Source organism: Triplophysa dalaica, chromosome 16 (assembly GCF_015846415.1).
Source record: "Triplophysa dalaica isolate WHDGS20190420 chromosome 16, ASM1584641v1, whole genome shotgun sequence".
Classification (NCBI taxonomy): domain Eukaryota; kingdom Metazoa; phylum Chordata; class Actinopteri; order Cypriniformes; family Nemacheilidae; genus Triplophysa; species Triplophysa dalaica.
Genome location: NC_079557.1, coordinates 18,645,173 through 18,717,261, shown reverse-complemented (window position 1 = coordinate 18,717,261; position 72,089 = coordinate 18,645,173). Strand labels below are relative to the sequence as shown.

Here is a 72,089-nt window from a genome sequence, read left to right as displayed (position 1 = left end):
GGAAATCCGGTATAAAAGGAGGCCGGCGTGCAGCATTCACTTACCTTTTGTTCTTCAGAGCCATCGCTCATGAGTACAACTCAGGATTCAATCCTCTACAACTACACGCTGGTGCTACGACGTGTTACAGCGGATCGTCCCTTCCTGCAGCGACCTTCCCCTGGGCGTCTCGGCGGTTCCGGAGGTGTTAGAGATTTTTTCTAAAAGTCCTTTTCAGGACTGACTGAGCATTCTCCAGCGCGGCATGTCCCGCTGTTCTCTTGGGTGCGGCACCCTCATCGAGGAGGGGGATGGACACGATCGCTGCATTAGGTGTCTGGGCGTCCAGCACACTGAAGCAGCGTTCGTTGACACATCTGCCTGCACTGCGGGCAGATTGTCATTCAGAAGTTGCGGTCACGGGTGGCTGTCTTCCTACGGGAACCAGCCACCATTTCGTCTGCTACCCGGGCTGTGACATCTGTGGCTACGGCCCCGATGACCACCCACGTTAGCAGCGTTAGTGATACGGGGAACTCTGCGAACGTAAACCCGTCAGCCAAGTGCTCACGGGCCGATCGCACCCCGATTCGCTCTTCTGAACGTTCCCCAACCGGCGGTGGCATACCGTCCGGATCCTCACGCACACACTCGGAAATGATGTGTGACGTAGATGAGATGTCGCTCGCAGCATCGGAGGGAGACTGGCATCCGACTCTGCCGAATCCAAACTCCACCCCCAGCGGTCGAGTTCAGGAGGAAGCAGAAGTGATGTCATCCGTGCTAACCCGGGGATACGTGGTTCCCGAGGTCGGTGCGCGGTGCAAACCGCGCCCACCCCGGGTGCCATGTTTTTCCCGGAGGTGCATGAGGAGCTGTGTAAAACTTGGAACGCTCCACTCACGGACCGTTCCAGTGAAACCAGCTCCGGCTCCCTTACTTCCCTCGATGGTGAGGCAGCCAAGGACTGCGTCGAGATCCCCCGGGTGGAACGTCCGCCTGCGGTGCACCTGTGCCGCGGACGGCTACCACCTGGGGGGGGATCGACCACTCCTACCGTCCAAAGCACGTAAGACTTCGGCATCAACTGGTGTCGAAAGCTTGCGATGTTGCGGGCCAGGCTGCCTCCTCTCTCTATGCCTTGGCCATCCTGCAGGTCCGCCAGGCCAGGGCGTTGAGAGGGCTCCACGAGGGTAAGGCCGACCCGGGTATAATGCAGGATCTCCGTGCCACCGCTGACAGCGCTCTACGGGCGACTAAGGCGGCGGCACGGGCCCTGGGTCGGACGATGTCCACGGTAGTGGTCCAGGAGAGACACCCCCGGCTATACCTTGTGCAGAAGAGTGACAGCAAGGAAGTCCGCTTTCTTGATGCACTCATCTCGCAGGGTGGGTTGTTGGTAACACCGTCGAGGACTGCGCTCAGCAGTTTTTTGACGGCGAAGCAGACAGTGGCAATTAACCACATTTTTTTCACGCCGCGACTCGGCCGCCTACAGGCCTCCGAGATCTAACGTGACGTCTGCTTCCCTGCAACCCAGGACCCTTTCGACATCGGCTCCGGTTCCTGTGCCCCCACAGGCGGCACCCCGGAAGCAGAGGTCGAGGGGGAAACCTCCACCCCGTCAGCAACCTCCTCGCGAGAAGGGACACTGACGGGAAGACCCCAGGGAGAACAACATCGGGCCCGAACCTTCACAGCCACGGCTCTGATCGGTCGGTACGGGACGACTCCTGCCTCGTCACCAAAGCCGGGCCCTTGTTAGGGCTTGGCGCCCACTTACTCACTGAGTTTTCTGTTCTCCCCGGGTTTACTTGCAGCCGATCGCACACTCCACTGGACTGTGCTCGGCGAACCGACCTCACATCCTGGCGAGGCGTGAGGTCGTACACATACGACAGCCGTCACCACTCTCAAACCGACAGTGCGTGCCGTTGTCCCGCCAGGCAGGTAAGCAGGCGGAGCAAAAACCTTCCCTCCGGGGACTCCCCGCGACATGGTTAGCTCCGCCAGCCGACGAACCACCCCCCGTGGGAAAGATGAAGCAGACCGTCCCCTTGGTCACCCTGTCACAGTCCCTGGGAGCTCGAGAGCTGCCCACACTGTCTCGCTGGCTAATGAGGGCGGTCCGTCTTGGTTACTCGATCCAGTTCGCCAGAGACTCACCCAAGTTTCGGGGCATCATCTCTCCCTCTGTCAGAGGCAGGGACGCCTCCGTACTTCGGGTAGAGGTCACCACCCTTCTGGCAAAACAGGCATCGAGTTCGTCCCTCAAAACCAAGATGTTCAGTGGGTCACCACCCGCACTTCATCGTTCCCAAGAAAGACGGTGGGTTGCCCCCAAAGGCTGCGTACCCTGAAGAGAGCACCTTCACAAGCTGCCATTCAGGGTGCTCACACAGAGGCGCGTCCTGACATCTATGAGGTGTCAGGATTGGTTTGTGGCAATCGACCTGAAGGACGCTTACTTTCATGTCTCGATCCTCCTCGACACCGGCCGTTCCCACGGTTCGCGTGCGAGAGGCGGGCATATCAGTACAGAGTCCTCCCTTTCGGTCTGTCCCTGACCGCCCTTTCTCCCTGAGAGGAGGAAGGCGAGCGGGTACTAAACTATCTCAGCGACTGGCCTATCTTGGCACACTCGCGAGATCTGTTATGTACACAAAGGGACCTGGTGCTCCGGCACCTAGGTCGATTGGGACTCCAGGTCAACCAAGAGAGGGGCAAGCTCTCCCCAGTGCAGAGCATCCTCTTTCTCGGTATGGAACTCAGCTCTGTCACCATGTCGGCACACCTGTCCGCAGTTGTGCCCAACCAGTGTTGAACTGTCTGAAATGAACATTTTAGGCAGACAGCGGTCCCCCTGAAACAATTCAGAGGCTCCTGGGACACATGGCGTCCTCGCGGGTTAATACCCCTCGAGTTGATGCACATGACACCGCTCCAACACTGGTTTCAGAGTCGAGTTCCGAGGAGAGCGTGGCACACCGGCAGCAGGCGCATGGTGATGCCGCCCTGCTGCCGACGCACCATAACCCCTAGTCTTTATGACTTTTTCGACGGACTCAGGTCCCTCTGAGCAGGTTATGAGGCAGGTCGTGGTGACGACTGAAGTCTCCCTGCAGGGGTGCGGTGTAGTGTGCAACGGGCACGCAGGTGGGGTGTTGGACGAACCCCCGCCTGCGCTGGCATATCAATTGCCAAGAGTTGTGGGCTATGCTACTTGCACTGAGCAGGCTACGGCCTCTCGTGCGAGACATGCACGTGCTGTTCCGAGGACAGCACTATAGCTGTAGCGAATACAGATCGTCAGGGTGGCGTTCGCACACAGCAGCTAAACACAACTTGCTCGACGCCTCCTCCGGTGGAGTCAACAGGTGACTCGTTCCCTGCAGGCCACACACCCCGGGCAAACTGAACTAGACAGCCGACGTGCTTTCTCGCCAGTTTATGCCTCGTGGAGAGTGGCGACTCCACCCCCGTGCAGTCCAGCTCATTTGGAGGCTGTTCGGGTAGGCCCAGGTAAAACCTGTTCACCTCCCGTAACACCACCATTTGCCCGCTTGATAGTCCCTGCCCTCGGCACGGATATCCTTGCGCACAGCTGGCCGCGGGATGGGCGGAAGCACACCTTCCCCCCCCCAGGAGCCTTCTTGTACAGACTCTGTGCAAGGTCAGGGAGCAGGAGCACCAAGTGTTATTGGTTACACCTCACCGGTCTAACCGCACTTGGCCTCAGAGCCGATGCTCTGGACAGCGACTCCCCCTGAACCATTCCCCTGACAGAGGACCTGCTCTCTCAGGGGAAGGACACGTTCTGGCATCCCAGATCAGACCTCTGGAACACCCATGTCTGGTCTCTAGACGGGACGAGAAGATCCTAAGATGGCTACTCCCCCTATACGGCTGAGACCATCACCCAGGCTAGGGCCCCATGTACTAGGCGGTTACACGCCTCTAGACGGTGCCTCTTCTCGTCCTGGTGTCTTTCTCAACCAGAAAGACCCACTGAGGTGCTTGATCAGGATTGTGTTCCCCTCCTCACGAGACTGGAGACTAACATCTCCCTTCCACACTGAAAGTGTATGTAGTCGCTATTGCCACTCATCACGACTCAGTCGGTGGAAAGTTTCTAGGGCAACACGACCTGGTCACCAGGTTCCTAAGCAGCGAGAGGGCGGAATCCGCCTCATCTCCGCTCCATACCCTCTTGGGACCCTAAGTGGTCCTGGGGAGCCTCAGGGCCCCCCAAAGAGCCCCTCGGAGGTTCCGATCTTCCTCATAGAGTAAGACGGCCCTCCTGACGGCGCTCACTTCCTTCAAGAGGGTAGGGGACCACCGAGCATCCTCCGTGTCCCTGGATTGCCTTAAACTCGGCCCTGGAAACTCTCACGTTATCTTGAGACCCAGGCCCGGATGCGTGCCCAAGAAGTTCCCACTACTCCCTCCGGGGCCAAGTGGTGAACTTGCAGGCGCTCCCCATAGGGGAGGAAGACCCAACCCGATTAGTGTTGTGTCCAGTACGTACTGGACCGCACGCAGAGCTCTGAAGCTCTGACCAGCTCCGTGTCTGTTGGAGGACAGCAGAAGGGGAAGGCTGTCTCCAAACAGAGGCTGGCGCACTGGGTCGTGGACGCCGTTACGACGGCATTCCGATCTCAGAATCTCCCATGCCCATTGGCAGTGAGGGCTCACTCCACACGGAGTTTAGCCACCTCCTGGACACTGGCAGAAGCGCCTCTCTAGCAGACATCTGTAGAGCTGCGGGTTGGGCTATGCCCAAACACCTTCGCAAGGGTTAACAACCTTCGCGTAAACCCGGTGTCAGCCCACGTCCTGCGTGGCGACATGTAGGACTGGCATCCGGGGGGGCGTATGCCTGCGAAAGCACCTTTCCACCCTCTAACAGGTTGGGTCAGTGTGCTATTTACCTTTTCTTCTTACCCGAACACATCGCTAAGAAACTGGTACCTCACCAGCCTCCCTTCTTACCCAGACACTGGTTAAGAATAGGCATTCCATCCATCACCAAACAAGCACCCCCTGGGGGCTGGCTGGGCAGAGCAGCCTTCCCCCTTCGGCCGGGATACCATGTGAGCTATCACAGATAGCTCTAACCGGACCTAGTGCTACCGGACGTCTGTAACACCCCCTCCGTGGGCTGTTCCGTCTGATGTATCCTCATGAGAATGGTTCCCACTCCTGGTAACCCATGAGCTTCCCCAGGTGGGCCTCCACCTCGCGGTTAACTACTCAGTCCGCACGTTCCATGCGTTCTCCTCCAAGGACGAGACCATACCTATATCCACCATATTCCTCCCAACGGGTAGGAGGTGGCCTCTGTAGCGCTTCTCTGATTAAGAGTCGCGCTTACCCGGTGTAAACTGATCTGGACGGCCTCTCGCCTATAGAGAGCTAAGGCCCCGTCCGTGAAAGTTACCGGTCAGGGCTGTACCCATCTTTCTCCAAGAAAGCTCTGGAACCCCCCGACCACCACACTGGAAGGTTACAGTCTCACGAAAGCTTCGAGATGACACGCCCAGGCTTGTTACCGTCGCTTCGCTAGAGATTGTGACGCGATACAGCGTTGTGGCGTTTTCCATAGGCAACCCCATCTGTCGTTCTCGACACAACGTCGAGAGACCGACAGAAAGGGAACGTCTTGGTTACGTATGTAACCTCAGTTCCCTGATGGAGGGAACGAGACGTTGTGTCCCTTATGCCACGAACACGTATCGTATTCTGCTGCAGTTTGAGAGGTCTCAGGCTCTTCAGAACAAAGGTAAGTGAATGCTGCACGCCGGCCTCCTTTTATACCGGATTTCCGGGGGCGGAGCCCGGCATGCAAATTGCATTCGCCAAATTTCATTGGCCTTTTCTATAGTAGTCAGAGTTGATTGGTTCTCAAGGGCGAACCCCATCTGTCGTTCTCGACACAACGTCTCGTTCCCTCCATCAGGGAACTGAGGTTACATACGTAACCAAGACGTTTTGCATTAAAAATAAAAAACCCACCAAAATATATACGTGTCTGTGTGTGCGAGTACTATTTTAGAAAATGCATTGAAACATGCTTTTTATAAAAATCTGTTTCAACACTGCAATATACCACAATGTTCTATAAATACATATGTCTGAGAACCGGAAAATGATGAAACAAGCATGCAACACTGTTGTGTTATACCTTTGGGAAACGCCTACATCAATTTAGCTGTTGCTGTTAAGTATTTCTCCTTCAGATTATTCGTGATGAATAAAGTGGGTATTGACATAAATTGTGTATAGACATATGCGTATAAATTCTATACATCTTTTATTTTGAAGATTAAGATGATGCTTAGATTTGTATCTTACTGTTTATGTATTCCAGATATGCTTTATTTACATATGTGCCACTACACTCTGTCCATGAAATAAGCACATTTTTGGTATATTCTTTCAAATGTTCATGCATTTTTTTCCACAAATAAACAGAACGTTTTCATGGTATGTTTTCCTGTCTATTTACACTGCTTTCTATTGTTCCTGAGTGTCCCATGTGTGCTGTCCTTTAAGAACTCAATTCGATTATTAATTTATCATTATGCTATTTTTGTGTTTCACAGTATGATGATTGTTTCAAGAAGTGCCTTCATTGAACCTGCCACATCATTGACTGACGCTGTCAGAAAAAGGCCAAAAAAGGGCTTCTGATGTCAATCATTTAAAGTACACATCCTGAGCACAGCGATTGAAAGATAAAACATACGTCACAGTATTACTTCATAAAGTTCCTCGTTCTTCGGCTTTATAGCATCACTAGTCATAAATACAATCGCACTAGCACAATCCTCTGCGAGAGACTGTAAAATACAGTTAATTTCCCATGGCTCCCTTCACCAATTTAGAAATACAAGCTACGGACAGACTCTCTTGAGATGCCACTTTTCACTTAATTAATATCTACATAAGTAAAAGCCACTGTAATTATTAATTGTAGCTGTAATGTGTTGCCCAAAAGATTAAAAGAAGCAAAATATATCTACATTCAAATTTTAAGAAAATACATAAATAATTAATTTAATATAGAAGAGACAGAACACATACATAAACAAAAACTTTTTAATTTACTCTCTGAAATTTATGACTAATTTAAAATGAGTGCATATAGTATCGTAATTTTATGATAAAACAATAAGGGACATACGTTAACATGGTTTTTGTTCATTTGACTCTTGTAATTTTACCATACATTAGTATTTTTCCAATGTCATATACTGTTTGCTATACAATGTTATAATTTGAACAAATTATGAATTTAAACAAAAAATGCTGTATAAGCTCATTAAAATATTTTGTATCAGAATCTACTGGAGAAAGTCAAATTCAAATGAATAATATTACTATAAAGTTAAGTGAAACTGCTATAAGCAGCATCATATTTAAAAATAAAACGAGGCTGTACGCTCATCAAACCTATCGACAAGACGTGAAGTAGAGTAAAGAATTATTAGAGTGAAAATGTATTGTGCTGTTTTCTTGTGTTAATTCATTATTTATTTATCTTCCAGAGCTTGCCCTTCTCTCTAATGGAGCTCAGCACCAAATCAATGTGAAAGCTAGTTAAGCAGGAACTCAAAATGGCCAATGCGCTCACACAAACACACACCTTTCACAAATTACATTGAAGTGTTCCTACATTTTGCACTCTCTCCCTGCATACTCCTCTCTGTCAAACACCCTTGAGCATGCTTTAAATCGTACACTGAAATTGTGTTTGTACATGCGTTTGTGTGCAAGTGTGGATGAGGTAAATGGAGCAAGAAAGAGACAGCAAGAAATAAAAAGAGGGAGGTGTCTGTATATCTAAATATGTCTATATATCTATATTTAAAATGTATCCTTTACCACCTCTAAGGAGTGTTTGAAACTGGCAAGCACCATAGAGCCGCCTTTCAGCACCACGGACAGCGTTTATTTCTGTATCAAAGCACATTTGTGTCCACCATTCCACATAAAACTTTAAAACCTTTGACACAAGGTTGTTTTGTTGTGCTTGGCTACTGTCAAACACATTACTTTGTTGAAATCAACATTTCCCTCTCCCATGCGCATCAAGAGCCACGTCGACATGTTTCCTGTTGGCACCAGAGTAATTGGATTAATCAACTGCAATGACGACCCATCATACAGAAAAGAGAACATGGATGTGATCAAAGTGGTGTTATGACAACGATTTACTGCTGCATGTCAACAAGGCACAGGCAAACATTACTGTTATACAAACCATCAGGATAAACAAGACAACAAGTTAACAGTATCACATGGGCCATAGGCAATATATTTAGTGCAAACCTGTTGCTTGACCATCAGCACAAATATCAGCGTTTCAGTATCTGCAATGAAGCTTAGGAAAAGAGGGTTATTTTAAAGGTCAATGAGAACATATAGCAGGCAGTGGCCCATTTATTGTTATCTGAGCATTGGCACAACAAAGCCTGAGAAGGATACAGTTGTGGGCCTGTCTCTCTTATGTAACTGTGCCACTTGTTCTGTATTGTATCTATTTTACGGTACTGTACATCTAACAGCGCATTTTATTGTGTTCACACATCATTGCCTGTTCTGTCTGCTCATTTTTCCTGCTGCTACAGTATGTAACTAGAGATAGCTTTTGCGGCATTTGATGGATAGGAAGATATAAGATGTTTCATGGAAGTGGATAGAGCTGGGCAAGTTTAAAATCAATTGACTTTTCAAAAGTGTTTTTGTAGATCGAATGGTAGAGCATGGTGGTGGCAATGTCAAAGCCATGGGTTTGAATCCCAAGTATTGTTTAAAAAAAGAACCATCTAAACATTCCGAGTGTAAAGCACCATGAATTTTGATGATAACTACAAACAAAAACAAATTAGAATCCACAACAACAGTGTTATAGTGACAATGCGTTAGAGGTCATCATTCTAAGACATTCAAAGTTGCTATCTTTTGAGAGAAATTGCATTTATACGTCAGTTTCTAGGCATCATGAAAGTAGACATCAGCAAGAGCCAAACAACGTTTAGGACTCTGATTGCTGCCAGAGACCTTTCGGCAGTATTTTTTATCATTCTTCAGCTGGAAAAAAAACGCTCTAAGAGTGAGACCAGCAATATCGATCCACTCTATATTTATTATTATATTTCTGGTATGGACCCCACTATCATCATTAAAAGTGTGAACGGTCCTTAACACCTTCTATGCTATGAGGATACTTTCAATTGTTTGTTTAATACCACAAAGAATCATACTTGGCTTTTCGCAAAATTTACAGCCAAAACCATCTTCTACTTCAATACCTACTTTAAACAATGAAGAATTATTGCCCTCATTTTTAGCAATAGTCAAAATGAATGGTGCTTACATGCTGGATCATCGCAGAATGACACAGAAACAAATAGACTTTTTGATTTTGTCAGGCAAATGCATACATCACTAAGACAATAAGGTAATAGATATACTGCTGCAGTGGTACATCAAGATCAGTTTTCAGCGCAGCACATATTTCAACATGTGGGGCATGCAATTTTAATCCTGTCAATAAAACCGGTTGTGCACAATCTGATTGCTTACAAGCCCCTAAAAGTTTGATGCCGCTGTTGTCAGGTCCAATTGAGCATTTGAACGTAAATCACCTGCAATGACAGAACATGAAGGTTTGCAAGACCCGTGCAGGTTCAATCTTTATTTATTTATTGTGAAGACTCAAGGTTGGTGAATAAGGTACAAGCTCTTTTCAGGTTTTGTCAGGGTTTTCATGTTCTGATGGGTATGGACTAACTGGGATGAATGTATAGCTGTCAAGGTGATAAATGGGTTACCGGAAATAGTCTTCAGAAAATTTGATGTTGAGCATCATAATGTCTTAAAAGTAATGTCATGGATATTTAAGATGATTTTTTTTAAGATATTGCCACCTTTATGAAAACAAAGAGAACAAAAAGCAATCTATACATTTTTGAGCCGTAGATGCAATGTGATCATCTAGCTGCGGAAAACTATCACTGGACACAGTAAGTCAGGAAACACAAAGAGAGGGAGAGATACATGAAGAAAAAGCGAGAGAATGGTAAAACATTAACATTATTAATAATTAGTAAAAATTGTATTATGTTATAATTCAAATTTTATTTAATGACATTTGTCAAAAATTATAATTATTTTTTATGGGCTGCTTTTTATAGGATGTCAGTGACGTAGAAAACTTGTTCAATCTTGACCCCCTTGGTAAATAACCAACCTGGTCTCATAGGAAATATGTACTGATCTACACATTTTCCAAAGCCACAAAATACGTACCATCAGGTACAGTTTTGAGACAAAAAAGTTTACTGGGGGCGCTGAATTGAAAAACTGTATTGGTTCGCTAGAATGCATGTCATTGGTTCTGATACAATTTTATAAATACTTATTATTTATACTTTAAAATATATTTTAGAGCACCTAACCCCAGTCCAACCCTAAACCTTAAAGTAGCCACTACCCAACCATATAAACACGCAAAAAGGGAAATAGAAGTCAGACATATATAAAATGTACATGTATAAAAGCATTACAAACAGGTCGCTTTGCGTTTCGAGTCTCCTAAAGCCATACGATATTGTTGTGTGAGCACAGCAGGGTTTAATGGCACTCCAGGAATGCACCCAGTCGTGTTTTATTCAACTGTACGCTCAAGGTTAGCGCGTGACGTAATCGGAGCGGGACATCCATTAGGCTTGTTTGAAAATTGAACATGTTTCTAGGTGTATTGATTACTTATGGCAAAATCATTGTTTTACCATGGTTCTTTGTACTGGTTCACATTCTGAACAAACATGTTCAATAACTTTAGTGTTCAGGAGAGTGTTTAACTATTGCCCAAATTTGCTTCCCTATAAAACTTTGTTGTCATATAAAACAACAATGGCATGTTTGGACACACAAAAGCAGTGCCGTTGCTGACTTCCAGGGTCGCTGAACCCCTGGACCTTATAGGTGCCTCAATCACAGCGCTTGTTTCTGATTGTTGTTCCTGATTGCCATACACAACATATCTACTTATTTAAAGAAAAAAATGACACCGTCACTATTCTTATTCTAACAATTTTTTCCTGTTCTTCTCAACAGCTCTCATTTTAATATTGTAGCTGCATGCTTGAATTTCACATCATCAATACACCTTTTCTTTTCATCTCACAAATTTTCCATCCAATCTATTTTGGGACATCAGTGTCTCAGGCCCATCATTCTGAATGGCTCTTTTGTTAAAGGTCACAGTCATTCAGACGGGAACTGAATGACAGTTAATTTTAGTTCCGTATTAAAGAACATGGTGCCACTCCCCTTGTCAAACATACATTATTTATGAAATAGGTCACTTTAATCATAGAGCTTTTATAAAAGTAATTATCGCTCCTGTTATTAGTTTCAGAAAATAAACAAGTCTTACAGCGTCATGGTTTTAGCGGCTTATAAGATGGAAGTGAAGGCCTGCAAGAAAGGTCAGAGTCTGAATCTAGCAGCCAGGGAGCGACATACAGGGGGAGATTAAGGTGGTCAGGGACTTCTTCGATGCTCCTTGGGTGAGGCCCCCCTTAGGTGGCATTCAGGTGCCTTTCACGCTTGCAGTTTAGTCACGGAGTGATTGAAAAATGCTCAACTTGGGAAAGAACGCTGCGCCTGCAGTGGGCGTTTTCAGTCGCTTAAAAGCGCCTCGGTGGACACAGCCCCTAAGCGAACACACAGTAAGACGAAGTGTTGTTTACTCTGCGCTGCGCAAAAAAGCATCAAGTGAATAAAAAAAACACATTATATTGACCCGTGTTCTGTTTACTATAATGTGTCATGCACATTCGTGATGACATACAATGAATGCAAACGCACTAGGGTTCGGTAGAATCAAGCTGAGACACAAACCAACGCTGCGATGGGCATCAGAACAAATACTACAGTGTATCCTCTACATTCCTGATTGTGATCTACCTTTTCCATTCGTATGCTCTACCAAGTACAATGCATTTTTTGCTTATTAACTGTTAACTGTAGCAATTGGATGTTGCTTTGTTAACTGTTAATCTTCTAAATGAATAATCTAATTATTTATGTTTGCCTGTACATCATAAACATAACGGGTGCGTTCTGAAAATGAAAACACATGGATGTTCAATATCAAATTTATTATTTTTGACACAGAATATTTAACTCAATCTTTGAAAACAAACAATTCTTAAAGGTTAAATTCATTAAAAAGAGTTTGATAGACTTCAGATTAGAAAGGGTTCTCTGATCTCAACTGAACAAAAAATATTTTTAACGCTTTAAGTGCTGATAGTCTTGTTTTTTGTGCACCAAGGGCTGTTTTTCCACACCTGTCATGCACTCCACTTGTTTCAGTCCAAACCTCTAACAGAGGAACATAAATAAAGTAATTTAGGATCATGTAGTTTACAGCACAATTTAGTACTCTACATGCTATCAATTTATTGTCGAACAATTAAAAATTGCATCACCTAGCAAAATATTTTGAACACTTAAACTGCATTCAGTCTGGTGTTTTGTGCCCGAAGGGCTCTTTTCAAACCACATATGCTCCAGTGTGTCATGACACACGACGAAGGAGACTCAATTGAAGGGGTTAGATAATGCCTTTATTGAGACCACACACAAGATAGGTAATCACAGAGTTCAGGGATACGTAAGCACCCAATCCACGGGGAGACGCTGGACCCGGACGAATCAACTTGAACCCGTAGGTGCGGAAAAGCCCTGGGGTGATGGCCTGGCTGTGGAGGCTCGGTGCGAGGAGGATTCTCGACCCAATGAACTCACGAGGAGAGTATCCGTGGTTGTCCACTGGGAGACGAGTGCTCGAAGGTGGTGATGTTTCCGGAACCCGAGATAGCGAGGAAGTTAGGACCGACAGCGGGAACTGTGGGGAGCAGAGAGCTGATAAATAGAGTAAGCAGGTATCCTAACACTTGAAGAGGATCACCGGGAACAGGCAAGGATTGCCAATGCTACGACTATGACAAACATTTCTACTACTAGGACAATACAAGGCTTTTAACAGGCTAGATGCGCTAGTCTGTGTCAGTCAGTGCAGGCTATGAAACAAAGCAACGATCTGACACAAGACGAGGGAACAAGAGAGACTAAATAGGGAAACCAAATGGGAAGCAGATGAGACAACTGTGGGAAGAGATTAACCTAATGGCAGGTGATGATCTACAGGTGGAAAGTGTGATGAGAAACCGGTGAGGGGCAAAGCCTGATGGGGGAAACACGAGGGTGGGGTTATGACATAGACACCGAGTGCAATCAAAACAAACACTCGCATGCGCTCGACACAAAACAAACACAACTCCGTGTCAGACAAAGAACCGCCGTTTCCGGGGTCACGACACCAGTGAACCACTTAGATAATGACTTCGCTGCCTCTTTTTGGTGGTGTTTTTCTTTAGGGCATTTTTTTGTCCACCTGTGACAAAGGAACAAAAAATACAGTAATTTTATCATGTCCAGCATCACATAGTTTACAGCATAACAGAGTATTCTACCTTGACAACCTAACCTAGAGGCTCGAGCACTCGGCCGAATATATATTTTTTTTACAAAAAGTCCCGACCCACGATGTTAGAGGTGGCGGGTATAGTGTCACAATTTCGTAAAAAAAGGGGAAATCTTGATAGCAATAGTAACCTAGCAAAAGGTTGTCCCATCTCTGAACAATCTGTGGGAGAGAGATTCCAACGGGAGGCGTGAGTACTACAGCGGTGTGAGGTTTCGCGGAGCTAAAGGTTGTCCTGCCACTTGAATGTGCATGAGAGGAATATTCCGAAATCACGTAGAGAGTATACAATGTGAGAATCAAACCTCCATAGAATAATGTAGCTTGGCCTGGAAGCAAGACCCGGCGGAACTTCCACGCGAGCAGATCTTCCAAGTGAGTATGGGGGGAATGAAACACCATGCAGGAAACCAACAGCGTTGGAACCTGGACCGAGCAGGAGTGCACACTAGAAGGTTAGATAGCCCCGCTAAGCAGACAAGATGGAGTCTTCAGATAAAGTAGATAAATTGTCCTAAGCAGAAGAGAAGGTCCAAAGCGAGGGTTAAATTCCTAAAAAAGAATTTTAAGTTCCAAGACAAGATTCGAAGTTCCAAGTTCCAAGACAAGATACCAAGTTCCAAGACAAGATACCAAGTTCCAAGACAAGATTCCAAGTTCCAAGTTCCAGGACAAGATTACAAGATTACAAGATTACAAGATTACAAGTTCCAAGTTCCAAGACAAGATTTCAAGTTCCAAGTTCCAAGACAAGATTCCAAGTTCCAAGAAAGGATTCCAAGTTCCAAGTTCCAAGACTCGAAGTTCCAAGTTCCAAGACTCGAAGTTCCAAGTTCCAAGACTCGAAGTTCCAAGTTCCAAGACTCGAAGTTCCAATTTCCAAGACTCGAAGTTCCAAGTTCCATGTCAAGATTCCATGTTCTAAAACAAGATTCCAAGTTCCAAGACAAGATACCAAGTTCCAAGACAAGATTCCAAGTTCCAAGACAAGATTCCAAGTTCCAAGTTCCAAGACAAGATTCCAAGTTCCAAATTCCAAGACAAGATTTCAAGTTCCAAGACAAGATTCCAAGTTCCAAGACTCGAAGTTCCAAGTTCCAAAACTCGAAGTTCCAAGTTCCAAGACTCGAAGTTCCAAGTTCCATGTCAAGATTCCATGTTCTAAAACAAGATTCCAAGTCAAGATTCCAAGTTCCAAGTTACAAGACAAGATTCTACGTTCCAACACAAGATTCTACGTTCCAACACAAGATTCTAAATTCCAAGACAAGATTCCAAGTTCCAAGTTCCAAGACAAGATCCAAGTTCCAAGACAAGATTTCAAATTTCAAGACAAGATTTCAAGTTCCAAGACAAGAATTCAAGTTCCAAGACAAGATTTCAAGTTCCAAGACAAGATTCTACGTTCCAAGACAAGATTCTACGTTCCAAGTTCCAGGACAAGATTACAAGATTACAAGATTACAAGTTCCAAATTCCAAGACAAGATTTCAAGTTCCAAGACAAGATTCCAAGTTCCAAGTTCCAAGACAAGATTCCAAGTTCCAAGTTCCAAGACTCGAAGTTCCAAGTTCCAAAACTCGAAGTTCCAAGTTCCAAGACTCGAAGTTCCAAGTTCCATGTCAAGATTCCATGTTCTAAAACAAGATTCCAAGTCAAGATTCCGAGTTCCAAGTTACAAGACAAGATTCTACGTTCCAACACAAGATTCTACGTTCCAACACAAGATTCTAAATTCCAAGACAAGATTCCAAGTTCCAAGTTCCAAGACAAGTTCCAAGACAAGATTTCAAATTCCAAGACAAGATTTCAAGTTCCAAGACAAGAATTCAAGTTCCAAGACAAGATTTCAAGTTCCAAGACAAGATTCTACGTTCCAAGACAAGATTCTACGTTCCAAGACAAGATTCTACGTTCCAAGACAAGATTCTACGTTCCAAGACAAGATTCTACGTTCCAAGACAAGATTCTACGTTCCAAGACAAGATTCTAAGTTCCAAGACAAGATTCTAAGTTCCAAGACAAGATTCTAAGTTCCAAGACAAGATTCTAAGTTCCAAGACAAGATTCTAAGTTCCAAGACAAGATTCTAAGTTCCAAGACAAGATTCTAAGTTCCAAGACAAGATTCTAAGTTCTAATACAAGATACTAGGTTCAAGACTAGCAGTCACAGTGGCTAGAGAATTCTAACAATATGACAACGCGTGATGAGATTGAAGGGGTTAAAGTAACGGGTGAATTAATCGGAGAGTGAAAGCAGGTGTGCAATGATGAGGAAAAAGGAGAACCAGGTGTGCAAAGGAAAAGTGGAAAACAAGGGGGCGGGGCAAACACAGACTCCGAGTGCATTGTGAGTTGTCAGCTCTCCCATGTGCTCGACATAAACAAAACAAACAAACACACAAAACAAGTGGGGGTTCAGACCCGAGCCCTGACACCGGGAGAGCACAAAAACCTAAAGCACTAAACTGGTTCTCTTTCCTTTCTCTCGCCTTCTTACTCGGACATATAAACACAAAATTATGTTCAAATTCACATATTAACATGACCTTGTAAAGGTAGTCTGTTTCCTGAATAAATAGTTGGGGAAAAATGCATGTGTGTTACAGTACAGTGCGCTTGCTCTAAAAGGGGCAGCAGCATAATAAAGATCTCTATTTATAATGTTCATCAAACAACAAAGAACTGGCCCAAAAACACCCACTGAAATCAAATGAATTGGGTTCTCTTAGTTATGAGTAATTCACAACAAATAAAGGAGGAAAGTAGCTTTTAGAAAGATGTGCTATATATATGGTAAAGTGTTGAAAAAGGCCACTATTGGCGATGTAGGAAATTGCAACCTACAGCTCCTCTACCCCCCTCTCCCTCCCATTAGAGAGGCTACGGTTGCCGGCACAGGGCAAAAAGGTTCCGTAAATGATAGCGGCCATTATCGGTGGTGTTGATAATTGCAATCTACGTCTCAAAGGCGAATAACAGACTGAAGTTACAGACACAGGAAAGAGATGCCGTTGTTTGAGACAGCAGAGAGTAACCTTTGAAAGTCAAGTGACGAAGTTTATTTACAAAGAAAAATAATTAAATTAAATTTACTTAATTCATCATTTACTCTAATCGTTATAGTGAATATTATTGTTACTTGTTAACATTGTGTCAGTGATTTATTGGCTTATTTTGCATAGCATTTTTGGGCACAGTAACTTGGTTCGTAATTTACAGCCTATTTAAACGGCTTGCTAATGCTAAAGCCTTGTTATCTAACCGAGAAAGTCTTAGCAGACGTTTTTCTCAACATATCAGAGGTCTAAACATATGTAGTAAGAGGGAGAGGAAGAGGGCGGAGAGGTAGGGGTGTTGGAGATGCAGGGAGGGCGAGGAGAGGCAGAGGAGCTAACGTTACCCGGGAGGACCGCACAAGAGAGGATGTGGAAGCTAAGCAGTATTATAATATAATTTACACCCGATTTATGCTAATTCTGATTGTAAACATGATTTCTAACTTGATTTGCACACGGCCATGCAACAAAGACTTATGATACAATTACAAAGTACTAAAAACTTACAAGGAAAAACACTTCTTCTCTTGATGATCATGCTCATCTGTTAGCTAAAGCTATCAAACAAACAGTTCACTCATATTGCGGAAATTAGACAAACTTATCGGTCCAGCAGAAAGTTGGCAACTTCGGCGTCGCTTACCAAACCCGTTTCCTGCTTCATGCCCTCCTTTTTGAAAAGAACCACGCCAATGTTTATTCGGGTTTTCTGCCGTTTTTGTCTCGACTTCGCCTTGCTGTATCGTATTTTCTCTTTTTTGACGACACAGATTGACGCTCTGTCGGCTCGTGTGCAGAGTATGAGTGGTCCGCCATTAGCGCAAATTTCACTTCTTACTGCAACAAAGAACCGTTTCTATTTCTAATAAAAAACACAACAAGAAAATGTCATGATCAAGAACAAGGTGAGACCCAAATGCGGTGAGGATACAAGCGTTTATTAAACAGGGTATAAACCAGAGCCCAATAGAAGAGACCGCCAAGCGACCGCGTCAGCAGCCTAGGAGAGAGTCACACCCAGAGACCCGGGATCTAGACGACGGCTGTGATGAGGCGCTCAAGGCGGGTCTCACAATAGGCAGGGTAACACACAGAGTCTTTAGCTGGCTGGACTTGACTGGATAGGAGAGACCGCCAAGCAACTGCGTCAGCAGCCAAGGAGAGTGTCACACCCAGAGAATCCGGGATCTAGACGGCGGCTGTGACGAAGTGCTCAAAGCAGGTCCCACGATAGGCAAGGTATCACAGAGAGTCTTTAGCTGGCTGGGCTCGACTGGATCGGAGAGACCGCCAAGCAACGGCGTCAGCAGCCAAGGAGAGTATCACACCCAGAGGACCAGGGATCTAGACGGCGGCTGTGACGAAGCGCTCAAAGCAGGTCCCACGATAGGCAAGGTAGCACAGAGAAGTCTTTAGCTGGAGTGGCTTGCGTGGATCCCATGGACAGATGGCGGAACTCCTTGGAGGAGGCGTCACGGGGAAAACTGGAGCGCCGGCGGGAACTATAGGTAGATAGGTTCAACCCAAAAAATAACAGGACAAGAATCTAGATAATTGAAACAACTAGGCATAGGAAAGAACAACTAGAGTTTAGAGCAGAGCAATATGCTAGGGAAGACAACAGGACTAGACAAGACAAGGAGTCAGCTTCTAGGACTGTGAGCAAACACATTCAAAAGACTGACAAAGAACAGCGAGACATGAGGGAATAAATAGGGAAACCTATCATGATAGAAATGAGCAGCAGCTGCGCAGCGCAACCCGCGGGCGTGAAGTGCTGGCGAAACTCGCTACAGGTGTCAGGGTGATCAGAGATGAGTGAGGGAAACCCAGTGAGGGAGACACGAGGGTGGGGCTAGTGACGCGGATACCGAACACGTGGCAAGCTGTCAGACAACTCCCCACGTGTCGACACAAACACAAAACAATGCCACACAAGTACAAAAACGGACACACAAAACCCAGAGTCATGACAGTACCCCCCCCCCGTGGCGAAACCGGGCGCCTAGGGAGGGGGCTCACCTCGTCGCCGGTGGAAGTCCACGATCAGCGCACGGTCCAGGATGTCGCGAGACGGCACCCAACACCTCTCCTCTGCGCCATAGCCTTTCCAGTCCACTAAGTATTGGTAGCCCCTGCCGCGACGGCGCACGTCGAGCAGCTTCCTGACCGTGTAGGTCGGGGACCCGTCCACCAGGCGAGGGGGAGGGGGTGGTGAGCGGGAACCAGAGGGGTTCAGGCGGGATGTGAAGACAGGTTTAACCCTGGAGACATGAAAAACAGGGTGAACTCGACTAAAATTAGGAGGGAGTTTGAGCCGGACGGCCACCGGATTGACCACCTTGGTGATTCGAAATGGGCCGATGAACTTGGGAGCCAGCTTGCGAGAAGGCACCCGGAGAGGCAAGTCCATGGAGGAGAGCCACACTCGCTGACCACACACATAGGTAGGATGGGAAGTCCGGTGCCGATCAGCTGCGGTCTTGTTACGACTAGCGGATTGGGCCAGAATCCTCCTAGCTTTCCTCCATGTGCGTTGGCAACGTTGGACGAAAGCCAGGGCCGAAGGGACCGAGGAGTCGAGTTCCTGGCAAGAAAACAGAGGGGGTTGGTAACCCAGAGAGCACTCAAAGGGCGACATACCTGAAGAGGACACGGGCTGAGAGTTGTGGGCCTACTCAATCCAGGACAGAACCAGGGCAGTGCGAGGTCAGGCAGCGGAGTCTCCGACCGAGATCCTGGTTGGCGCGCTCACATTGTCCATTGGTCTGTGGATGAAATCCGGAAGAGAGGCTAGCAGTGGCACCAATTTGCTTGCAGAATTCTTTCCAGAACCGGGAAGTAAACTGAGGGCCCCTGTCGGATACCACATCCACTGGTAATCCATGGAGACGGAAGACGTGATCCACCATCAGTTGAGCGGTCTCCCGGGCGGAGGGAAGCTTGGGCAGAGGAACGAAATGGACTGCTTTGGAGAAGCGATCCACCACTGTCAACACGACGGTGTTACCACCAGAGGGAGGAAGGCCGGTCACAAAGTCCAAGGCGATGTGGGACCAGGGGCGGGAGGGAATGGGCAGGGGGCGAAGCAGACCAGCAGGAGGACGATGAGAAGGCTTGTTCTGAGCACAGACTGAGCACGCCAACACGAACTGCCCGACGTCTTTGGCCAGTGACGGCCAACAATACCTCTGACGCACCGTAGCCAGGGTACCCCGATTGCCTGGATGCTTGACGAACCTGGAGGAATGACTCCACTGAAGAACTTCAGGGCGCAGCGCAGCCGGGACGAACAAACGACCAGGCGGGCATCCCCGTGGAACTTGCACCCCCCCGTCCGGCCTCCTCTACTCGTCGCTCGATTCCCCAGGTGAGAGCTCCGACTACCCTTCCCTTAGGGAGGATGGTCTCCGTAGCAGGCTCCCTCCCGGGTATCTCAAACAGGCGAGAGAGGGCATCGGGCTTGACATTCTTTGAGCCGGGCCGGTACGAGAGGGTGAAGGTGAACCGACCAAAGAACAGAGCCCACCGAGCCTGTCGTGAGTTTAACCTTTTGGCTGAACGGATGTACTCTAGGTTCTTGTGGTCCGTCCAGACCAAGAAGGGCTGCGCTGACCCCTCCAACCAGTGACGCCACTCCCCCAGAGCTAGTCGAACCGCCAACAGCTCCCTGTTACCGATGTCGTAGTTCCGTTCTGCAGGGCTGAGGCGGCGGGAGAAGTAGGCGCATGGATGCACCTTCCCGTCGTTAGCCGTTCGCTGGGACAGAACCGCACCTACCCCGGCATCAGACGCGTCTACCTCGACAATGAATTGGCGTTCCGGATCTGGAAGACAGAGCACAGGTGCAGAGACAAACCAGGACTTGAGATTGTCAAAGGCTACCTGTGCTTGAGGATTCCACTTGAACGGAACTTTCGGGGAGGTAAGTGCGGTGAGCGGTACAGCCACCTGGCTGAAACCCCGGATGAATCGCCGGTAGAAGTTGGCGAACCCCAGGAACCGCTGCAGGGCCTTGCGAGATTCAGGAACAGGCCATTCAGCGACGGCCCTGATCTTGGCTGGATCAGGCTCAATGCCTCTAGGAGAGATTATGTAACCAAGGAACGAAACCGAATCGGCGTGGAATTCGCACTTCTCCGCCTTGACGAAAAGTTGGTTTTCGAGAAGACGCTGGAGGACCTGACGAACGTGCTGGGTGTGTACCTGGAGAGAGGGGGAGAAGATCAAAATGTCATCCAAGTACACAAAAACAAAACGATTGATCATGTCACCCAACACATCGTTGACTAGGCCCTGGAAAACGGCCGGAGCATTGGTCAGGCCAAAAGGAAGAACCAAATACTCGTAATGTCCCGATGGTGTATTGAAGGCCGTCTTCCACTCGTCCCCCTCACGAATGCGGACGAGGTGGTAAGCATTGCGGAGGTCTAGTTTTGTAAAGACCTTGGCTCCCTGCAACAATTCAAAAGCAGTTGACATGAGTGGTAAGGGGTATTTGTTTCTAACCGTAATCTCATTCAACCCTCGATAGTCGATACAGGGACGCAGGGAGCCATCCTTCTTCTTGACAAAGAAGAAGCCTGCCCCGGCCGGCGAGGAGGAGTAACGGATGAGCCCAGACTGAAGTGATTCACAAACATACTTATCCATGGCCTCTCTCTCGGGAGCGGAAAGGGAATAGAGTCGACCCTTAGGCGGAGAAGTGCCTGGTAGGAGGTCAATGGAGACCGAGCGCAGATCGTGGTATCCCTCCGGGACACCGGAAATGTCGGACGTCTGAACCTGCAAGACAGGGGAGACAGAGACAGGAGACAGGGCAGGACCAAGACATGATGCATGGCAAAATGGGCTCCAGTCCAGGATAGAACTGTTAGCCCAATCCACGTGAGGATTGTGCTGTGACAGCCATGGGTGCCCCAAGATGATTGGTGTCTTGGGGGACTCAAGAATGTACAGCTCAATCATCTCACAGTGGTTACCTGAAAGGAAGAGTCTTACGTGGGGAGTGACGTGAGTGATAGTGGCAAAGGATGGACCCGCCAGCGTCCAGACCGGGATGGGTTGGGGCAACGACAGAAGAGGGATCCCCCATCGACGAGCTGTGGAGGCATCCAGGAAGTTGCCCTCGGCTCCTGAATCCAGGAGGGCCTGTCCGTTGTGGTCCTGACCCCCAAAAGAGAGGCGAAAGTCCAAGACGGTGCGAGAGGTCGGGGAGGAAGTAGGGATGGCGCCCACACGGATTCCCCGAACTACGGGTGGGCGCGTGCTTTTACCGGGCACTGGATGGCTTGATGTCCTGGACCTCCGCAGTATAGGCATAACCCACGCATGATTCGGTGCTCCCTCTGCTCAGGTGTGAGGCGGGTTCGCCCAAGCTGCATGGGTTCGGGTTCCTTGGAGGAAGGTGGTGCAGTCTGTGGCAATGGGGTGTCACGGAGTCGCCAAGAGGGTGGCGAGTGTTGTCTGAGACGACGACGCTTGAGTCGATTCTCCACTCGAAGGCACAGGTTGGTAAGATCCTCCAAATCCTCAGGAAGGTCAAGAGTGGCGATCTCGTCTGCGATCGAGGAATGGAGTCCCTCCATGAATCGAGCTCGCAGGGCAGGGGCATTCCAGCCACAGGCTGCCGCCAAGGTCTGGAACCGGATCGAATAGTTGGTGATCGACGATCTTCCTTGGGTAAGACGAGAGAGTTGGGAAGCCGCCTCATCCCCTTGGGCAGAAGAGACGGGTCATCTCAGTCTTAAAGGCCTCAAAGGATGAGCAGCAAGGAGCGCCAGCCTCCCAGACTGCAATTCCCCAGTCGCGGGCCTGTCCGGTGAGGAGATTTAACACGAACGCTATCTTGGTGTCCTCCTGGGCATAGCGGCGGTTCTGCATGGTGAATACGAGTCCGCACTGGGCCAGGAAAGGACGGCAGGCGTTCGGTGTCCCATCATAAGGGGGGGGTAGATGGGTATGTGGCTCTGATTCCGAGGCTCTGGGGAGAGAAGGGGTGGTTGACACCTGGCCGCTGGCGATGGTCCCCTGGATCTCGTGCAGGGCGGTGCGTAACTCCGTCATCTGACCAGACAAGAATTCCATCCCCTGGGTAGTGGCAGTTAGGCGTGTAGCTTGTTGTCCTAATAAGACCCCCTGCTGCCGGATGGCCATCCGGACGGAATCCTCCTCCGCTGGGACTCGAGTTAGGTCAGTCCGTTCTGTCATGATCAAGAACGAGGTGAGACCCAAATGCGGTGAGGATACAAGCGTTTATTAAACAGGGTATAAACCAGAGCCCAATAGAAGAGACCGCCAAGCGACCGCGTCAGCAGCCTAAGAGAGAGTCACACCCAGAAACCTGGGATCTAGACGAAAAATGTTGTTATTGTTCTTTCTCTACTTCTGCTAATCCCTCTATGTAGCGGCTTTGCAAAACACAGCCGAAGAAGAAGAACATAGTCCCGTGCATCCTTCCTTTTACGAAACGTGCTCAGTTTGTCTGTGTAGTGCTACTATAGAAACATGGCTGTGCAATTTGATAAATTACATGTAAAGCCTGGCTCAGACTAGAGGAGTTTTAAAATCCTGACAGATTTTAAATCTGGTTGCAGCTCACACATAAGGAGAATCTTATCAGATTCTCTTATGTAAAATCCTAAACCTGGCTCAGACTACAGGAGTTTTAAAATCCTGACAGATTTTAAATCTGGTTGCAGCTCACACATAAGGAGAATCTTATCAGATTCTCTTATGTAAAATCCTAAACCTGGCATTACATCTATATTTGAATCTCTTTTTCAAGCACTACAAAAATAGGTTTGCCCTTTGTAAACTTGCATTTATGAATGTGAAATGTCCAGAGAAGAATTGATTGGATTTTTTTTATATCATAATTGCACATCAAAAGACATTTTAAGACACCCAAATACAGGATTATATTAAGATTATCATACCAGAGGACGCCTCTTACGTCATCTCACCGGGAAACAGAAGTAAACAAAGCGACATCGCAGTTAATTTCACGTGATCTATTTGTCCTATTAAGAAAAAAGTGTATTTCCACGATAGATGAAGGAAATGCAGCGGCTATGCAAAAGGTCTAGAGTGTGTAACTGTACCAATTTAACTGTAGGGCTACAACGGCGTATCCGCGGTGAAAAGCAAATGTTTCTGTAGCAATTAGTAGCAAAAGATTTATACTTTATTGTAGCAAAACTGTAGCAAGGTGTGTAACATTCAATACTGGAATTCTGAGTCTTTGTCGCTCTGAATGATTCTCTGTCTGTCAGTCCAAAGCCGCGGTATCGTATTTTAGCAGATGGTGCTATATGATTTTTTTATTAGGGCTGAAGTTATGACTGTGCTCTGGGCGAGCAGCTTAAGTTTAATGTTCATAAATAACGGAAGAAAACAATTGTCGCTGCCGAGAATAAAGATGAATGCCAACGTGATTATAAGATAAAGCAAAAAAAAACACATAAACGCATGTATGCAAAGGCATGTGTGCCTATAGACAAATAACAATCTGTTGAACGAAACTACAAGCTGCGTGTTAGCGGTTAATTTACGCGGTACATTTAAAACCGACGCGACTTCTCCCTGCAGCTCTTTTCCTTATCTATGCGGTTGTGGTATGTTTTTGAGGATAAATTATAAAGACAATCTTGTTGTTGCCACACGTTGTTCCTCCATCTCCGCTGTACAACGTACCCTTGCAGGAGCTTTTACGGGTAATATTTTTAAAGGCCTGTAAGTCATCTCCGTCAACTTTCAGATCTGTTTCTCATTGGCTGTAACGAAAGTACCAACGTCATCACCCCGATTTAAAATCCTAAATATCAAACATGTTTGATATGATCCGGGCGGCTAAGATTTCTCTCGGAGCAGATCGGGAGTTCTAAGATTCGATCTGTGAACGCCTCACATTACGTGATAATCTGGGCCGATTCTCGGGCCCGATCGCGTTTCTAGGCCCGATTTTTTCAAAGATTCTCGGGAGGGGAAATCGTGGTAAAATCTGGCCGAGAATCCTATAGTCTGAGCCAGGCTTAAGGGTGTGCCCGCGGTGTATATACATAAAATGGCTTATTGTAAGGTAATATAAACATTTCGGTTCATTTTGTAAGGTGTTTCTTCACCACTCACAACATAGTTTTGTATTATATATTTCATTTTGGTAAGAAAAACCTTAAAAATGCTACACACTGTACCTTTAAAGAAGTTTTAGCGATTGTTTTTTCTTACCTCACCCCATGACTCTGGTGCTACTCCATTAAAGGGGTCATCGGATGAAAATAAGACTTTTTCGCGTTCAGGTTTTTTAATTGGGTCCCCGATGCATCTGCCAACTCAGAAAACGTTAAAAACAAGAGACTAGTAAGTTTGTTTTGGTGTGCCTTTCCCTGCAAGCATGTGAGAAATCGAGCCGTTCAGATTCCGTGCGTGTTGTGACAAAGAGGGGGAGGCTCTTATAATAATGTTACCACACCTTAATCTACACAATTCCACCCATGGTGCTGCCACCATTGTCATTTTCACATGTGACAAGGGAGTATGTGACGCCATGGCTAAAGTTTGTGGAAACATGCTAAATGCAATGAGTCCCAACCTCGGAAGGGACAGGAGTGGAATTATTATATTTTTAGTTAAAATCCATCAGAAGCCATAATTAAATACTGTTTGCACGAATAACTTCAACCCGGATTGCTATATCAACTTGGGACGGTACAAGCAGGACTAGCTTCAAAGTTGTTCCCCAAGAGGGTTCGAGACAAACTGAATGAGACAATGCTGCCAATTTAAGTTATGTTTATCATCAATCTGAATTGATGTATATGTACTGTATCTATAGGAGGATAACGTTAGGATATGATAGCGAAGGGAGCTAAGCCATCAGAGGCTAAATAGAACATTCAAAATCCGTGTTAAACTTACTCTAATTTATATGTGACTTGTATGGGCACTTGGAGTTTGCCTTATTGCCTGAAAGCATACATGCACAACGTGAGCGCATTAGGATGCGTTGTTTTCTGTGACAGATTTTTTTAGATTTAGGACGAATGATTTGAGACGTTTAAAACGAAACTAACCGCAGAGGAGTTCAGGAAATATTCAACATTTTCACAAAAAAACTATCTTCTTGGTTTTCTTCTCATAAGGGATCGAAGGATCTATGTCATATATGTTCATGCACGAAAATGTGTTTTTTCCTGAATACGCTGTATATTCATTAATTCATAAATTATTTATTATAATCTTTCTTTAACAAATAATCCCCATCTTGTTTACAAACATTTCATAAACTGGAATTCATAACACATGTTTATCTTCTTGAGAGCACTCTGTGCTTTCATAACATTTTGAAAGAATAAGTAATCCTTCTTGATTATCGAGCTTGATTAAAGGTCTATAAATGGGGAGACAGACACTGTCTGCCCAACGGAAACAAAACGCGTCTGTTTGTTCAAGTTTCAATTAGCACCAGCACAATTTCTTTTGCGAAAACAATGACTGTAGCTGCAGGCACCGTGACCCAGATGGTGGCTTTTGGAACACACAAATGAGGCAGAAACATTAACCAAGCTAAATACATCTGATTGATGGCTTTTATTAACACCGTAGCCCATTACCTCTTTGAAGAACTGGAAAAATGTGTTTAACTTATTTTCATCTTGTCTCTTTAAGCGGTTTATCACAACAAATAATCACAACATCACAATAAAATAATCTTTCAGATGCAAAAAAAAAATTTGTTTGTATTTATTTGTTTCTTTTATAAGCTCACCTGCCTATCCAGTCTGAATAGATAGGACGTAAACAATGGCTTGGCTTGCTGTCCTTGGTCCTAAAAATAAACATGCATTAATTAATTACAATTACATACATTATTAATTTTTTTTTTTTAACTTTACATGCCATTATTACAACATGCTATTATTATCAAAAAAACACTTTTGATTTAAATGATTACACGTAATAAAATGATACAATACAATAGAAAAAAAAGTATTACTTACTGACACAATTTTAAATTGTAATCTATTGTCAGATTTTGACATAATGGAATGTCTCGGTTACGTATGTAACCTTCGTTCCCTGATAGAGGGAACGAGATGTTGTGTTGAGAGACAGACTGGGGTTTGATTCTGAGAACCTTCATCCCCGACATAAAACTAAAATGCCAATGGGGTTTGGCGAATGGCTCGCACACGCCAGTCTCCGCCCCGTACATACGGATATAAAAGGAAGATGGCGGCGGTCATTCATCACCCTTTGTGCTGAGGAACCTGGAGGTGCTCCTTGCAGCAGATCAGCAAAGCGTTGTGGCATGAAGACACAACGTCTCGTTCCCTCCATCAGGGAATGAAGTTTACAGACGTAACCGAGACGTTCCCCTTCAGTCGGTCTCTTGACGCTGTGTTGAGAGACAGACTGGGGTGCCAACCGTGCCCTTCCCCTGCGAGAAGGTCTTCGTCAGGGGAATCGGCCAGAGGGGGCAGTCATCAAAACCGAGAGGTCTGAGAGTCAAGTCTGGTTGGGCCAGTAAGGCACAACTAGCAGTACCTGAAGCCGCAACTAGCAGTACCTAAAGCCGCTCTTCTCTGAATTTGCACAGGCCCTTGTGCAAGGAGGCTCACTAATGGGACTTCCTACTTCCGCTAGTTCCGCAGCCAGGTGCGCGCTATAGCACCCGTCCAGAAGGGACCTTCTTTCAGGGGGTACCAAAGCGGCAAAATAGGTGGGGGCAACAGGATCTGTTTCTGGCCGCACCGGTCCGCCAAACAGCTCTAGGCAGTTGGGAACCCGTCCACTGCCCAATACTGCGTAACCATTGCACACTGCACCCCACCCCACAGGGAAGCGTCTGTCATGACGCGCCTCGGACCTGCCTGAGTGGGCATCAGCTCGTAGAAGGGTCAAATCTGACCAGGGTATGAGGTTCGCAGACACTGAAGCGTTCATAATCCGCCTGGTGCTGGTGTGCCGCCGTCCAAGAAACCTGACTCTGAGGCCAGTGCTGAAGTGGCGGCATGTGCATCAACACAAGCGGGATTACCCCTGTCGAGGACGCCACGTGCCCCAGGAGCCTCTGAAAGCGATTCAGCAGGACCTTGGGGTCTGACTGATCAGTTTCATCCAGTTCAGCACCGACTGCAGAAGCTTGTTGGTGAGACATGCTGCATAAGGGCAGAGTCTAATTCCACATCGAGATAGGAGGAGCTCTCTTTTTGGGGAGAGCTTGCTCTTTTCCCATCCACCAACCATGAGGTCCCTGTGACCGTTCGTGGAGACAGGGCCCGACTTAGTACTGATACGCTCTTCCCTCTTATGCAACAGCATGTCGCGAACGGAAGGAATCGTAAGAGTAAGTGTCCTACAAGTCCATTGCCACAACCAATCTTGTTGCCAAGATGCGCTTCTATATCAGCATCCTGAACAGCAGCTTGTAGGTGCTTGTTCAGGAGGCGCTATACGGAGTTGAGCGCAGACCCCGGGGAAGCAAGGATATCATCTCTGCGTTGCCTCCTTTTGGGTTCGACCGCCCGGAGGTGGGAGCTCCAAGGGGCTTCGCATCAGACAGGAGCATGCCACGAACGGCATATTCCACGTCTAGTGAGCTCCACGTGCATCTCCGGGGAAGCACGCATCGCATCAGATGACAAGAGGTAGCTGTCAGATGTTACGACGGTACAACGACGCCCATCGGGGACGAGCCTGGTGGGCGTTCCGGGGCATGGATGACCATTGAGCCGAAGCTGGCGGAGAGACATCCACTGGAACCCCCGATCACCCCCGCCGCTCGCTGAAGCGTTCGAGCTCGCCGAAGAGTTTGAGCTCGCCGAGGCGGCAGTCGCGCCCAGGAAGCTGACGGGGTTGCGAGAGAACGTAGAGAGAGAACGTAGCTGCTGTGACCGCCACACCCAACGACAAACCGTGCCACTGCATGCTGGACCCCAACGTGCAGTACAGGTGTCGTGCCCGTCAGACTCGAGGTTGGTCTGTCATACCCAAGAACATAGCTGCAACATCTCATCCTTTTATACCCGTATTTACAGGGCGGAGACTGGCTTGGCCGGGCCATTCGCCAAAGCCCATTGGCGTTTTAGTTTTATGTCGGAGATGATAGGTTCTCAGAATCAAACCCCAGTCTGTCTCTCAACACAACGTCGAGAGACCGACTGAAGGGGAAACAGGATTTTACTGATGTTTGCCACTATCGTAAAACACATAACATTTGTTGAAACAGTTCTGTTTTCTATGAGTAAGCATAGAAATAAGCAGCTGTTCATTTATATTTACAAATGGGGATTTCGGCACTTTCAAATGTTGTTAAGCATGTGCCACTCTGCTATGCCAGTCTCCGGTTATACGTGCTGGCTGTAAACTCATCTAACCTTTAAAAAACTGACTCACACACAGTGAAATTACTTATGAAACCAAGAGGATAGCAAGAACAGGAAACAATCTTTTCTGGAGCATATAATTTATTTCGATACATGAAATGACAATGCAATTTGACTAGAAGAAAACCAGCAGAGGCAAATTGTTTTTGTCTTAAAATGTATAATTTGTCTGAGAAGTAATTGGCTGTGTCATGTGATGAATTCATGAAGGGAATTCTGCACATTGATTGTTACTTCAATGCTCGATACCAAAAGCCAAACAAGGAAAAAAATCTACTTGGAGTCCCTATTGTATCATTTCACAACTGGTCTTTGAAATTACTTCTGCAAATAGATGGTTGACTACCTAAAAGCAACCATTTCAGTAATCCTCTGTGGCATATGTGTTTTATGGGACGTCTGAGTGAACGACACATGTAAAAGGACTGTCTCAGCACATGCTACAAAAGACACTTAAAAGATTCACATTCACATATAAGAAAATAATGTAAAAAATACTTTGTGAAGTATAAAGTACTAGCAAGCTACAGTAAACCCAGATTAACATATTATAAGATATGAAAAAAGTAAGTGGCATCATGCATTGGGATGTGTACATTTGTTGGTTCTACATGGATCACAAACCACAAACAGTCTATAGGTCAAAGGCTTTAAAAAAGGTTTAACGCAATTATTAAAAGCATTGTGAACTTATAAAAGGAGGACAAACCATATTGTTTGTATTGATCTGTGAAAATAGAAGCCAACCCAAATGTAAGGTAAAATAAAATTTCACCCGGGTCATTTAAAATGCATTTTTTCATTAAAACATGTTTAAAATCTTCCAATTCATCCTATTTCCAATTAATAATTCTGCACACTGTCTGGTCTGTACAGATCCCTTACCTTACTACGGATAAACTCCACTTGAAAATAACATGTATGATGGCCACTTGAAGCTCAATGTAAATCTGGGTCCTGAAACAAAAGCAACTGACAACTTTTGTACTGCAATATTGTGTTTGTGATTTCATGGCAGCGTGTGATTGCATCTCAAGGGTCAGTATCTGTCTCTGCATACCAGACACTTTCCTTTGTCACCATCAGCTCATCTTCACTTGAATATTATTCGGCCATCCTACACATTCTCCTCCTCAACAATGAGAAAGCTAAAAACAGGTCCATCGCCTTCATGAAGAGACGGGGATAAATGGAAAGGAGAACCATTTACTTTTCCGCTCAGGCATAGCGGATTAGACTATAGCACGGGTGTAATCAAAGCCAAGATTGCAGTATACTTATATGACATCACACTGCAAATACTGCATGAAAATGGCATTTCGGTGCATCGTTGAATAGAAATGATGTGCATGCTTATAAAACAGATGAGACGACGTGAGATGAAAGGTCACTTTGTGGGAATAATGCATTTTCCACAAAGCCTTCTGTCATGGGAAGAAATCATGATGTGGAAGGATAAATAAAATATGTATATTAAAAAATATATTTTTAAAAGTAGAAAATATTACATTAAGTAAATAAAAAAATGACAGGAACATAATATATTGCTTAATAATTATAATAATTTATTTTGATACTGCATTATTATTGGAACTTCTTATATATCCTAAATCCATTTTTGTTTAAGAGGACAGTGAGAAAAAGTACATGTTTGATTAAAAACACTCCAATTCGAATAGAGATTTTTTTAACATGTCAAAATGTACAAGAGCTAAATTAGAAGCCCACTCAGAAGCATTTTATTCTATTTTATTCCCCACTTCAAACAATCAATGGTGATTCTGAGGTCATTAGCAATAATGTTGTGACAGAGGTAGTATAAATGATACCTAAAGAGCTTCGCTTTTTGTTTAAACTTTCCAGGCCGGGGTAAAAAGAGGATTTAGTATAGCCGCTCTAAAATGATTGCTCTCCCCGTTGCTTTTGTCATGTCATTATTTCACCCATTTAAAAAAGATAAAAATACCCTCAAGATGTCACTGAGTCCACCTAATGAGCAGAGGAGACATGATTATTCGGCTGCCTCCATAGCGACATCCACAGCATTTGGTATATAATCTGTTTGTCCGATGTGACTCATGTTATAGTTCACAGAGTGTGTCATTTTGGCAGCCAATAATAATCCCTGTCAGTAAGTTCTTTGATTGAGGTGAACTGTTTCCGATTCGGCACGACATTTTACTTCAACTATGTGACAATTATATAGAGCCTTTAAAATGTAAATGCTTTTGAGCTTTCACCTTGTGTATTCTCTAAATGACTGTATGCAAACATGAGTGACTTCTATTCCCAAACACTCCCAAAACGTGCAGCAAGTCGATCAAATTATTCTGAAAATACATCGGCCTGTACCCAGAAAGTAAACTTTACAATCCCGTGAATCTCGCAGGAATTGCATGTGCAGTTTTAGGCGGTCTAAAAGCTCAAAAGCGCTCCGTGACCATTTCCTCTCACCACAACTGTTTGTCAGCAGGAGGGCACATAAGGGGCGAGAAACTCCAGAGCCTCCACATCACCTCTTCCTCTTCACACCTTCAATTAATCACACTGCGCTCCCTATCGCAGTCGAACTGTTAACATTCGCTCAGTGTCCAGAGACTCCCATCTGTCACTATAAAGCTTCCAAGCCATTTCCAACAAGAGGGTCCGTATTTACCATTAAGCCGCTGACTTCGACTTTCTCTGACCCATGAAACGCTATGATATTGTCTGCTTCTTCATTGTCTGGAAAGTATGACTCGCTCTGGCAGCTTTGTTAGGGAAGGCGGGTCTTGCATATGGGATAGCAATTTGATTTGCTTCACTTCAGTAGCTCCTGGCTCCAGGGTAGACACGATATGATCAAGAGGGGGAAGGAAAGAGACAAAATTGTTACACAGAGATGAACACAGTGATAATAAACTTCATGAGCCGCCACCACGCACGTGTGTGTAAAACACACGAAAGGAGTCTGTGAGGACTGTGGAGTAGATGTAGGTATGCTTAGTACGGCAAATTAGTATGCCAGAGGACTATGTCAACGAAGACCCAACGGAACTGTGTGTCAAATTCTTTTCTCCAAGAGTAGAAAAGTTTCATAAGTAATTTTCCAGGATTTAAATGATTTAACTTCTAAAGTTTTGTCCATCCAATGTCTACTTAGAAACATTGGTGGAAGCAATAGACCGTCCATGTTGTTCCCACATTCTGTGAAGAACATGCAGAATTAAAGCAAAGATATGTGTGTATAACAGTACTTCAAAGTTTCTGACAGCAGACATGTAGCACCATTCAGATCCAATCAATCACATTTGCACATGCCCTGACAGCAAAAAGCACTAAAAGGATGTATGTACAATAAATCACTTTGCTCATCAGTTTTAATCCATTTTTACCGACACCATTCTATATTCTGCACAATGACAAAAAATAAATGATGTAATTATTAATGGAAACCTGTAAAACCCATGGGATCAGGTATTGGCTGCTAGGTTTTCGTTTGGCGCCAGAGTCATTAATCACATGACATTTACAGCTCAAATGATTGGCTTAAAAATCCCTGTGCTCACAACCGAACGTCCATGAGCCCATGAACAAAGATGGCAGATAGCAGTAGCAGCTGTGTACTTCCAAGGGATCTGTGCCAACACAGAAATTGCCATCAAGGAATACATTGAATAGCTTTTCTCAGGTATTATAGACCTCTTTGGAAAAGTTGCATTATTTTGCACATCTAGAAGCCACAATCCTCTGGAGATTACATTGATAGCTCAGTCGTTTGCATCCCAATTTTTTTTTTTATTAAATGCCTTTTTACAAAGTTTGTATGCATGATTGGTGAGAGTGATTGTCACACAACAGCTGAGCATGTCCATGTTCCACATTATGCGTCACAGGTCTAAAAATAGCAAAGCATTGTGATGCAGTGTGGCTTCTTCCCAACCGTTTCTCCTGATTGGACAGCACTCTGTAATTTGGATGACAAAGAAATGGGCTTTGGCTATGTTAATCACTTTTACAACCATACAGAAACACCAGAAAAAAAACAGTAGTTGTCAAGCACAACAAAAAGCTGTTGCATTACCATTGAGCCATTTCCCACATAACAATTTTGTGTTGGCCCAGCTCCGGCCCACACCAATACTTTTCCCTCGGCCCACATACAACATTGAATGACGGCCCTAGGGTGGCCCAGATCCAAATTACAGACCATGACCAGATATGGGCCGCAACTGGTCCGAGCCTCCGCCAATTAATAAGCCATAACTTGCCCTGAACTGGCCCAGAGTAGGTTTTAATACTGGGTGCCGTATCGTAGCCAGAAGTAAACCAGATCAATGCCGGCTTTTAAAAAGAGACCCCCAAATTTAGCCATAGTACAGCCTATGATTGCCAAAATCATGTGAAAAAATAACTTCCAATACCTGAATTGTTTTTCAATAAACATTTTTTATTTACAAATAAAAATAAAGTGAACACATTGTGTTGAACATATTTTTATGTAAAACGGAAACCTTTAGACTTTAAATGAACAGTACCTTAACACTTGAAAAAATGAAACCGAATACGGACTAAATGAAAACGTTATAAACCAAAGAAAGACAAAATTAAACTTTATAAACAACATAACACATAACTGCGTGTGTGCACATGAAAAGGAAATGAATGTATTTCGTATGTGTTCGCACGCATAAGCTATTATGGCTCTAAATGAGAGGCACAGCTATTTATCATCTCCTTTCTCTTCAGCCGTTCTCTTCTTCCTCCATCCCAATCCGGAGCAAGCTGAAGCCATCTCTGGATATGACCGTTTTTTTTGTTAGGGAATTTTTCTCACCGCAGCTGAAAGACATACATAATTATTAAATATAGTTTTGGTAATTTAAAAAAAATAATTAAGTTCATCGTTTAAAAAATGTTTAAGTGTGGAAACTATGGTGTAAATAAAATAACGGATAATGCACATTAAGTAAATGCAATAAAAGGTGTAACTATTTTTTATTCATATTATTTAAATACTTTAAACAATCCCTAATGTACTTTTTTAGATAAAAATTAAAATGAACATAACCTATAAACAGCATTATTTAATCTTAAGAAATAATTAGAGGGATTAATCCGCCTGTAGTTGTTCCAAGCATGTATACATTTCTTTGTTCTGTTGAACAGAAAGAGAGATATTTTGGAATAATGTTAGCAACCAGCTGTTCTGAAGCACCATTGACTGACATAGTAGGAAAAATGTAAAATGTAATCAAAAGTTCCCCAGAACTGTTTGTTTTCCTACATTACTCAAAATATCTTCTTTTGTGTTCAACAGAACCAGAAAATGAAATGTTTTTCCTACTACGGTGCTTCAGAACTGTTAGTTGTTAACATTATTCCAAAATATCTCTCTTTGTGTTCAACCGAATAAAGACATTTTTACATGTTTGAAACAACTAGAGGGTGAGTAAATCAGACAGAACTTTCATTTTAAATGTCCATTACAATTTGTGACCCTGTCTGTGAAATCTAATTCTGAGAGAATGAGTATCAAAGTGTGATTTCAGTCATTCATTTCAATATGATTTAGATCTTTGACATGGCCATAGTCAGTCAATATTTAATGTATCAACATTATATTTTCACATAATGTTATGTACATTATGTTATGATTTTAGGTCCAAAACAACTTCAGCTGGGTTTTCAAAGGCAGGGTCACATGTTTTAGAAAAACAATTTAAAAGGATTAATGCAATTTATACACAATTAGTACAGAGCACAGTGCTCTTGATTATTGATGATATTAAGCAGAAGAGCTGCAAATAAGTTTTTTATTGAAAACTTATTAAAATCCATATAAAACCAAGCACACAATCTCATATTTACTAAAGATATTTTTTAGAGATATAAATATACACTTACAAGTGTCAAGAAAAAGTTGAGGATTTAGTGGTCCTTTTGGGTCATGGCCAATGTTCCTCCTCTGAAATGGGTCAGCAGCTTATCTGTAGCTGGACTGGAGGAGTTCGGTCTCGCTGATGGTGGATTGGAGGACTTCTGCCAAATTAATTCAAAAATTAGGGCAAATATTAAGTGAATAATCCCATGTCAAAGATGTATATCATAAAGATGGAAACAAATTTTAAAGCTCATATTATCTAAGAAGTAGATTTTCATTAACAGTTTAGCCATTCCAGAATATAATGTGTTTAAGGATCCCTAATTAGTGATGTCTAAAACAATAAAGGACATTAATGAGTGCCATTCACTTGTATATAACATGCAGACACTTGAGCAGTTACAAATTAAGAGATTTATACATTTATAATCAGATACATTTTGAAATTATTGTATGTGTTATTTCATGTGAATACATTTTTAAATGAATATGTATCATGATTATATTGTATAAATCCTGACAAACAAGTAATACATTTTTAAACTATATAGTAAAACAAAGGTTAAACGTTTTAAATCAATACATTTAGTTGTTCCAAATGCCCCTATGCAGGCTGATTATCTTAATATTTGTAAGCATAAATAATAGAAAAACATTGATCCTGTTGCATATTAAAATATCAGATGCAAAACCCTCTAAGAAATCCTCAGTCAACCTACGTTACTCAAATAATTTTGCTTCAAACCCCACTAAATAACACACTCTGGCTCTGAAAATACATGGAGGATTCAGATAAAATTACTCGTTTAAGAAAATTGTTCCAATTAACAACAACAGCACCGACCACACTTACCTAAAAACAGCCGTTGAAGAAGAGACGAGAAGAATCCTGGGCGGGAATATAGTTTTCGAATCCAAAGTATCCCGTGAACCTGACTCAAATCAACCAATCAGATGACGCGAGAAGCTGTCGTGATCATGTAAATCGCGCCAAAACAATTAACCAGCCAATGGATGAACTGATCCAGATGCAAACTGGTTGAAAACTTGGTGGGAGGAGTCGGAGTTCTGCGCACGCGCATAGACTGCACATTTGATTTAATTGCCAACTGCCACCGATTCGTCTGAGGTAAGCAATGTTTTTTGAGTTTACACAGTTCCTTATACTAAAATATAAAATAAGAACCAACTTGTTGTTCTTATACTGTTCTGGGTTTTGAAACGTTCTTGCATTATAATCTTGTAATTTATTGTCGTGATAGCACACGGTCTGTCTGATGTGGAAAATGTTGAAAGGCCACATGCAGCATCGATAAAGTGTAAAGCATAATTTAAGATAGGCGTTTGGCTATTTCAATGCTCGAGGTAGATGCGATGGTTTATTACAGCAAATAGCAAACAATTACTAAATCTTACTAAAACTTACAACAACACATGAGCTCATATATGTAAATAAAACGTTTATTTGTTAAAAAGCAGCAAAAAGTAAGTAATGAAATAAGAACAAAAAATAATTAGAACAGAGACAAATGATGTAAACAGTATGTTATATCTAGATCTGAAAGTTATTTAAGCGTTCATGAGTTGAACTTTATATTCACTGTAATTAAATGTACAGACTGCTATAAACGGAGGCAGTCACTGTTGTGCTTAACATATGTCTTTTGAGTGTTGTTGAATTCTTATAATTTCTGACTGTGATTGAATGTAAAAAACATTATTGTTCTTATCTAATCTTTAATGGTTTCAGGTTGTGTCTGAACATCCCCTTTATCAGAGTGTTCTGGTGCACTTGCTTTGCATGCCGTGCTTGTCCTGTACCACTGTAGGTGAGGAAGATATTAAAAATCCTTCAAATGCTAATGTTGTTTGGCCAACAACCCTCTGACACGGTTGTGTGTTTCAAAAGTTTTTTTAGCACATGTGCTGTGTATAAATGTTCTAATCTGTTAACATGGCTGCTGAAAAACAATATGTGACTACAGGAACTATTGGAATTCAAATTATTAGAAGCTTATGTTAACAGATGTCCCAATGTGTGTACCGTGATGTCATCAACAACTAGTTGTTCAGTTTTGTTCCATACACACTGATTGGATATTTTATTCAGGTGGAATATTTTACAAAGAGAATTGTTGTGTTGTTGTACAATAAATTGAATATTATTGCCACATGAGTTTGTGAGTGAATGGATTTGTAATGGGTATGAATTGTTTGATTTTTCTTGCAGGTCTTTTTTTTCTGTGAGACCCAGCTGAAGATATCAAGAGCTCAGATGTTGGCCTACAGTTCATTACACTGACTTCTTTGATGTTCCCTGAAAGACTGACTACTACCATTTCATTAAGCTAAACCGAGAACCTGTGACAGTTTGTGGAGTTTGAATTTAAAGTCACACATGTCTATCAATAAATTGAATGTTTTGTCATGAGCTGCTGTTTTCTATTTGTCTTTCACAACATCACTTTTACCTTTTCAAAGTCTTGCAGTTTGTGCTTACATTGTGTTAGCATATTTTTTTACTGGCTCAATGTTTGTTTTACAAAGTAAAAATTTTTTTTGCTATTAAACATATTTTTGTGGGCGTATTATTCATTGTTATGTGTATTTCACAAATATACTTATATATTTGCTATTTATATATTTGCTCCAAAATTAGATTTATTTTCAAGTGTTGGTTTATTTTGATTTAGGCCATAAAACTAAAAAGTACAATAAAATGTGAAAACATAATAAAAACTTTTCTCTTTATTTAAATCGTTAACTCATTTTGAAATTATTTTGATTATGATATTTCACTTCACTGATACCTTATTAACCTATTCTGTAACTGATACCTTAAATATAGCTCAGCACACTGCTATACTGCAAGCTTGTTCCCTGCTGAAAAACAATAGAACCTAAAAAAATTCTTAAGGTTTCCATTAAAATACCATCATGAACCAATAGCCTTTTCTATTAAAACCACAATCTATGTAACCTACGAAAATAATTAGTTGTATGACAAAGCATTAAATAGACAAAAATATGTGCAAGTGTTTTTTAAGGCCAGGTTACTTTAAAAAAGAATCAGCCTGAAGTACTTTTAATAGACAGAGTGCTGCTTTACTTGATATTTCAACATTTTAGTAGAACAGGCTGAGCGGAGTTAACCAAATCTGCCTGTAACCTGTTGCCAAAATGTACAAGGTAAAACATGTTTAAATGTAACCGTGCAATAATTGTGAATTACACAATGTCAAATGTGGCCTACAATCGCTAGACTGATCTGGGCCACAGACCTAATATCAACAATTGGTCCAACACCTCCATCCACAATCGGCCCAATTATTGTTTGCCGTCATGGATCCAGTACCATCACTGCCGCACATGGCCCACACTCGGCTGACTTGTTGCATGCCAGTGCCAGCAGTGTGCCAGCAGTGCCATTCTGAGGCCACATTCGGGCCGAGTCTGTCTGCTATGTGGGTTATTATGTGTGGTTTAAATAGTAAAAATGGCAGATAATTGTTTAATAATCCTGTTAAAACAATAGGCCAAATACATCTTAAATGTATTCATTGTATGACTAAACACTATATTGTATTTATACATATATGCCCTGCTCTTTTTAATAAGCATTTTACACTAAGCAAAATCTGTCACTTTACTGGCATCCTCACTCCCTGTGAGAACCCCAGGGATCAGTGATGGGACCTCAAGTGATGTCTATGCCTGGAGTAAATATTTAACTATTTTCTCCTAGGACATAATAACGTATGTGCAGAAGGATAAATTAATGGTACATTATCTCTAGAAAACTGCACGTTATAGTGGTCTTTTAACAAACATAAATAGTAAACCATAATAAACTCAAACTTCCCCTTACCAGTCCTGGAAAAAATCTAAAGGTGTCAATACAAATATAAAGTCCATTTTAGTTTCCCAGTAGCAATCGGAAATCTTCAATAAATATAATTAATCCAACCACAAAAAGTAAAACATTCAAGTGTCAGGAATGAAAAAAAAATCCTGTCTTCTCTCAAAAACAAGAAAAGATTATTTCCCTAAAATAACAGCGAGAGGAAAAAATATGTTAGTTTCTATGGTTTAAAAAACACAAATCTTCCAACCAGTTCACGTAGTAGCCTTTACATGTGCACACCTAAGGGCTGCTTTAAGGTCCTTTTTGGGCCCCAAGGTCTACTTCCTCCAGGTAAACCAAGAGTATATCAAAATAAAAGTGCTGGGTTTCCTTTGTAATATTGATGGTTTCAAAGTGACAACATGAACAAAGGTTACTGCACATATGCCAGTCGTTTATTTCTGATAACAAGCAAAAGAACCCAAGAACAACCATTGCTTGGCTTAAGTTGTCTCTCCGATATTTTGAATTTAGACTGCATTACCAAGCTCAACCGCTAGATGTCAATGTACCATACGGTTTCTTTATATGCATCAAAACTACAGGACACATTTATTTAACGAAATGAACATTCAACAAAATTCTACAAACTGTTTATTTAATACAATTATTATATATTAAAACAATAATATAAAATATTATTAACATAAATTAAATTACATATAAAAAGTTATATTATCAGACACTAGCCAAACACAGACGATAAGTTAAATGCAGTCCCGCATTTAAGAGGTCTATAAGAGTCTCTTTGACTTCAAAATAAAATCATACAACACATTGCAGCTCAGAGGGATCACAAATTAGAGCTTCAAAAGAAAGCATCTAAATCTGTATATTGCCCTAATGTGGTGTGTCACACCCTCACTAGGCAAGCAAAGCTGAATGTAAACACTGGACCAAATGTCTTGTGTTAAATATTCTGAACACACTTTTGAAGACATTGTGCTGCAGGACTATACTTGACATTTGGCTTTGACATTTGAAGCAAAACTTTTAAACTTTTAAAGGTACAATTAATCGTGCTATACAAGCTATAGAAACAATGTATTTTGGTCGCATAAAATACCCTTGAAACAATCAAACTGCACTTATGTATTTTTATGTGTAGTAGATCTGATTCAAAGATACACTTCAGTAACACTGTGTTCATATTAGCCTACATTGGGACTTGGGGGTATCCTGAAGCTTTTATAATTCCCCATGTTTGTATATTGCATCATTCCTTCAATATCAAAAAGTTTTCTTTGCTAAGGTCATATGCATAGGCAGGGAGCCATGAGAACCAAAGCAGCAGCTCAGCCTTTATGGCAAACATACGCTGGTTACTGCAAGAAATTTGCCTCGAGCAGACGATCATTAGTACCACGCCCCCTGAGCAATGTAAAAACATCTTTAAAATTTTATACACTCTAGACCTTTTGCCCCTTATCTCCAACACACAAACACAACTCGCACGGCTCAAAGTCTCTGGCTATAAATCTTGGAAAAAGCATAATCCTGATTGCAATCAATTTGATTCAATAAGGAAATGGGAAAGATGAATGGTCGGTTTTCCGGACAGGGCTTAAGACCAGTCCCAGACTAACTTAACTGTTGGAGGTTTCTTGATCGAAAACAACTTACACTGACATATCTTTAAATATATCAGAGTGATTGTTTTGTCTTGAGTTGCACACCAGGTTTTTTTAAACAATTTAAATATCCTTATTAAATTAAGCCTAGTCATGGCTAAAGTAATCTCTGTCCGGAAAAACACCTAAGAGCTTTGTTTCATAGCCAGTACTATCAAGGTTAGGCCTCTGTTGCAGGTTGCAAGTTTTCAAAGCCACTATCTGTTCACACATGTGACCATTGAAATAAATATCTCAATTACACAACTTTGACTTATTAGGCAATTTGCGAACCGCAAATGATCTTGCATAATTCCAATCTCTCCTCTTAATGTCAAAAGATAATATATAATGTAAACGTCGTCTCGTGTATGTGTTTCATTTTTCATCTGGTATTTATGCAAATTGGGGTGAGTGTATTGCATTAGCTGTAAAGCTCTGAAAGCTTCGGTCAAGAATTTTGTTTACAAGTGGCTTTTCTGTGGTGGCATTTACATACAAAAATGCTTAACAAAGTGCATATATTACTTACAGTGAATGCCCACTTCAATACATGGGGCCATTACTTACAAAATAATGGTGTGAGTTTTCAATGTGTCTTGAAGAATGTTATATGACACATGCTGAGTCAAATAAAACAATTCAAGAATGTAACATGCATGCAAGATGGAAAATGTCATTGATCTTTGTTGAGGATTTTAAATGGCGCTAGAATCTGGTTTGAACAGTATCCTCTAGTCGTAGTGATAAAACGTCTCGGTTACGGATGTTACCTCCGTTCACTGATGGAGGGAACGAGACGCGGTGTCGAAAAAGAATGGGCTCCCTATACGAAACACCGCAGGACTGAGCCTCATCACAACTTCCAGCTGAGAGACACTGACTGGCCTTGGCGAGTCACAAGTGAGCGTTACTGTGAATCGTAACCCGCTAGTAATGTAGTAAGGCATCAGTTTGAGTGAGTCAACGATGAGAGGCTCTTACTAAAGACCTTACAGGCGATGGCCTTCCTACTCTAGAGACGAGATAGCCACCCGGCATCATAAGGAACACTGGGAATTGCTACCCAATTGCCTCAGGGAACCACATCTGCCATAGGGAGATAGTATGTTGAATACCTAAACGGTCTCGCCAGTGGGGAGATTTCATGGGAGTAGTAGTGCGGGGCCCCAACCAGGGGTGCACAGAAGCTGTGGAGGCCACTGACGGGAGGTCACAGGTTCACCAGCAGGGGGACCAAAAGTGCGGAAACATCATACGGGATGACCCAAGGGTGGAGTCACTACGTGTGGAGCACTAGTTCAGGTATAGGGGTTCACCTAGTGGGGGAAACTCTACCTATACTGGGCTTGGAATACAGGCTGCTTCGCCCGGCTGGTAGACCAGAGAAGTGCTTGGTGATGGGTGGGATGCTTGTACTTCACCCAGTGCACTGACTTACCTGATGAAGAGATGAAGGCGCTCCGCAGGCGTACGCCCAGGCAGCCGCTGGTCTCACTGCAAGACGTGGGGAGACACTGGCTCTACACGAAGGTTGTGGAATCTACAAGTGTTGAGCGTAGCCCAACCCGCAGCTCTGCAAATGTCTGCCAGAGAGGCACCCTGAGCCAAGGTCCTTGAGGAGGCTACATCCCGGGTGGAGTTAGCTTTCACTGCATGAGAGATCTTGGGACTAGTACGCCAGAGTGATGGCGTCCAAGATCCAGTGCGCCAATCTATGTTAGGAGAATGCTCTCCCCTTCTGATGTCCTCCTAAATAGACAAAGAGCTGCTCAGAGTTTCTGTAGCTCTGTGTGCGGTCCAAGTAGAGGCGCATGATGTGTACTGATAAAAATAATAATAATACATTTTATTTATAATGCGCTTTTCATCAAAAAGATCTCAAAGTGCTACAGATTTAAAAACAATAAAAACAGCTAAAGAGCGGCAAAAGCTTTGCTAAAAAGAAATGTCTTTAGACCTTTTTTAAAACAGTCAATAGATTGTGGTGCCCTCAAGGTGTCATCGAGGACATTCCACAGACGTGGGGCAGCAGCACTAAAAGGCCTATCTCCCATAGTCCCGAGTATGGTTCTGGGTATGTGGAGGAGATTTGAGTTAGTGGAGCGGTGGGGATGTATTGTATTTTTGTATATTCTAGTTCTTTGAGGTAGGCATGTCCATGGATGCATTGGTATGTGAGGCTAGACACAACACAGCAGGGTTGGGTCTTCCGCCTCAGGTGGGAGCGCCTGCAAGATCACCCCCTGGGAGAAGCCGCTCTACCTTATCTCCTCTCCCGTAAGGCCAAAGGGAAGTCGCACACAAGAGGACGAGTCCGCTCCTCTGCGTCATAGAAAGTCCAGTAGGGAGATCAGAGAGATAACGCTCAGCATTTAAAGCGTCGCAGGTACCGAAGAACGAAAGGTAAAACAAGGGGCATGCCATCTTCCTTCTATACCTGTCCACTCGGGGCGGAGACTGGCATGCCATGCCATCCGCCAAGTTCATTGGCCTTTGAAAAAGGAAAATTAGAGATGATGGGTTCTCAAGTTCAAACCCCTTTCTGTCTCGACACAACGTGGAGAGACCCACAGAAAGGAAACTACAAAAAAACTGTTTTACTTTCTGAATTCAGCCTACATTAACAACAGTTAAGCTACTGGGACATTGTTGGTATCTTTTTGTTGGACCAACATTACCGATGATGCTCAATTACCCTCTAAATCCTTTAAACTGTTTTCTGTATCCTACAGAAAAGAAGTTGCACTAAGATGATTTTCAGGTTCTTCAAGATAAAGTCATAAATAGATCTGGTTATACTCCCACAAGCGTGCTTTGCGGTCGTATCGAGGAACATCCAGCATTACAGTACACCCTCAGAAACAGAGGGACCCTGCTGTCTTTGGACAATGGCTGAAATTAATTTGGACAGCTAGCAGAACTACTGAAGCATCTTATATAATTCAAGTTCCTTCAGACGCAGATGATACAGCTCCCACATGAAGGGAACAGTGCCAGTGGGACAAATTCATGCATTCATGAGTTTGCCTCAAAGAACAGATGGTAATATTGAACATACGGTTTTATTTCATGGAGTGGCAAAACACACCCAAACTCCCCTAACAGCACACGCAAAGATTTAGATTAAACATCGCGGGCCTCTTGCACGAAGACGCTGTTAAAAAGGTGAAGGTTACGCTAACAACCAGTCGCTTTGAGAAGAGGTGATGCTGTGGTGTCTTCTTTTTATCTCACAGACATGCTACCTAATTCCTCTGAGAACATCCGCATTGATGGAGATGGCAGGTGTGTGCTGTTTGATTGGCGCTGTTTGCCTGTCACTGCTAAAGATGATGCTCAACATCAATATCTGTACTGGCAAAGCTTGCTGGAATCCTTCATATTATGCATTTGGATCAGTAGCTATTATGGAGAATTCTGTGTTGGATTCTCCCATATTGATTGTTTTTTTCAAATGCAGCAGGGTGGCTTAAATTAAATAATATTTATCCATTTTGCAGACATTTTAATCTAGTATGATTGTAATCTATACATGGTTTAAATTTGTATGTGCATTCCATGGTATCAACGCATGACTTTTGAATTTCTAACGCAATTCTCCATTTAACTCAATTAATCCACAGAAACAGCTAGATATTAAAACAGTTAACATAAGTCATCAACATAAGCAGAGTAAAATCTAGTTCATTATTTTACTTCTTTAAAATTGTAATTTCTTGACTCGATACCCTCAAACAGCTTCATGAGAAATCAACCCAGAATTCTTTTAAACAGTGTTGAATGGTACTTGTTATGTGGATTTGTTGTTGATTTTGACAATTAAAAGGGATATTTATTAGACAAATGAAAATGATTTAATTATTTACTCACCCTCATGCCAAGTATGATAACTTTCTTCCGTATGAAGGGGAAAAAACATTTTGAAGAATGTTGAAGGTTTGAAGATATATTTTTAAAGTTCTTCTTTTGTGTTGCACAGAATAAAGATCAATATACTGCACAGGTTTTGAGTGAAATAAGAACAAATAAACAAATAAATAAAATAGTCAAATTAAAAAGTGTACTCTTTTCAAATGTGTCATCTTGTCAAATTCAGAAGTATGCATTATAGACATAAGAGTACAAGTCAGCTGTGCTTTACCGCAAATAAATTCCCGCTGTTGATCAGATCCAGTATCCAGGACAGAATTTGTCAGGTTTTTAATTACGCTACATGGTACTCAAGGGTACTTTACTTTGAGTGCCTTGCGTAGTTTGAAGTGAATGTCCAAACTTTTGACTGGTAGCATTAATAAATAAATAAAGGTGGATCAGGAAGCACTGAGGCATGACAAATTTCGACAAACAAAGTGCGTGAGATGGGAGTGCGGAGTAGATTTTTGACAGCTAAGTGTGATGAATCCTCACTGCAGAATTGAAATCTCTGACCTTGAAATCTGAGCTCATCTGCCCACAGCAAAGAGTCAAACCTCACGTTTTTATTATAAATGCTCTATTTCTTAGATAACATGTTGACAGACCCAGGATAAAAAAATTAACTATTAGACATCCAAAGGTAGAGACACAGATATTTATACTGTATTAATGCCAAATTCATTTCATGCATGCATCTTTGTACCCTGGTATCATGTAGGGTCATGTTAAAGGTGTTCTTTATTGAGTCAAGATCATAAACAGATTAATTTAATTTTTGATTCCCTTTCTGTCAGTCTCTCGACGTTGTGTTGAACCAACTGAATGGGGTTTGATCTTGAGAACCTCTCAAGTCTAATTGTACATTTTAAAAAGCCAAGAAGTTAAGAATGGCGTGCCATGCCCGTCTCGGTCCCCGTACATACAGGTATAAAAAGGAAGATGGCATGCCCATTCATTTACCTTTTTTATCTACAGAAACTGCTAAGCTATATGCTGAGTGCAACTTATTTGATTGGAAAACTACTGGATTCTACGACGCATAGCAGCGGATTCGTCCTTGTTTTTACGATTTCCCCTGGGCATGCCGGTATCGAGCCGAGGGTGTCAACAAGAGCAAACTTCCTTAAAAAAGAGCAAATTTCTCACAGTGTGCACTTGCCACCAGTTATGACTCGCCGCTGTAATCTCGAATGTGGCTGGCTCGTCCTCGACCCTGACTGCAGGACATTTTGGCGAAACAAAGCCCTTCAAATTAAGAGTCTCTTCAAAATAAAAGTTTATTAGAATTTATACCTAATGACAACACACTCTGCGAGCTCATTAATTGACCCCTAAGAATTATGAGAGTCTGTGTACATCAGTCTTTGGTAAGAAGTAAGACAACTTGTGAGACTGGCCTGAAGAAAGTTTTTGAAAGTCACTGATCTGTGGTCCTCAATTCAACCTTCCTCATCCTTCCATCATCTCCAGAGAAGGCCTTTGTGATCACAGCCATGGGCCAGTTGTTGCGGGTAGCTTCATTTTGTTTGAGAAGGACGATATCTCCCACATGCAGGTTTTTGTGGGATTTGGTCCATTTCTTGGGACACTGCAAGGTTGGTAGATACTCTCGACTCCGAGGATTCCAGAATTTGTTGGCAAGAGCTCGTACTTGTCTCCACTGCTGGGTGAGGAGGTCTTTATCTGTGAAGTCTCCTGGTGGAGGTGGAAGTCCACTTCCACCTTTTTGGGTTAGGAGCATTGATTGTGAGAGAATGAAAGGATCTTCAGGATCGTTTGAAACTGGAATTAGTGGCCTTGCATTTATAATAGCTGTCACTTCCACCGTTAGCGTGCACCTTGTGGGTCAACCGAGTGTGATGTTCAAGAAACATAGAGTCCAGGATTCTTCGGGCCAGCCCAATTAGTTGTTCCCAAGAACCACCCATGTGTGAGGCATGAGGAGGGTTGAATTCCAATGAGCACCCTTGTTGGTTTAGAAACCTCTGAACAGCGCTCATTCCCAGTTCCCTGCATGCTCCTACGAAGTTTGTGCATCTGGTGGTAATGCACCAGGGTCCAAAGACATCCAATCCCACATATGTGAAGGGAGGGCAGGTTTGGAGGCGCTCTTGAGGCAAATTTGGCATGCATTGCTCTTGCATTTTGCCTCTTAGTTTGCGGCAGGTTATACATTTGTGGAAGACTGAATTGATGAGCCTTTTTCCTCCCAGGAGCCATAGTCCTGCCACTCTGATGGCTCCTTCCGTCAGGTGACGGCCTTGATGTTTGACCTCAGCATGATGGTGTCTGACGAGCAACAGGGAAATGTGGTTATCCTTTGGGAGGATTATGGGTTTTTTCTCTCCGATGTCCAGGTTAGCATCCTTCAGTTGGCCTCCAACGCAGATGAGATTGTTCTGCAAGGTTGGACTGAAGCGTTCAAGGCTGCTGTTTGGAGGAACTTACTTATTTGCGTTCAAAGTTTCAAATTCCTTTGAGAATGCTCTACTCTGAACAGCTGCAATTATGACTACTCGATCTACTCGAGAGGCAAACACATCTGCGAGAACGTAAAATGGCGCTGGAAACATCCCGGGCTGACGCTCGCAAAACTGTGGTAAGTTTTCGACGTGATTGTAATACTCCTACCACTTCTACTCCGAGTGTTTCTTTGCACAGAGCCCAGGCTTCAAGAACACGACGAGCCGAAATGAATTTCACTACTGCTCCGGCACACACACGGCTAAAGGCGAAATACAGGACCGGAGCGATGACCTCTCCACCACCGCAGCCACCGGTCTTCGAGATTTCTACGAGGAACCGCTTTGCCGCCGTCTGCGAGACGAAATCCAACGCTGTGGTCATCGGAGACTCAATCGTCCGGAACGTACGCGCTTCCTTCAATGAAGGTAAGTTGCGCACTCACTGTTTTCCTGGCGCCCGTGTTCTCGATGTCTCTGCGCAGGTAACAGCGATTCTGAAGGACGATGCAAGAGTGGGAGCCGTAGTTCTGCACGCGGGGGTGAATGATGTGAGAATGCGGCAGTCGGAGATCCTGAAGAGGGACTTCAGGAGTCTGGTCAATACTGTTCGCAAAGCATCGCCCACAGAGAGGATCATCGTATCAGGGCCGCTTCTTACTTACCGACGAGGGAACAAAAAGTTCAGTAGACTATTTACACTTAATAATTGGTTGATGTCATGGTGTATTGAGCAGAAGCTGCTCTTTGTAAATAATGTTGATCTGTTCTGGGAGCCGTATGTCTTGGACACTCGGGTGAAGAGAGGGGCGGAGCTGTCAACCGATCACCACCTGGTGGTGAGTTGGATCCGATGGCGGGGGAGGAAGCTGGACAGACTCGGCAGACCCAAACGTACTGTGAGGGTCTGTTGGGAACGTTTGGCCGAATCGCCTGTCAGAGAGATCTTCAACTTCCACCTCCGGCAGAGCTTCGACCAGATCCCGAGGGAGTCTGGAGATATTGAGTCCGAGTGGACCATGTTCTCCACCTCCATTGTCAACGCAGCCACTAGGAGCTGTGGCCGTAAGGTCTCCGGTGCCTGTCGAGGCGGCAATCCCCGAACCCGGTGGTGGACACCGGAAGTAAGGGATGCCGTTAAGCTGAAGAAGGAGTCCTATCGGGCCTGGTTGGCTTGTGGGACTCCAGAGTGGGATGAAGTCACCGAGGTAGTCAAGAAACTCCTCGGTGGCAGGGCAACGGGGGTGGATGAGATCCGCCCTGAGTACCTCAAGTCTCTGGATGTTGTGTCTTGGCTGACACTCCTCTGCAGCATCGCGTGGCGGTCGGGGACAGTGCCCCTGGACTGGCAGACCGGGGTGGTCTTTTTAAGAAGGGGGACCGGAGGGTGTGCTCCAACTATCGGGGATCACACTTCTCAGCCTCCCCGGGAAAGTTTATGCCAGGGTACTGGAGAGGAGAATCCGGCCGATGGTAGAACCCCGGATTCAGGAGGAACAGTGTGGTTTCCGTCCCGGTCCTGGAACACTGGACCAGCTCTATACCCTCTCCAGGGTGCTGGAGGGTTCATGGGAGTTTGCCCAACCAATCCACATGTGTTTTGTGGATTTGGAGAAGGCATTCGACTGTGTCCCTCGCGGCATCTTGTGGAGGGTGCTCCGGGAGTATGGGATTCGGGACCCATTGCTAAGGGCCATCCAGTCCCTGTACGACTGGAGCAGGAGCTTGGTTCGCATTGCCGGCAGTAAGTCAGACTTGTTCCCAGTGCATGTTGGACTCCGGCAGGGCTGCCCTTTGTCGCCAGTTCTGTTCATAATTTTTATGGACAGAATTTCTAGGCGCAGCCAGGGGCCGGAGGGCGTCGGGTTTGGGGACCACACGATTTCATCTCTGCTCTTTGCGGATGATGTCATCGTGCTGGCCCCATCAGACCAGGACCTCCAGCATGCACTGGGACGGTTTGCAGCCGAGTGTGAAGCGGCTGGGATGAGAATCAGCACCTCCAAATCTGAGGCCATGGTTCTCAGTCGGAAAAGGGTGGCTTGCTCACTTCAGGTAGGTGGAGAGTTCCTGCCTCAAGTGGAGGAGTTCAAGTATCTGGGGGTCTTGTTCACGGGTGAGGGAAGGATGGAACGGGAGATTGACAGACGGATCGGTTCAGCTTCTGCAGTAATGCGGTCGCTGTACCGGTCTGTCGTGGTGAAGAAGGAGCTGAGCCGCAAGGCGAAGCTCTCGATTTACCGGTCAATCTACGTTCCTACTCTCACCTATGGTCATGAGCTGTGGGTCCGAAAGGACAAGATCCCGGATACAGGCGGCCGAAATGAGCTTTCTCCGCAGGGTGGCCGGGCGATCCCTTAGAGATAGGGTGAGAAGCTCGGTCACTCGGGAGGAGCTCAGAGTAGATCCGCTGCTCCTCCACATCGAGAGGGGCCAGCTGAGGTGGCTCGGGCATCTTTTCCATCTTTGGCCTTCCTGGGAAGGTGTTCCGGGCATGTCCCACCGGGAGGAGACCCCGGGAAAGACCTAGGACACGCTGGACGGACTATGTCTCCCGGCTGGCCTGGGAACGCCTCGGTGTCCCCCCGGAAGAGCTGGAGGAAGTGTCTAGGGAGAGGGAAGTCTGGGCATCCCTGCTTAGACAACAGTTTTGATATACTTTGCCTTACTGAAACCTGGCTTAAGCCAAATGATTATTTCGGTCAAAATGAGTCTACTCCACCAAGCTACGGTTATATTCACGAGCCACGTCCGGTTGGTCGAGGTGGTGGTGTCGCAACAATCTTTAGAGACTTTCTTAACGTAAATCAGAGAACAATGCATACATTTAAATCATTTGAAATGCTTGCGTTGAACATAACTGTTCCAAACAAAAGTAAAAAACCATTGGTCTCTCTTACATTGGTTACTGTGTATAGACGCCCTGGGCCTTACGCTAATTTTCTGATAGAGTTCGCAGACTTCTTATCGGATCTATTGGTTAACGTCGATAAAGTACTGATTGTTGGAGATTTTAATATCCACGTAGATATGGCTAACGATCCATTAGCTGTGGCGTTTAAAGAACTACTACTCTCTTGTGTTGTAACACAATACATCAATAGACCTACTCATCGACTTAATCATAGACTTAATTATATCTCACGGAGCCAATCTAACCAATATCGATGTTATACCTCAAAGCGACGACGTTTCCGATCACCATCTTATAACATGTACACTGCGCACTGCAGAAATCAGTTGTATATCTCGTTATCGACAGGGTAGAACAATCACCTCAACTACTAAAGATAGTTCCATAAAGAACTTGCCAGATCTGACTCCTCTAATAACCTTTCCAACTAATATAGAATCGCTCGATGACATGACCAGCAACATGGGCACTATTTTCTCTAATACATTAAAAGCGGTCGCACCTCTGAAGTCAAAAAAGATTAATGAAAAGATCATTGCACCATGGTGCTATGAACGGCCTACCCTTAACACCAAGCAGCGGAACACCAGTCCACACAGGAAGTAAGCTGAAACAGTGACGCCACATCCCCCGACCTGAGCAACCCGTTTATATAGAGCCCATTCAGAAACATACTAATAATGGGCGTGGCATCAATGCAGCAATCCCATTTCACCACATTAATGTAACTATGAAATCATTTACTTACAACGTTGCCTCTGTGGCGTTTACAGTGTTGAATACATGCATTAGAACACAGAAATGTAAATCCCGCTAGACTCTTCACACTACTGACCAAAACAACCGGTGAAACAGGAAATTTTCGGCGAAACAAAGCCCTTCAAATTAAGAGTCTCTTCAAAATAAAAAAGTTAATTAGAATTTATACCTGAATGGCATAATATTTGAAAGAGCTATTTGAATATCTCCTGCGGTGTGCTCAGCACTGCATAATGTCCGAAAAACCTAACATTTGAAGCCGTTTGAGACGTGATAACACAAGTCTCCATGTGAACGTGTCCCACATATTGGAATGTTTTCTTTCCATAAGAAGGAGCTAAAGGAGGAATTTAAACAATTCATGTCACAAAGTTTAAATGGAAAAATCTGCCCTGACCTCAAGACGTACCAAGACAGCGGCCGACCATCACCGTTCCTCTCCTCCTACCTATGTGTGTGGTTAACGAGTTTGGATGTGTTCCTGGTTCCGGTTGATCTAAATAATGCAGCCTAAATCCATTCTTTGCCAACGCAGCTCCACCCACGTCTGACCACGTCACCTATTACGTTCCCTGGACTAAGATACCGACATCTGCGTCTGTCACTGGCCGCTTTCTTACCATCTCTGGCACAGACTATGACTCTGCTGTCATCCCTCCTGCACCTCTGCTTACGCTGCTGTATGCCGGGTTTCTCGGTTGGCCTCATAGTCAGTTTGGACGACTTGAGTCTTCGGCTGATTCTGATCTTAACGAACTCTCCCATTGCATATCTGTGTGTTTGGACTCTAATAAACTCCTTCTTAACCCGCAGCTGAATCTGCTTGTTTCTATATCGTAACAGATCCTTTGTGCTTAAAACATTTGAATTATGCATCACCTTGACCTTCTTAAATACAGTCAGTATTTAAAATTGAGCTCTTCTCCAGTTTAAAACTGACTAACATAACACAGGAGGGACAACAAAGGGGAAGTTCAAATAACAAAATATTTAAAGGAAGACCAAGTAGTTTCATGAAAATATAATATAAGCAAGAGCACTTTGGAACCTCCCTGTTCTGCAGAATGGCAGCATACACGACTCAAGATGATACTTACCAAATGGATTCACTAAACATTAAGAAACCATTGTTTCTGTCAGAAAGAATTAGAATGATCACCATGGATGCATTTAAGAAGCAACACAATTGAGATTCAAGGAGTCCTCGCATGAACTCTAACCTCAAAAATAGCATAGTATAACTTTTCAGTTACTGGCATGTTATTTCAGGTCTTTTTAAGAAAATGTATGTTTTTCGGTAAATGTACTTCAGTGCATGGATAAGCCTCACTCTTTGAATTTGCTTCCGAATGATCCTTTATACCAAACACACTAACATTTTAGATTACATTTACATTACTTTGGATTAACATTAAATATTTAATGTGTTATAGTAGTCTGGTCAATTTTCAAATTAAGATTTGGGCCAAACATCATCTGAATTTTTAAAAAAAATCTTTCCATTGATGAATGGTTAGGACAATATTTGAATATTTGTCCAGGATGAAACATTGTGAAAATCTGGAATCTGAGAGTGCAAAAAAAATATTGAGAAAATCTACTTTAAAGTTGTCCATCAGAGGAGCTGTAGCAGGCCGTTGCAAATAAGAAACAGGTTTTTTTAACACTTTCTTTGGGCTTACTGCTGTAATGCCGTTGTAGTAGATGAACCCGAAAGTGGATATTCTAAGCTTTACCTAGATACCAAACTTGAGTGGATAATTCCCAAAGAGCAAGCAGCAGGAAGCGAAATTCTTAGGAGTGTTTCCTGCACATTTTTTTGCGATTTAGCTGCATCCACTCACAAAAAATAGGTTGTATATATTTACGGTAGGACCTACGCAAATATATTTATAGAACATGATCTCCACTTTAACCTAAAGATTTTTGGCATAAAATAAAAATCTATAATTTTGTCCAAAATGTATTACTGGCTATAAATTGCTACAAAATATCCATGCAACTTATGACATCAATGCAGAGTTATTATAGTTTTGATTTTAGTATTATTTGATTTTATTTATATTTTAAATTAGATTTTATTTTTAAATCTTTAGTTTTTATATTAATTGAAGTTAAAGTTGTAAAAATTTTGGTATATACTTTTGTGATTTTATAATTTATTTGTTTTATTTTTATGTTGATATATAAAACTAACTTATTTCTATTTTAGTTTCATTTTATATTTTGTTGGTTATTTTTTTAATTGTATTATTATGAATATCTTATTTTAGGTCAATATTTTATTTGATTTCAAAGAACAGAGAATATTTCAAAGTTAGAATTTTAGAAAACGAAAATAACCTTTCATCAGTGCATACAGAACCAAACATGTGAGCTACAACATTATTTGGAGGCAGGCTGTGAGAAATGCAATGTACTATCGAGCATGCAAAAATGTCAATTACAGTTCATCAAAAGCAATTTACTTCAATGAACAAGGTTGGTTTGCTTTCATACTGATTGTGAGCTGTGATGCTCAACACAGATGGTTTGTTGCTGCACGCCAGAATTTGAAAAAACCTCTTGAACACCAACCAAACAAACTGAACTCGTCCTGATAAGATCTGAAGGTTATTGCACGAAGCAAGTTGAACAGAGTAGGGTTGCAGACTAAGTTTTGTGTTAAAGGAGGCATGAATTAAAATCCCAATTTTAACCCAAGCTTTTGTTATATACGAGGGAATTGTATTTACGCGAACATCTTGTAAGTGTCAGAACTAAAATGCCCTTGTTACTGAGATTGCATCTGTTATTGACACCAGGCCCAGCAGACGCCAGGATCTTGAATGCACTATCTATGACGCCTTTGATAGGTGGACCATCGCCTCCACAGAAAGAATATCAGCGACTACTTCTCTAGCCTGTTTCAGGCAATGACAATTCTGAAGTAACACAAGTGGCGCGGAACCAGATAGATCGAGCAAGCAATAAACAAACATGCTTAATGATAGATAAATATGGTGACACCCCTGAATGTAGAAGAATACAGTCACTGCATAACCTTCCATCTGATTCCGAAATTAGAAATGCTCGGTTAAAGTTTATTTTTAAAGACGTTCCAGCTCATGTGGGAAAAAAATGGAACGTTTGTTTGAGTCATTTCTCTGAGGATTCCTTCGTGAACAAGGCAGAGATTGGCACTGCAATTGTGGAGAGACCAAAATTAAAAAGCAGAGCTGTGCCATCAATATTAGATCCGATAGGAATGGCACAGCAATCTTATGTGAGAAAAAAATTGTTTCAGTATGCATCACTATTGCTTTGTTAGAGATCGCTTGATGTGCCCTGAGCACTATTTCCACGGGATTAGTATTACCTGGAGACCTCTAGTCATCTGTATTAATTGTAGAGGTTGTCTCTGATCTTAAGCCTGTGCAAATCGGGATCTCTGTGATTTGGCGGGCTCATATACAATTTTTCAAGGTTTTATCCACTGTTTACGTATAATGGAGGCAGTTGGGTGCGGGGTGATATCCATAAATTACTAGGAATCTCCCATTTGTTTATTTATCATGGAAACTCTTGTAACATTTGAGACCCGTGATTGCGGTGATCTTTTGTCCGGTTCGCGATCCCAGGTCTCAAATGCTTACAGGTACCGTCATATACTGTATCATTAAACATAATACAACTATAGTCTGTACACTCAATATAACACTATACACTATATAACTATACTCAAAGCCTTGCCATCACATCCGGGAAATCAGTCAGTACATTTTTGTAAAATCATCCCATGCGAATGCTTAACATGAAATACTGATGTGGGGAGGTCCTTTATAAATCACAGGAGGTCTCCAGATAATACTAATGCTGTGCGAAAATTGTGAATGGTGCTAATGTGTAGCCTAACGTTACATCTCAAACCAAATTGAAAGAAGGCTTCTCAACGGGGGGAGGATTAGGACGATTCTAGAAAAAGTATGTGTAACTTTGTAATGTTATTAATATTTTGGTTTAGTTGTTTTGATTTGTAGACTAAGATTTACAGACTAATTTTTAATTAATTAATGAATAAACCGTTCACTTTTTTTGTCTCTTATTGAAAGCAATTTACAATAACTCTTTGGGGGCCTGGAGTACAAATTAGCCAGAGGGCCAAGAAACCCTAGCGGCACCCCTGAGTAGACCTCATACAACAGTATAAAACAATAAAAAAGTCCAGTTCATCACAACTTTAACAAAACCAGACAATTCGGAGTAATATGATGCTCACAATCAACTTTCTCTCAACTCGAGTTGATGATTTCTTCTGCACGTTGCAAAACCATTGCAGCGATCAAAGCTTGGGAGAATTGTTGATGCATACATGTGTTGCACATGATGATAAAATAGATTGAAAACTCTTAAGCCCAAAGTCTTCAATGTAAATCAAGGTTAGCTTATTTAATTAAATATAAATGGGTTTAATTAATATTATAAAATATACATTTGTGAAAATATATGTACAGGTATAATGACAAGCCAATTGTAAGGTAATGACAAAAGATCCATCCACCTTCTTCAGCCCAAGAAGTGAGTCTGCTCAAACTAAGTGCAAACACACTCGGGTAGCAACTGAAACGGACTTCATGGAACAGGCCGTAAGTATAAAGGAGCATTTAGATTCCAAACTGGGAGGTTTATTGCTTCCTAATAAGATGCTTGGTCTGAATCTGTGCCAAAGCACCATGGGAACTCACTTATTATCTTAGGTCTGAATCATAACACAAAAGACCCTCTGGGAGAAGATATTCAATTAAAGTAAAGAAATTCTTATGGAACTTTAAAGCACAGAGAGACTCGTTTTTTACATTTAATTAGATCACATAGTCAATTGAAACCTTCAAGTGACAGAATTGATGTGCTCCCATGGTACAATGCCTAGACTCTTTAGCATCACTTTGCTAATTGTCTTTTTACCGTGGGGGTTTAACGTTAATATTCCATCTTGGACCTCACTCAATGCATTTTATGTACTCAACAGGCAAAAAACTGTTCAAAGACGCACTCTAATCTGCAATTAAGTTGTAAAAAATATGTAAGTAAAATGTACATATGCAGTACTGTTAGCTTAGTGCAAAGCCCATCAACTTATATTAATAATTGAGAAATAGTTGAATATGAATACAAATAAAATTAAATATAACATACTGAAATATGGAAACATGTCTTGCATGTTTACATAGTTAAACAAGAAAATAAACAGAATGTAAAATATAATTTTTAAACCGCTAGATGCTGAGCAAAACAATGGAGCAAGAATGACATGGCATGCCCCAAGGGTCAAATTTAAAGGGAAACTTCAGCCAAGAAAACAACGTTTCCAAATGTATTATTCACCCTCAACGCATCCCAACTGAATGTGACTTTATTCTTGAAGAACAATGCAGTCAGAGTATTAATACCACGTATCCTTTCCTTCCAAGCGGTAGAATGGGAGGTCATTTTTGAAGCTCCAAAAAGTGCATCCATCGATTAAAGAACAGCTCGACACAGCTCGGTGGTATTAACCAAGGTCTTCTTAAGGAAATCGATGCGTTTGTTTTAGAAAAATATCTACATTGACAACGCTATTAACGATAATGTATAACTTCCGTTATCCCTCTGCTGCGTGAACCGTAGGCTTGATTTTCCAGCAAATGACGGTGGCGAAAGGTGCCACACAGGGGAGACGGTATCCTATTGGAACAAAACGAAAAATTCAGCATTCGTCAGTGGAACTTACCTGCATTATTTTCTGGAAAATCAAGCCTCTGGTTAACTCGCAGCCGCTTCTGATATCTTCAGCTTCATTTATATTACACAACAATCATACGTAATCAAAATGAATGCATTTCAAACCATAATTTCATTTGCTTTAAACTAAACCTAACATTAAAACTAAAATAAGTCTTCCCGTGAGATAAAGAGATCCCAATCACATGCATCACTGATTTGGCCAGTCATTGCCTCACAAATACATTATCAAATACATTTTTGAACAGTATTTTTGCATAAGTCTCTTTAATAGTTGCCATGCAACTAGCAGCACTTACAGAGCAAAATGAACCTCATGATACTGCATGCAGTTGAGCACATTTAAATGTGTCCAATAATGCCTAACAAATGAATCAGATTACATTTTTTTCACGGCATTGGAAATTTTTAGGCCCCTTTGCTTAATTTACAAGCTTTTAGGACAAATAAACGTCTGCTATTTACCATATCAACACCCGTGTACTCTTCTTCAATGGCTGTTTCCATGATACAAAGAAAGAATTGTGGAGCCAGGCAGCACTGACAAAGCAATGAATAAACGTTTTACATCCTCAATAGTTGTTCATTAGCATAAATTAAACATGATTGGGTTCATACTGTGCCATTAATAAATTGCACTGAATTCAGTTTGTAGAGATAGCGATGCAAGAGTCATGGGTTCAATGGGGAACACACAAATGCATACATTAAAATTTTTACCCAGATAACATTTTCCAGAGTTTACAAGCTGACTGGGTTCTTGAACAAACCGAATGAACCTTGTCAAGCTGTTTTAGGTCTGCACTCATATCTCTGGTGTGAATTTGTTCTTTTCAGACTTTAATAAATGTTTAAAATGTCACAGAGGTAAAACTGTCTACAAATGTTTTTTTTTCAAATCCACAGTCCAAAACTTCAATTCAGCATTCATCGCTCAGTATGGTTTCAAACTAACACATTAACAAACCTCTCAATTGGACAAGTGTGTCGGCGCTACTTAGCGATGCCTCTGAGCCGGTCTCCTTTGTTAATTTTGCAGTCTTTGCACCGCAACAAATATCCCTTTCCCCTCAGAGACATGTCATCATTGGCGATTTGCCACACACTAAAATCTTGGCTTCAACAACCACTAAGCACCACTCTGCAATATTTACAGCACTGTTTGAGTTTAATTTCACATCACTGTGTTTATATATTGCTTAAGCATGGTACTTTGTTACCCTAGCAAAACACTCAAATGGATCATCTCGTAACTCTACTATTACATTTGTTCAATTTACTTTACAGCGTGTGTTTGGAAATGATACACACTGATGCGTTGGCAGAGGTTATCTCTCATGCAGCATATGTAGTGTAAATCCCTATAAACCACGTGTGTAATAGCACACATGGCCTTTCCATCCAAGAATGAGAATAAATCCCTGCCACATTCCTAAGAGGGACTAGAAATCCATGACAATCAGAAGTGCTTTTTATGGATTTTTTTCTCTTGTAGTTGGCATGTTTTCCAAAAAACCAGCAGTATCACCTGACACATCAAGATATTATAACCATTGCCTCCATCTCATGCACACTATCACTTTTGACAGAGTGGCAGAATTTAAAAAAATAGTTTATTTGAGTCCTGAGTAATATTTTACTCGTATTGAAAGGCTGCCCTTGCACCAGATACAAAAGTAAACCGTAAATGTGTATAAAGTATATACACAGGCATTTGTAGATCTCCAGAGAGATGAGATATAACGCAATGATTGTACCTTAATATTGCTCAGGAGCCTTCCTAGATTAGTGATTCCCAAAGGAAGTCATGAATCTGATGATGCCATCAAACCAGGGCACATACATTTAATAGCCAATAACACATCTGTAGCTCTGACACGAATGTGGCGGTTGCTGGAAAAATCTACAACAGTAAATGGCATGTAGGGTATCAAAATATTATGCAGTATTCTATGTAGTTACATTTCCATCTATTTATATGTCAAAGCTAATGCAGAATGCCACATAATGACTTTAAGTTTATCAAAGTTTGCCTTTCTATGCAAAAAGTGCACAGTGTGACAATGACAAAACACCATCAGGATAGCATACATGCTATGCCATTCACATTTACTAGACAATACATATTTCACACCAGCATGTAAAAAAATAAAATAAATAAGAAAACGATTAAAGGGATAATCCACCCAAAAATGGAAATTTAAAATTTTAAGGTGATTTAAACTTTTTACGGCCTAAAGGCTTTTGCATTTTATTTTTATTCAAATTAATATACAATATATGTTGTTACATTTAATATTGTTTAATATAATAACTACATTAAACCAATACACAAGATTCTACTCAAGTATTTTTTTTTTATTGAAAAAAAAAGTTTTACAGCATACACTGCACAACAACGTGTATAATTTTATATCTGACAGATTACGGGAGCACACCTCCCCCTCTAGAAACCCTGCAAAACAAATGAACTTCCTAACACCCAATTAATTTTTTACGCCAAGGTTTCACTAAATTATTTAGAGAGCACGTGCCCTGGACCCGGCGAGGTAAAAGAAAGGATGACTGAGCTTAGCTTACATATTGTTTGTTCAACGGGCGGTGGCATAAATATACATGTCCTCTTCTCCACCTGATGCTTAATCTAAAGATAGTAGTCCTCACACACTAACATAAACCCCTAACCTTCGGAAAGCTATTGTTCCAGAGTGTGAGCAGCACCCCCTCTGAGCCCTGCCAGAGTTGAACTAGGAAGCCGCCTGGAATCCATCCCCTGTTTCCACCATACATAATTCACATGTCCATATTCAAGTGTATTCACCTATTCATAATGTGGTTAATATGCAAACAGTAGCCAGGGGGCTAAAAGTGCGGTAGCTACGAGATAAAAAGTTGACATTTCACATGCCCTCGTTATATAAAGATGAGCACTTTTTGGTCTTATAATGTCTATGGTAAATAGGATGTGCATTAATGAGCTTTCAGCCCAATTCATTCCCAAAAGTCCCTGTCAGTGCGCCAGATTAGTCAAAGGAACTCGTGTGCCGGCCTAGTTATAAACCACAGGGCCCCGACCGGGTCTGTGCACTCAACTCCGTGCTGCCTCGGTTCATTTCTCGTGTCACCCTGGTCGAGACACTCCGAGACGTTTCCGCAGTTAGGCGTGAGCCCTGATTAACTTTCTGCACCATATTCAAAGATTAATCGCTTCCTCTGAACGTTTTCTCTAATACAGGAGATGCCCGACAAGCCCGTGTTCGGGGAGGTGGATAACAGATCCTATGTCACAGCGAATGGAGACTAATGATAATGCAAGCAACAAGGGCACCCACAGATTTTCCCAACACTCAGGAACATGATGTTTATGCCCTTTATCTAAAGTGTTTCAAGGGCCATTTATGGCGTGCCGCACGTCAGACACACCTTGTTAAATTGTCTTATGTAGCCATTAAAAACTCTCTTTTTTTTAGTTAACAATGCTGAAAGCCGACACGCGGTTCTTCTTTTCCTCCTATGTTTTATCTAACGGCTCCAACATAGCAGTACACCCTAGAGTGCTCTGTTAGCTGAGTATCCAAGAAACATTACAGAAATGCAACCAGCAAAATCTGAGGGATTACGGAGGGATATGGCGCGTATCGCTGTGATTACATTCTGACCTCCAGGCCTCATTACTTTTTTTTTGCAGAAGGAAAAAATATAATCTCTTCAATATTTTCCCCCCAGAACAAGAGTATATAGATACGTTTTCTGTATTCGCAGAGAACCACATTGCTGCCTGGACAGCAATATAACCTTTATGAATCGTCAGGTTTGTGGTTATTTTTTGGATTGCGTCAGCAATGTAAGAAAAGTATCAAATAACAAGGGAACGGAACATACACCAGTGCAATAAAACACACAGCATGTTCCAATTCCCATGACCTGACAATAAAAATCCTTTGCACGGGAGCCATTAAGCTTTCGTGAGGACACATGTTCTTAGAAAAACGTGTTATCATATATCAACTAAAAAAAGTCTCACGTCTCATCTCCAAAACTGTGACCTTTAGCAGTTGGCCACTCAGATTTAATCCCACAGTCCTACCAAGTGTACTAATCATATATAAGGATTCTGTTTCGTTCCAGAGATTCACCAACAACCTGCAAACACCATTCTTTGAATCTTTGAAATGTTTACAATGCTCATGCCTCTGGCACTCTCTCCAAATCAGAAAGCCAAAGAAGCGTTTCGACCCGCGGCGAGCACAAGTGAGTGCCTCCATTCACGCCGACGCAATGGGCTGTGTGATGTCTGTTAAATGCCCACCAGCAGCAAGCGATGCCCTCGTCCCGGATCCGCCCGCATCCTTGACTTTGAAGCGATGCATATTTATGACCAACCTGCTCCACGCCATGTGGACGCATTAACTTTGAGGTCGTTCACCCATGACCTTCGCTTACGCCATCAGCTTTCAGGTTCACAGGAGCTCATGATCGGCCAATATTTATTTATTATAATCTCCCTTCACCCGGGGTAATTAATTAATTGCTAAGCAGCTTGAAGCTGTCAGCCGGTATGTTTTGGTGTCATAAGGTTTCCCTCCATCTAGTTATCTGGTTTCCTCACAGGATTAAAGTAGAGACAACCACCATGAATATTTAAAACGGATTCTAATTAAACCTGGGTGCATGAAGCGCCAAGGTACAAAGACATCTGAAACCGAACACTCCTCCTCGATCGATACACGCGTTCCGCTCTCCCGCTGCTAAAAAACAGCATAGTGGTGCGGCATTGTAGCGAGACGATCCGATCGGCGACTTTACTCAACAGGTTGAGAAAGACTCTTTCAGACATCTAATGGATATGAAATAATGTATACCTCTTGGGGATCCGGTTGTATGTTGACGGCTCAGCTGAAGTAGTCATTTTGTCCTCGAGAGAGAGAATGGGGTCTAGTATATATAAAAAAATAAAGTGGTCTTACATGTAGGCAACACATTGTTCATATACTGTAGCTGTTGCATAACCATTCGAGTGAAAAGTTGTCATTAGTTTCAGAAATCAGTATTTGGTATGTTTTGCTTTAATGACAGCACATATCCAAGTACGACTGTGTGTCAATAACATTACAATAATAAGAAGTTTAGATCTTGCACAACAGAGTATCAATGTTTGCATTTCATTGGTGAATTAGAAAAGTAGTGTTTTCAATTTTTATAGGTTATGGATTTTTATAATATGTATAAGTTTATGTTACATCCTGAATCCTTGATTATAAATTGTCTTAGACAAGTGTTATCTTCTATGTTCTATTCATGTTAAATATTACATTCAAACTTTGATTCCTTTAGTGCTTGTTTGATTATTTTTGGTATAATTAGGATAATTGGTTAACAAAAATTTGTGTAAATTGTATAAAGCATTTAAGTTGTTATATATTTGTTAAGTTCTGCATGTCTTAAAGTCCACTACATGGTGTCCACTTTTCCGCCATTATTTCATTTTAACTGTCAAAAATATATTTCTCATTTAGGATTTGGCAATCTAGAGTCAATAATAATTATCATTTATTTGACAAAAGAAACTTACTGTGTCATTAAAAAGCTATCATCATTTTTATATGTATTTTGGTGGAAACATATATTGCAAACTGCAATTTCTCAGAGTTTAAAATTGTAACTTAAACCAGTATACATTTCCTTTACAAGTTGAAAGCCTTTTTGAAATCTATGAGAGGATTTATACATTTATATCTTGGATTTGTCCAGGCCCTTTATCCCTTGCATGTGGCCACATCAAAAGAAGAGAGGTTTGTTTGGTTGTCTGTATCAGCAAAGAAACATATTTTCCTGGAAGGTGGTTTTTTGCTGTGATGTACTGCTAGAACATGATGGAGGTGTTCAATTCATATGCGTTTGTTGTGTGTGTGTGTGTGTGTGTATGTCGCAAAACCTGCATATGCAATACTAACAATCTATCATATACGATTCTGAATATGTTTGAGGATGAATATCATCTTTCAGTTTAAGCTATTTGATACTTGATAACCAAGCAATTTTGGTTCCTCGCATCTATCACTTTCCATCATTTGTTGCGAGTAACATTTCAATACCCAGCTGAATTTTGATTAAAGGTTGACATGAGCATAATAAGAATTAAATGCCATGCCGATGGTGAAACCGAACCTGGTGGAGAAAAACTGAGAGAAATTTGAGAGCAGGAAAAGTCCCCCTCTTAATGTCATTATTCCTGATCTCCCTGAGCTATTTTTGACCGCCGCCTAATTAAAATGAAATCCTGAGAGGTGAGGACACGAGCCTGAAAGATTGTGGTATTTTCCTTTAGTGGGCCGGCTGATGGTTTAGGTTCACAGAGCGCTGCGGTTATGGCCGGAGTTATTCTCTCTTTAGAGAGCAGTGAAGGGCTTAGCTGCAAAAGTGCCAATTAGTAAGAAGTGGAATATGCGCTTGGGGACACACACATCATTAACGGTTTATCTGATAAATCCTATGATTGAAATCATTGAAAGTGCTTGTGATTTTGTAAAACAAGTATGTTTTTTAATGCACATGTTTTTTTTCAAAATGTATTGTCACATGGGGCTAAACATTTTCATCTTCAGCCAATTCCTGTATGGATACCGCACCATTGAAGTCGTGGATATAGAAAAAGAGTTTCTTATCACTGCAAGCATTTCACTTTAATCATTAACGTTCTTGCACAGTGGTTGCTATAGCTGCACAGGCTTCAATCTCAAAGTCTCCGCCGCGTCTAACTGTCAGCATCACAGAGAGGCGTTTGGAGACCACTGCTGTGTCTCTGGCCGTGACTGTGCCTTGACAGGCAGTTGAAGATGTTTCCTCTTCACTCTGCTACACTGAGAGCTTTTGAACATAAACAGGAACATGAGCAAGATCATCCACCGGCACCAAAGCAACATGCATGTATCATGCACACTACAGTTCATTCTCTCTCTATCACGCTAGTTCTCGTGATTCTCTTAAATCAAAGTGTTGGGCTGATCTGAGAACACTGTATTTCTGTTTTTATTATTTATGTAATTATCTATTTTATTAAACAACACATGGACTCCGTGCTGAATGTTTTCAGTTGGATTTTATTTTTAGGGGATGTTATTTAAAGCAGTCAGCGTGGTTTTATCCATGTGTTCTTTTAGGTTACATTTCCCAGCGTGTTTACTGCAGCATATGTTTAGTCTGTAATCTTTATTTTCGCTACAGCTGTTAATGTTCAAGGGAATTAACCATTCCTTCACTCAAGAAACAATCGTCCTTTAATGGCTTTGGACACGCTTATATTCACTGTGATGAAATCTGCGCCTTGATGACATTTCCTTTGAAATCATTGTCTGTTCTCATTTTACACGTTGGCAGTTTAGAAAATTGACACTAAAGCCAAAATAATTAATATTTTCTTAGAAATTCTTCCCACAACACGTAGAACACAGTCTTTTTTCCTGGCAGATCTTTTCTTAATGATAGTAAGTAATATTTCTAAGGAGATTTGATACTTGTTTTAAAACGCATTCACAGACACCTAATGTAATGGATCTTTTTTTATTTTTTAAGGATCTTGAATTGTTTTTTTTTCATGTATCTATATGAATGAGAATGTTTTCTTACATAACTTATATGTGACCTTGACAATATTTTGTCCTACTCTTCCACCAAGGCATTTATAATGCTCTTTGGAAAAATACTCAGATCATGCTGGGATAAAAAAGGATCATCGGGTTTTGTGAAACATGATTTTACCCAGGCAGCAGACATGGTGTCGAATCCACAGATTGTGTGCTTAAAATCTGTGTCCCTGCAAACCACTATTGTAACAGTTTCAGATGACATTGCAGATGGGCCTTGCTGATGGCCTGCACTCATTTTGTTGACATGCCAAATTCTCTTCCATCTCTTTCATATTTGCTTAGACACACATAGCAGATTTGGTACATTGCATTCTCTTAAACCTGGGCTAGCTGCTCTGCTTGAATTCAGCTGAAACTCCTCCACAGAAGTTTGCCCATGCAGGCAGTAAATTTGCAGCTTCCTTGCAGAACAAATAATCTTGGAAGAATGTAGACCATCACAGTGGAAAATTTCTTGTTGTGTTTGCAGTTTATTTATTTTTTATAAAGTTTCTTACCAATGCGGTTTAACAACCATGTCAATGTTACTTTAGCACATGAAATGTCTTTTTATGTTTCTTTAAAATTCGTTCCATGTTTCATATGGAGATTTGAAGAAGATAAAAGAAAGAAACGTCTTAATGCATAATGCAATATTCTCAATGTTCATTCGGTTCAAACTTCTGATTAAAGGTTCTTTGCTTGATCTAAATTCAAAAAGAATTCCTATTTTGCTAAAATTTGTTTCACCTTCTTAAATCATTCATTAAGCAGTCTTCTAAGAGTTTGCGCTCGAACTATTCCGCCGCATATTTTCATGTTTAAAATGTTACAATGGTATAACAAAAGTGGTATTTTTCAAAGGTTATTGGGCGCTGCACCAGACATCATTGGTTGGTAAAAATCTTGGTTACTCAGCTTTAATGTTGAGCCACTTGCTGCCCCTTGTAAAAGTAACACAGGCCCTGTGTGTAGAAACAGTTTGATATTTACTTAGGGGGTGGAGAGAAACGTCAAAAAGTCAAAGTGATAACCAGTGAAAGGCTGACCTTTCGTTTACGTTACATTTATTGTGTAAAGGAAAAATTGCCAGAGTTTCAAATGCCAAGCTGCCCTCCTACACATAGATAGAGGAGATTACCTGAGCCGACCGTTTCACCTCGCTGCACGGGCACACGCGCCCCGGCGGTCTATCGACAGAAGAAATCTTTCTTTTTGTCTTATTTGTTTGGTTTTGCTGATGGAGTATGATGTATTAATGGAAAAAGCAAATTAGAGTCAGCTATGCTCTCAGGTGCCTGGCCGACTATCATTACAGCACAAACAAAAGCGCTCGTGTGGTTGTCTTCTCCGGTCCTGCGGGATCCCTTCGGTAGCGTATTAAGCCACAGTGGCTCACAAATGAAATTGACAGCTGAGTAAATCTGACTCAGAGCTGTGGGCATACAGCACAGCACCACATAGGAAGAGTATCACTTCTTAAACTTCTGCAGGCTGAGGCCATGATAAACATGTTCCGAGCTCCCACAGAGCAGCATATTACAGTAACCGCTGTCTGTCTGATGGCCAGCTCAAGTTTGTCTTCCTTTCGTGCTTTCCCCATAGGATATGCCATCCTGGTCAATCTGGCCTGAAGCTGTTGAAATCTATGAAATCATTCTGATGTAATACCGTAGGATACAAAAACATAAAGCCACTCTAAATTCCCAAAGTAAAATAACAACTTTAAAATGAATTCAATAATAGAGCCAAGTCGCCAAGTGTGTTTTAAATATGTGGGAGTTTAAAATATAATTATAAACCATTTTAAACCATTTACATACATAAAATTTGCATTTAAATAAAACACTGAAAAGAAGAAAAATTTTTGGTCTCACAGAGAACCATCTCTTTCTTACTTTTTTATAATTTGAAGAACCATTTTTGCCACAAGGAACCTTTTGTGATACATAAAGGTTCTTCAGATGTTAAGGGTTCTGTATGGAACCAAAAGGTTATTCTATGGCATCAAAAAACATTTTGAAGCACCTTGTTTTTAAGAGCGTAGTCTGCTCTTCATGACTTTTGGGGACTCAAAGGTACTTTATGTAACAGAACAACTAAACAAATTTGTAATGTTTTGACTGGTCACTGCGCTGAATTTATTACACAATCCAGGCAATCATGCAGAGACATTAAATGAGACATGACACAGTCCAGAACTGAACCTGCTTCACCCAGTTGAGCAAACAGCTGTTGCCTTGCATATGTACTTTACAACTACACCATAGTACAACAATTTAAATGTTTGTTGAATTTGTATTCTAATCAGGAAATTTGGTAAGTCGTCCACAATGCTGTCAGAGAGAAGAGCAGAGTGATGAAATAGATCACATGAGCTCATAATTGCTTGTTTCCAGTTATTCGCAGAGCTTTACGATGTTATAGGCTAAAGGCTGAACAATGCACATTCTTGGATCGGCGCCCAGTAGGATGCAATGTAACTGTTATTGCTAACTCTGTGGATAACAGAAGCTTTGCGATATTTGAGGAGACACAGGGCTCAATGGGAAAATATGATACACAGCGGATCTGATGTTGCCAACAGTTGAGTGGACATTCGAATCCCCTGCTGCATCCTCCTCATCTATGAGTGTACAAAACTGCCCGTTAGCTTCTATAAGCATCAATGTCTGCTTATGATTAAGGTCCTTTCTTTAAACTCTACCGACCACTTTTCAGCACACAGCTGAATCCAATGGAGTATTTTCAAAGCTATTATTTTCACTCTTTCCTAAACAACCTTGTCACTCAAAATGCACTCAACTCTGCTAATGAATGTGTACACCTTCCCTGCCTATAGGCTCAGAACCCTTTCAGACTACAAGAAAGCTAAACAGCTTTAATCATTGCATATGTACATATGTAGATAGTTCAAAGCCACTTTTGCCACTAGACTCCAAAGTTCTCCGCAGTAATCCCCGGCAGACATTCCCCCAGCCACACTCATCCGCTGCGGGCGGCTTACCATCTTGTCATATCTTCTATCTCATTACCCTATTTCAACAGACCGACTGTCAATCAACATGTTTGCCAGCTGGAGGGATATACTTTATTAGATTGCTGTATGATTGACAGGGCCGATGAGCAAGGGTTAAAAGAAACCTGTAAAACATGCGGAATGACAGCAATGCTCTCTGTTTACTCCAATGGGAGCGGAGGTGGTAAAAAACAGAAGGACAGTTTCGATTTTTTAAAATATTAATATTATTCAGACACCAGGATTTTCCTGCAAATTGAAAAACAGCAATAGGAATAATGAGACGCTTTTTGTGGTCTCTCTTGCATCTTATTACTCCTTCACAGTTCCTAAAAAGTCACAACTAAAATATTATATGTTTAGTCTTTTTATGTTGTGTGTACAACATTAGTGGCATACACAATTGCAATACACAGTCTAACATTTTTTTGCATGATTTATATATGCATTGTCTAAAGCAACACTTTGTAGTTTTTATCCAACAATAATGTCTTCATTTGCCGGTTTCTCAGTCTATTAAACAAATTGCACTGCACAGAGGGAAGCTTATATAGCGACATTATTTACAACACTGGTAACAGATAATTGCACTTATCATCCACATGGTGGGGAACCTGTGAGCAAAAGTTCTCTAGTGTTGCTTTAATCAACAAAGCCCGGTGTAATCCATGTGACGGATCAGAAAATAGAATAATGTAGAATATACTGTATATACAGGGTGTCTAAAGGGTAAAATGCAGACAGTAAAAATCTTCTTGCCATTTATGCCAGACAGTAAGAACATAATCACACAAAGCAGCTTGGCAGTTTTTTAACATTATAGTAAATGCAGAGTCATTTAGGGAATATGCATCCAACCCAAGTTACAAACCAAACAATGCTTACATATATTTTACTGTCACCACTTCAACTGGTATATGTTTTCTTGTTGTTATTGCTTATTAAAAATAGACAGATGTTTAACATTTCAAAGACAGAAGTTGAGAGAAGCAGACACAAAAAGAACAATCCCATATTCAGAGAGCAAACACTGTCACTTCACATTAAACACCGATTTTTAAAGTGTTTACCACACACCCTGATAATATGCATACACAGAAAATTACAAAATATAAGTGAATGTCACATAACTACTCTTTGTGTAGACTGTTTCATCGGACGCCAGTTTGTATTGTCTAGTGTCTAATAATAATATTAGATAATTAATAACTAATAACTAATATAATAACAATACCTTTTTATATTTTATATTCAATTTATGTTCATATTAATTTGTATTATTATTTTACTGTATAATAATTGTATTAAACAAACAATTTGTTGAATGGGTCATGTAGTTTGGTCGCATTTAAAGAAACCGTATGGTACATTGACGGTTGAGCTGTTGAGCTTGGTATCGGAGTCTAAATTCAAAATATTGGAGGTTTAGCCAAGTAACGGTTCTTCTCGGTTTCGTTTGATTGTTATCAGAAATAATCTACAGGCCCTTGTTCATTTGGGGTCACAATGCATGCTTAGTAACGTTTTTTTATGTTGTTAAGATGAAGACGTCTATAACTGAGAAAGGCCCTGGAGGCTCTTTACTGTTTAAATTTTTTTGGGCGAGAATATCCTGACATTTATGGCTCTTGAAGCAACAAGCTTTAACAATTTTCTAAACTAGTAGGAGGTCCAGGCCACCACTGCGATGGTTATGGCCGTAATAAATATCTAATTTATTCTCACCTTGAAACAACAGTATTTGTTCTTTGCATCTAAATGTTATTTTTATACACAAAAGAGTAAAGTGAAGTTCAATTTTGTAAATGTATAGGCTATTACCTTGTTTGGAAGCCCATGACTACTCGTCACTGGATATTTCAATGAATTTTTCTCAGTGAATTTTCCACAGCAGGACACGTTATTATCCCTGATAACGTGTTAATTATTGACCCAAAAAGCAAACATTAACTAAATGATCCAACAATTTGTAACAGAAATTGTAAGAAATTATGAAGAATAGCATACAAAATACATTTAACAATATTTAATGAAAAATACTGTTGATCTTAAAACAGATTTCATCCTTTAAATAAAAATTATTGAATCATTCATTCATCATATAAAACGGTAAAGGAATGCAAGAGAAAGTTCTAATTGGATTCCTCCAGTGACAATCTGCCTTTTTCCATTTTATCAGAACGATCTTGTATGTGGATTAAATATTTATTCTATCTAAACGTATAAACTTGGCATACTGTCCGTTTTATAAACTGAATCTCACTTATTTCGGCCAGACGAGGGCGCCGTGTTTGATCTTATTTTTCATGGTAAGGTTTAAGACACTGCAGAATGACACCTCGCACCCAGCCTACAGGACGTGACAGAGCTCGTTGCTCTGTCTGCAACCTCCACTGTTTTTCTTTCGCATCTTCATTATTTCAAAAGTCTATTTTACAGGTTCCACATCATGACAAAAATCAATTAAACACGCATGCCATCAATGTATTGGAAATAAGAAGTGGAAGAAGCAGCGCACCTGTTGTCTACTGGAAATGAATCATCGTTCTCGACGAACTGTCAGTTTACAGAGATTTACGGCTGTTGGTGCAACAGCTCAAATTCATGTGGTGACTTTGCCGCAGTTTCTTATTGCGGTGCCACGAGTCCCAGAGTCACGTAGCCTAATCTAAAAAATCTTATAATTAAAAAAGAAAATAGACGAATCCCACGTGTTAAATCCTGTCAAGATATATGTTTTATGCTGCCGCTAACAAACTGGACTTGATCCAACTAAATATTACGCGTCACCGTTTTTGGTGATCCCTTAACTATAGACACTCTGGAGAACAGTGTATAATCTTTACTAGTGAGGACTTAAGAGGAGTCTGATCTTTGAATTTTCTTCCTTAATATTTTCGCCCTGCCACCCTTCTTCTCCCCTCGTGCGCTTCGTCTCTCTCTCTCTCTCTCTCTCTCTCTCTCTCGCTTTCTCTCTCTCTCTCTGTCCGTGCATCTCTGCATTTTCTCTCCACCCGCTTTACCGTGTGGGAAGCTCAATGCAGCAGCAAAACCAACATACTTAGAAGAAGACGAGGTGGAATAGTTGGTTTACAAGACCGTTCTCTTTATTAGCAAGATGACTGCGCCAACAATTATTTTCACGGTGTGGTTTAGCGTGTCATCTATTTTTCGAGTGCTTTTTACTGATCTGAATGATTAATTTCCTCACCAGTTCGGTCGACGATACCCCTCGAGTGACATTCGAGCGCGTAGTTCGTTTTTCTCTTATCCCGCAACTTGCATATTCTTAATAAACGTCTGGAATCAAAGGAGTCCAATTTTCAGTCATCAGGGTGAGTGGCGGCGCGCGATGGATCGTTGCGACTAATTCATTAAGATCTGTATCATTTCCCTCCTGAACTGTTGAGTGAACTGTGCGGTAAAATTCGTCGGAACTGATGTTAAACGATTACAATTCTTACAGCCTCATTTCCTTCAACAGGAGAATGCTGGACTTCTTCTGCATCCCAATCCACCACTTGCTATTTCATCATTTTCACTCTGCTTTCGAAACGACTTCGTTCTTCAGAGCCTCGACGTTTTTGAGATGCCTCAGAAGAGCTCAGTAACCTTGGGATTTTATGACACAATATATGTTTTGTACAAGTGGAGCCTGACAGGGAGAGAGACTGAGACTGAAATTTGAACCTGACTGAATGAGTATAGTCCCTCTCTTGGCGCTCCCCATGTCCGGTGTCATCTGAAAAGAGGGAGATATTATCAAAGCCGGTTAGTGCTGAATTCAATTTTTATTAAATCAACTGTCGCAAGCTTTAGATTGTATATAAATTATATATACTATTTTAGTTAATATTCTGTGTTCCGTTGTGTTTTAATTCTGAACTATGGTTTTGTGAGGGTGATATTATATTCCATGTGTGAGGGAAAGACTTTTTATATCATCGATTTATTAAAAAACGAAATGTTGATAAATGCATTTGTTAATATTTCATTAACACTACGAAAGTATATAATAAGACATTACATTATTATAATTATGATATTACTTTTACTTTTTTATTATTGTTTTAAATATAGGCTTATTGTCTGAACCTAGTGGCAAACAACAGGCAAATTACAGTTTTTTTCAAAGTTTATTGTGTGTGCAAAGGGTTATCGAACGCCCCTGCTGTAAATCTTGGCATTATTCTGTGTTACTCCATGGGAAACAGGCATGTGTTTTGATTATCTGTTTGTTTTTCCCCTTCTAAGGTTACTAAATGGTTTACTGGGGGATTTTTAAAAGGCAAAATGCTGCTGCTTGTTCTGTTGGCCTTTTCCATATCGAGTTCATTTTCTGACTCGGATTCGGACCTCAGAGCTGAGACCTGCAGCGCTTGCTCCTGCATGTCCATCGAAAACGTCCTCTATGTGAACTGTGAAAAAATAACTGTGTATAGACCAACGCAGCTGCAGCCACCAGTATCCAGCCTCTACCATTTGAATTTCCAGAATAACCTTTTGTACATCCTTTACCCCAACTCTTTTTTGAATTTCACACACGCAGTCTCACTCCAGTTGGGGAACAACAAACTCCAGAATATTGAGGGAGGGGCGTTCATGGGGCTTAGTGCATTGAAACAGTTGCACTTAAATAACAATGAATTAAAGGAACTCCGCGCTGACACTTTTCGGGGGATCGAGAACTTGGAATATCTCCAGGCAGACTACAATTTAATCAGGTTTATAGAGAAAGGAGCCTTCAACAAACTGCATAAACTGAAAGTCCTAATTTTAAATGACAATCTTGTTCAAAGCCTACCTGAGAACATTTTTCGATTCGCCTCCCTTACTCATTTGGACATAAGAGGAAACAGGATACAGAAGCTTCCTTATCTTGGAGTTCTGGAGCACATTGGGAGGATCGTGGAATTGCAGTTGGATGACAACCCGTGGAATTGCACTTGTGATTTGTTACCATTAAAGGCCTGGTTGGAGAACATGCCCTATAATATTTTTATCGGGGAGGCTATCTGTGAGACCCCTAGTGATCTTTATGGCCGGCTTTTAAAGGAGACCAACAAACAGGAGCTGTGCCCGATGGGGACAGGCAGTGACTTTGATGTACGGATGCCCCCCTCTCAACCTGAAGGTGGGCTTACCATATCTAACATGGCACCCTCAACCATAGCACCTTTAGTTACCAAAGCACCCAAAACCACCAATCCCTCCAAAATATACGGCAATGGAATTGTTGCTGGTAATCCAGCTGGAAAAA

General features: G+C 42.2%; 1 protein-coding gene and 2 long non-coding RNA genes across 5 annotated transcripts in view; 2 read left to right on the top strand and 1 right to left on the bottom strand.

Annotated features, from left to right (window-relative positions):
- Positions 1 to 33,403: 33,403 nt before the first annotated feature.
- On the bottom strand, positions 33,404 to 35,018 carry LOC130438195 (uncharacterized). Its single transcript, XR_008909284.1, has 2 exons — positions 34,882 to 35,018; positions 33,404 to 33,816 (listed from the first exon to the last, which is right to left on the bottom strand). It is a non-coding gene; the product is annotated as an uncharacterized LOC130438195 (long non-coding RNA).
- Positions 35,019 to 35,945: 927 nt separating this feature from the next.
- LOC130438194 (uncharacterized) lies at positions 35,946 to 37,333 on the top strand. The gene is made up of 3 exons (XR_008909283.1): positions 35,946 to 35,987; positions 36,609 to 36,687; positions 37,089 to 37,333. It is a non-coding gene; the product is annotated as an uncharacterized LOC130438194 (long non-coding RNA).
- A 32,519-nt stretch (positions 37,334 to 69,852) lies between these two features.
- The window catches only part of slitrk4 (SLIT and NTRK-like family, member 4), a 5,407-nt gene continuing 3,170 nt past the window's right edge, over positions 69,853 to 72,089 (top strand). For 2 of the 3 annotated variants that reach the window (XM_056770468.1, XM_056770466.1), the window contains exons 1-2: positions 69,853 to 70,600; positions 71,084 to 72,089. The exon at positions 71,084 to 72,089 is cut by the window's right edge. In XM_056770468.1, coding sequence (XP_056626446.1) covers positions 71,123 to 72,089 — 967 coding nt within the window. In that variant the 5' untranslated portion in view covers positions 69,853 to 70,600; positions 71,084 to 71,122. The remainder of the gene's footprint in view (positions 70,601 to 71,083) is intronic. The other variant, XM_056770467.1, reaches the window with a different exon arrangement.